We start from the raw sequence: 65,639 nt of genomic DNA, 5'->3' as shown, positions 1-65,639 counted from the left end.
CACCTACGCTAGTGGAATTTCACCACCTATGGATACTCGAACCCTTGACCGGGTGTTGAAACTCCCGAGAGTCTACCACCCGATCAAGAGTAAGGATCCCCATCCTTCCTAATACCGTGGGATCGGTCTAGCCAAACAGGCCCTAAGGAAATCGGATTGCTTAGTGAGTTACTCGGTAGGCACTTATGGTACTGAGTAAACTTAGTTGGGCCCACCTTGAATGTCAGTGGTCTATCCACACCGTCCATTCATTTTTCCATCTAATTTAAGGGGTTGAGACCAAAATTGAAGCATATCCAAAGATAAAGTGGATCATACCACAAGAAATAGTGGGGATAATGATATCCACCGTTGAAACCTTCCTAGGTCCCATAGTGATGTTTATATGTCATCCAACTTGTTCATGAGATCATACAGACATGGATGAACGGAGAACACGAATATACGCTTGATCCAAAACTTCTGTGGCCCCAAAAAAAATTTCAATGGTGTTCAATTTAACTGTTTCCTGTGATGTGGTCCATTTAAACATTGTATATAATTCCTTTTGGGGATCAAGCCCTAGAATTATCGGTTAAAATAGATGAACGGAGTGGATAAAATACATAAATCATGCTGGACCTCACATAGTTTACTCAGTACGCTAAGCATAGTGAGTTACTCACTACGCAATCCGCTTCCGACATTAAGACACAGATTCGGTAGATACAGGCGAATACCAAAGCCGGTGGATGGGATGTTATTGGAAGGTATACCCATTGTCAGAGATGGGGCCAACGGTTAATTACATATTCAACGAGAACGATTGAACTAGATGGGGTCCACTGTGATATTTGTGAGAAATATATCCTTTTTTTCACCTCATGATGAGAACTCAATGCCCACCTTTGAAACATTCATAAGGCCATATGAGTTTTGAATCAAGTTAATAATTTAATGCTTTCAGTTTATTAGAATGGAAGTTATGAATGGTTTGAATAGCATGTAAACACAGGCATTAGATCCTAAAAAGGTTTCGACAGTAAGTATTTTCCTCCCCACTGTTTCTTCTCATGTAACCCACTTGAATTTTGAATCTACCTCATTCTTGGATGGTGGATTTCTTACAAACAACATGGTATCCCCCACCTAGCTTTTGATGGCAGTAATTTCCTGTGATTAAGGGTCGTAGGCAATCTGTCTCCCCACTAGGGCGAACAACTTTAAAAAAATAAAAATAAATCCATGGGTTCTCTCTCTAACAACACGCATATTGTCCAATCACATCCCACCACATTATGGATGGAAGCCCCTCTACTTACCAATTGAGTCACAATTAAAAGACAGTCAATTAAGACATTTAAGTAGTGAATTTGTTTGCCAGTTAAGACATTTTAGTGAATTTGTATGTACAATGTTGCCCGTTTGATGAGTTGAGCAACCTAATACTGAGCAGCATCGGGGCTCACCAATTATCTAGTGTTGGCAAAAGTGAGACACTTCAAAATATGTTAGGGCCAGTTTGGTTTAGAACATGGGATTAAATGGTATTGAATTGCATTGGGTAGAATTAACATTACTATTACACAAAGATTATATATCTAGAAGCACCGGTATTTTGACCTTCCAATCTCACATTTGGGATGAATTAATTCTTTAGAAAAAAACGCTTTATTAAGTTAAATTTGTATTTGGTGGACCATGAAATCATAATTAACGAATCAGATTTCACAATTGATGTTAGTCACCTAAATACATATGCAACTCGATTGTCACATGTAAAGGACGCATATGGATGGACAGCATGGAAAAAACACAAGCATCAACTTGGGGCCTAAAGATGTAGTAGATTTCACCCCATATTGGATTTCGAAATCAACACATGCATCAAAAGAGGTTACAACCCGCTACCATACGGTACTTTGGTATGCTATTACGAGATCGAGTAAAACCTTTCTCCAAATTTCTCTCTAGCGTTTCTATCTCCCTTCTTTTTTAAGTGTAAGTTGCACATTCCGCCCCTCCTAGTATCATATAAAATTCCAAAGCAGCAGGGACAACGTTGCCATGTAACTAGTTCTCAAAGAGCACGTAACTTTAAGTATTTCAAGGATGTGGGAAGTCATTTAATGAAATGTAAATGTATTTTGACAATTTGGATGCATGTGGCTACTTCGCAACATATGGTGCAAATTTTATCCACGAAAAATAATTCAAGGGCATAGATTTGACTCACTGACAATCACTACTACTTTTCGCAGAGCCTCTCTTTATGTCTGTAGTTGTTGTCTCCCTTCCTAAATGTAACTCACGTCTCTTTTTCACTGCATGCACCCCACTACATATCTCTTCTCTTTGTGTGTAACCTGCACTCCCTCTCCTTAAGGAGGCGTTTGGATCTTAAGTTACTTAAGATAAATTACTTATGTTGCAAGTAGCTTATCTTGGTTTCTACTTATTAAGCTGAAGTGATTAACTTTAAGTAAAAAAGTTACTTATAATTAATCTTAAACCAAACTTATCTCAAATAAGTTACTTTTATATTGTTGTAAGTAGAAATAGTAATTTATTTGATGGTATCCAAACAGGCCTTAAGCAACCGTGTCTTGTGTTTCTTTCTCTCTCTTTCTTAGCCTTCGCTCCTTTCCTTGGATGATATCTACATGATCTCTCTCCCTGACCCTCTTCATGTGTGTGGCACGTGCCATATGCCCTAATTTATTTATTCACATTAGATTCACAAACTTTGTAATTTGGGTAGACTCCTGTGCTAATTTAAAATTATTATTTTTTTAATGACATTTATTATCCTCACATGAGGCACCTATGTACAACTATCTAAATCGTTAAAATTGTGAGTATCATTGTGGATGGATCACATCTCTAAAATCGCATTCAAAAGTTGTGAATGCTCACAAGGAAAATTTCCACCAGGCTGCCCATTAGGCATTCATGTTAGACCGTCTGATAGTTGTATGAGTCAAATGATGGATATGTGTGTGTGTGTGTGAGCACACGCGCGAGCGCGAGCACAGTGATAAATATAATAATAGAATTTACTCAGACTTCTGATGTAACAGGATCCAAATACTCAAGATGTCACAGAGCATACGTCTTTTATAAACCCAGAATATTATATGCTCAGTTAATACGAGCAATAGCATGTGAAGGCCCAGGTCCAAAGTCTATTTATATCCAGTGAAACCCATAACTAAGACGTTTATACCCGAATCTCATGGAGGGGTTGGGAAGAGAGATTAATGATTTTAGGTGCTCGGTTGATACAAACAATAGCGTATGAAGGCCCGAATCCAAAGTCTATCCAGATCTAGTAAAATCTATAGCTAAGACCTCCATACCCGAACATTGTAGAGGGGTTGAAAATAGAAGCTAATAATTATATTTATATCGTTCGCAACACCTCATGCAATAAGCTCATATCTGCGGACATTGAGCCCCGGGGGGTGTGCACTTGGTTTGCTATAACCCAATATAGTTATGAGTTATACACTACCTTTTATAAGACTGATAGAATGACTCGACCGAGTACTGTTTTGAAGTCTCTATTAGTTAAAGTATAAGCTTCAGAATCCACAGTAGGCTAGAATCTATGAAATTTTCTTGGGATTATAAAAACCAAAGAATTCTCAACTTGTCCTGTTCTGTGGTGTGCCGTGGATTATGGATAAGGGCCTTGGTTATGGAAAAGGAAGAGGTCATGCACCATTTTATTGCCCATGTGAAACATGATCTCTACTTTGTCAGGCTGTATGCTTTTAAAGGGGATTCAGAGAACTTCTAGTAAAATACTAAGCTTTATATGTCTAAACTATAAAAGATATACTAAAAAAATGAAATGATAATGGTAGGAAAAAGAATTTTTTGATAGAAGTGCGAAAAAGAAAAAGAACATAGAGTTTTTTTTTCCCTTTAAGTCACGTATTTTGATATAGAAGATCCTTAAGAGAAACAACTATAGATCATACTTTACATGATGTCAGAGTAGAGCCTACTACCTTAGATGTCACGCCCCAAGCCCGAAAACCGAGCTCACCAAAATTCCCGATCGCAGAATCCGATGCCGACAGCTTCCTTAGTACCCCATTTTCGGCTCCCAGCCTCCATACGCCAGATTCTGATCCTGGGATCCTATAAGGGGGATTTTTCAATGTACATTTAACTCGTAATAAGCATAACCACAAGTTTACCTAAATCACAAAGGCAACATCATCATCACATATCCACTAATATAAACAGTTGAATACAGTACTGAAAATAAATACACATAACAAAATCAAAGCTCCAGAGGTCCGTTGCATGCTCCAACTCAACGCTGCTGCAACCTAACGCCACTTGCACGCATCCATCGTGCATAAGCTTATAGAAAGCTTAGTGGGTGGTGAAAGTATGTGCACAAGGTAAGTGTCAAGTAAGCAATATCAGAGTAATCAGAGTAAGCAGAAATACCGATAAGCCCATAATCATACAATATCAGAAATATTGATAAGATCATAAATCATACGATATTAGAGTAATGCGAAAACATGCTGATAGGCCCATAAATACCATCAGCCTTATCCAGACTATGCGATGCAAAAATATAATAAAAATAATATCATATACTGATGAAGCAATGTAGATCAGCTATGCAATGTGGGGACAGTAAGCCAAATATCAGATGCTGATGATGCAATGCAATATGTGGTGCGAATGAAATTACCAAGATGAAGTGAAGTCGAGATGATAGTACATAGTATCACAAGTTATGGGGTCCATCATAAGGGACTTCTATCCAAGCCAGTCCCATACCTAAATTTGGATAGTCAGACTCAATGTAGTAGACTCAGGTTAGTCACGCGCCCAACCAAAATCTTTCCCATTACGAAGGTACATAACAAATAGTTGCGCACCACCAACCCAAGTGGATAATGAATGAATGAATATGCAACTCCTACTCGATAAGTCCACATATTAGTACGGTTTCTCTCTGGGATTATCACTGGGGTCTATTCCACTCTATGTCAGCTTGCCGCCCCTATCCAAGCACACAACTGGGTAAGTGAAAGAGACCTCACTATTCGTCTGCCAATATCGGGCCCAACTCGTCGATAGCGGACCCATTCCTCAAGCTGGTCAAACTCAACCTAGATATTGCCCCTCACTCAAGCGGGTAAGGTCACACCCCCTCCCAACCGACCACGTCAGAGTGGGAGATACGGCCTACTGGTATACGACCCTCATGCGCTCATATACATCCACTCAGTCTAAACGTTGAGGCGTCCTCTAATACTAAGAGGGTTTAGGGATTTTCACCCAGGGCTATTTATAACAGCCCGATACTCGAACCAAATATTTTCGGTGTCCCATCTGGCCATCCACGATATGCCTGTGGAGGCTATGTCCCTGATGTCGTTAGGGCATATAGTAATCAAACACATAATGTAAGATGCATGAGTCATACAAACCAGTCATACATCAATCCTTCGCATACCGTGCGCTCATGTGAGATAACATTCGCCTATCAGGGAGTCTTATAATAACCTGCCCAATGACATATGCAATGGTTAACCACATCTTATAATCGGTATTAATAACCGGCATCACCAATCGGCCTCGACAAGCTGACTCGGCCTCGACAATCGGAACCGGTGAGAATGTGCCTAACAAGGCCTAAGGGAAGGTCGCAATGTGAACATTCAACCATCATTGTCCATCAATGTGGACATCTAACCAACATTGCTCCCAAGGAGTGGCCTACATATAAAGCTAAAATATATAATGAGCTCGTGGACTCACATAAGGGCCATATACACATCAAGTGGGCCGCATCGCATGGGCCTCGAATACATCACAATGGGCCTCGATCACGGGCCTCGAATATATGACATTGGGCCGCATTAATGGGCCGTACCAATGCACAATAGGTAGGCCCCGCACATACAGCAAATGGGCCCCACCAGATGGTCAGCGTGGATACAAAATGCATACATCAGGTGGGTCAAATGTCCCACGGACAGTGGGGATAAAACATACATCGAGGCTGGCCTTATATGATCTAGACAGCTAGGATATAACATGTATTATGGTGGAGCTCCCACCGTCCCAACCTGATGGACGGTGTGGATTAAATCATATATCATGGTGGACCACGTGTATAGGGTTCACGTCCAACACATGGACGGGACGGCGTGGATGAAACACTTACATCATGGCTGGTCCCACATATAGATGGACGGCATACATAAAGACACATACATCATGGTAGTTGGTCCACGTCCCCAAATGGACGGACGGTTTGCATACAACCTCAAATCAGGCCCATTGTCCCAGATAGATGGACAGCGGGGAATAGAATAAATATATCAAGGTGGGTCCCACGTGGGGCCCACCACACATACATATTATATAAGATATATTAATATATTAATATATATATATATATACACACACACACACTATCTAATACAATCTAGGCCCTAGACGGGTGACCTGGATAAAGCATAAACATCAAGCTGGTCCCCACCCTCACACGTGTAGGGTGGGTCCCATAGAACTTGCTACTGTCGATGCAGCAACTGCTGCTGCTGATGTGGCATGTTGGCCCACCGTCCAGGCAGTGGACGGCTGGGTTAAAACACATATTATCATGGTGGCGTCCCACCGATTGGACGGCTAAATATAGAACACATCATCAAGGTAGGCTCCATGGATGAACGGCCTAGATGAGATATACAGTCCAGGTGGGTCCCATCGTCCTGGGATGGACGATGTGCATAAAACGCATACATCACAGAGGCCCTCACAGATAACACATACAGGGAGGGGCCTGCATAGCACCGTCCAGATGGACTGTGCAGAAGGCACATACATCAAGGAGGGCCCCACGTGCTCTGGATGTTCTGGATGGACACGTCTTCAAGGGGCCCCATGATCTAAGAAAAATGGACGGACGGTCTGGATGAAACCCAGACCATTAAAGTAGCAGTCGTAACTGCTGGCAGCTGGTGCATCAGAAAAATGGATGGACGGCTGGATAGAATACATGCCTCAAAGGGGCCCACCATCCCTTGCAGATGGACGACTACAAATGCATCACGGTGGCAGCGGTTGCTATGCACCATCCAAACAATCCAGCACCATCTAGATGGACAGTGCGGATGAAACAAATACATCACTGGGGTGGCCCGCAGGGCCTGCTGACGTCAATAGGCAGCCTAGCTGCGTACAACGTGGGACCCACCGTCCTAGCTTGGACGGTGAGGATCCAGTACAACGTCAAGGTGGGTCCACACGAGGGTGGCCCACAGGTTTGGATCGAATGATATTTATGTTTTCTCTTCATCTAGGCCTGTCTAGACGGACGGGCAGCAGGCCTATCCGCTGGACAGGCAACGAGGTGGGTTCCACCACCAGTGGACGACATGGATCGTGCATCAAGGTGGGCCATAGAATATGGAGAAAGAGAGAGAGAGATATATAAAGAGAGAGAAGTCAGATGGCGATGGAGGGACCCCGCCACTATGGGCCCCTCCTTGATACAATACATACATCAAGATGGCTTCCACCACATGTGGGCCCTCAAAACACAAAACCAATGGTAGAAAATCATGAAATCACCAACCATTCGATCTTCTTAGTCCGATGGAATCCCTAGCTCTTTAGCTTCGACTTTGACAGAGTATGATGAAGAATGAAGGGTAGAGATGAGAGATGGGGAGGTGGGAAGTGGGCCTCACAAAGCTCTCTCATGGAGCTCTTATGCCTTGGACGGTTGGGTTGCTTAGAGAATGAGAGAGAGAGATATGGGTGAGTGATGGAAGAGTTGATTTTGGGGAGGGGTGGTTGTACTTAGGGATGGGTATTGTACTTGACGTTTGATTGATGGGTTGATGTGATGTATCGTAGAGATTCTCCTAGTATTTGCAACGCGCGGCGTGTCACGCCCCAAACTCGGAGACCGGGCTCACAAAATTCCCGATCGCCGAATCTGGCGCCGACAGCCTCCGTAGAACCCCATTCTCGGCTCCCAGCGCCCATTCGCCAGATTCCGATCCTGGGATGCTACAAGGAGGATTTTCAACATCAGTTTAATTCGTAATAAGCATAACCAAAGGCATAACCCACACACAACAACCAAAAACTCCATCACATTTCCACTATAATCAAAAACTTTACAAGTACAATGAGCATAAGGGAAATACAATGAAGATGAACAAAACTCCAAAAATGATCTGCCACGCGCCTAAGCCTCAGCGCTGCTGCGATCCAACGTCACCTGCACGCAACAGTCGTGCATAAGCTTATAGAAAGCTTAGAGGGTGGTGAAAGTGTATGCTCAAGGTGGTAATGCAGCTATACAGTATCAGAGTAATGCGGAACAAGCTGATGAATGCCAAGAATACTATAGCCGTACCAAGGCCATGCGGTGCAAGGAATGATGTCGACCATACCAAGGCCATGCAATGCGAAATGCAAGTCAAGCATACAAATCCTCGTCTAAGTCCACATGTCAATACGCCTCAAATCTGGAATATCACCGGGGTCTAGTACACTCCAAGCCAGATTGTCGCCCCATCGCGCGCAATAAGGTGAGTGGAAAATACCTCACTATCCACCTGCCAATATTGGGCTCGGCTCGTCAATAGCGGACCCATTCCTCGAGCTGGTCAGACTCAGCCTAGCATTGCCCCCTACTCTCGGGCGGGTAAGGCCGCACCCCCTTCCAACCGACCACGACACAGTGGAAAGCGCAACCGTCTGGTAATCGGCACTCAGCGCTCATGCATCCACTCGGTCTAGACGTTGGAGCAACCTCCTGGTACCATAAGGGTTTAGGGACTTTCACCCAGGGATATCTATCGCACCCCATGTAGAACAGTATTTCAGTATCCAATCCCGCCAACCACGATACGCCCGTGGAGGCTACGCCCGATGTCGCTAGGGCATACAAGAACCATATCACATAATGCGAATGCATGAATCACATTATATGCAACAATCCTGCGCGTATCGTGCGCTCATGTAGGGCAACACCGTCTATCCAGGAAACCATCTGCCCGAAGGCATATGCTATGATCAGGCATTTCTCATATCAAGCTTACGTATGATGCATATGATTATGAATCATGGAATTAAACATACTATATAGGATGGATGACGTGCATAACGAAGGTGGGCCTAGACGACCTGCACATAACACGCATGGGCCCGCCAATGGGCCCCAGGGAAAGGCATAATGCGGACATTTAACCAACATTATACTTGCAATGTGGACGTCAAACCAACATTGCTCCCAAGGCACGACTGACATAAATCATGTTGGGATTGCACATTGCAATGGACCTTTGGTATATCCCATTGGGCCTTCAATACATCAAATGAGCCGTATCATATGGGCCTATATTCATTAAGCGGGCCGCACCAATGGGCCTTATGTACATTGCAATGGGCTATAACCCGTGGGCTTTAGAACGTATCAAATAGGCCTAAGCTTATGGGCCTTACACGTGTCAAATGGGCCTCGACAGTTGGGCTCCATATGTACATCAAATGGGCCTACTCACCTGGGTCTTATATGTATCAAATGGGCCTCGCCAATTGGGCCCCATGTGCACATCAAATGGGCCTCAACTCATTGGCCCCATTACATCTTAATAGGCCTCGACCCAGGGGCCCCTAATACATTAAATGGGCCTCAACCCATGGGCCTTATATATACATCAAAGTGGGCCTCAACCATGGGTCACAAGTACTGAGGTGGGCCTCCCACCATCAATAAATTATATATAATATAATATATATACACACACATATATATATATATATATGTAACATATAATATTATATATAATATATATATATACATATAACATATATTATATATGATATAATATTATATATAAATATATATACACACACCAGCACACACATGTACCCACACACACACGCGCACACACACGCACCCACACACACGCGCACACACACGCAGTGGGCTCCACCGTCCAGGCGGACGGTGGAGATAAAACACATACATCCGTGTGGGCTCCATGTGGGGCCCACCATAATGTTTATATTTCATCCAACCCGTTGATGAGGTCCCATGGGCCCAGATGAAGGGTGAAAACAAATTTCACCCTGATCCAAAACTTCTGCGGGCCCGAAAAGGGTTTCAAAGGTAGGGGCTCATTCCAACTGTTTCCTACGGTGTGGGCCACCTGAGTCTTAGATTAAGCTGATTTTTGGGGTGAGCCCATGTCAGGGGGTGGCCCACCCTATGAACGGCTTAGATGGTATATAAACATCAAGGTGCCGGACGCTGGCGCAGGCAGCGCCTGCTGTCGCCTGACACAGCAGCAGCAGCTGCTGTGTGTCTTATATATATATTTTTTTAAAATTTCTTTCTTGAGGTTTTTCACAGGTGGGGCCCACGTCCGATAATCCACTCCGTCCAATGGCCCTCCATGCTTCCAGACAAGCAAAACAAGCCCAATATTGGGCATATTTCGACGTCTAGAAGCAATAGGGGATGTTTCGATGGCGAGCGCACTGTTTGCCATGTTATGGCCCGCCTGGAAGTCTGATTGGTCCCATCTTCTGGCTCAACGCCTAAAATAGTCTTGAAAAAGGAATGGACGGCATGGATTTAATACATACATCAAGGTGGGGCCTACACAAACGAACCACCCCAAAACTTTGGAAAAGTTGATATTTGTGTTTTCTTTCCAGCAACGTCCAGCGTCCCTGGACGCTGGACTTTCCATTTACATAGGAGGTGGGCCCTGCTTAGGTGGGCCACCAGGGGATGGATGGCAGGGTACTACATATATAAAGTGGGCCCCACTGCAAATGGTTTGGATAAAATGCCTACCTCATGGCGGGGTCCATTCAAGTGGGCCATACAATCTCATTATCATCACCCAAAAAAAATATATATATATATAAAAAGGAGAGAGATAGAGAGTGATGCCCGCGTGATGGAGGGACCCCGACACTATGGGCCCTCCCTTGCACTAAATCATACATCAAGTGGATCCCATTGCATGTGGGGTCCATGGGATTGAAATCCAACGGTGGAGATCCTTTCTCCACTAAAATAAATGGTCTAGATGACCTTAAGCATACAAGGAAATAAACATCATGATGGGGTCCATGGAGAATGGCCCCATCATGGAATGATCATGATGATCCAAGTGGCCATCGGCCACATCTTAGGGTCCAAAGTGAGATCCAAACCATTGATCGGTTGGCCTCACTTGGCCCATCTTAAAAATATCAAAAATCTACCCTATCAAGGCACCCACCACTTGATCTTCTTGCTCCCTTGGCTTCCTTAGCTCCTTGAGCTCCTCTTTGATGGAGGAAGATGAGAAATGGATGGTTGAGATGAGAGATGAAGGGGTAGGAAATGGGCCACACTTGAAACTTGGGAGAAAAATGGGAGAGGGTCTCATACGTATGGATTTTTGTTGCTTGGAAAAGTATGAAATGAGAAAGAGACTTGTAAGGGAGAGAGAAAGAGGGAGTGATGGGTGATGGAGTGATGGATGGGAGAGAGAGAGAGGGAGTGATGGGTGATGGAGTGATGGATGGGAGAGAGGGATGGGGGTGTAAGAGATTTTTGACTTTTTTGGCAAAAGTTGTAAGAGAGGTATGGGTTTGTGTAAGAACTTTTGACTTTGGGGCTTGCTTGGGAAAGGGTGAAAAGTGATGTGTACATGACATGATGGGATTGATGGGATTGATTGGTTGATGTGACACCTCGTAGAGATTCTCTCGGGATTCGCACGCGGGACGTTTCCTCGCACCGAACGCTGGCCCACATCTCCCAACCAGAGCATCGCATCAGCGCGCGAGTCGCGGCATCGGAACCGCGGCGACGACGCGGTCGCTAAGGTATAAGCCCTGGGTTGAGTCGACTCGGGTTGACGGCACGAGAATCCAGGTCGCGCGCAGATACCGGCTAAGGGTCGAAGGTTGCCGGAATTCGACCGGAAAGACCGCAGAAGCCTATGGAATGGTACGGTCTAGGATACGGGGCTCACACGGCGTTTTTCTCGAACTGAACGTGGGCCCACATCTCCTGGCCCAGGTATCGCCTTGGCACGCGAGATGCGGCATCGGAACCGCGGTGACGGCGCGTTCGCTAGGGTATAAGTCTTGGGTTGAGCCAACTCTAAAATACGGGACATGACTCAAGGTTGCACGCAACTGCAGATAATAGATCGCGGGTCACCGAGATTCGACCGGGAGGACCGTGGAAGCCTACATAATGGTATGGACTAGGATACAGGTCTTACATTAGATGTTTAAAGTAGTGGGTTAAAATATACAAACTGAAAAAGAATAGATCGAGAATGCAGCGTTGGCTTTGAAGTTGAAATAGAAAAGAATGGATCGAAAGACTATAAGAGATTGAGAGAATGAAAGAGATTCAGAGAGCAGGACCCTCTGTCTCGGACTCTCTGAATGTCTGAATCTTCTTTCTAACTCATCTTCCTTTAATTATGAGTGTGAGGTCCCTTTTATAAGCAATTGGAGAGGGACATATAAGGTTGGATGGTTAGGTTAGGTTGTGCTGAGCTTGGGATAGAAGTGTCGACTCATCATGTGAGTTTAGGTTCTGTATAACTGAAGTGTTGCGGAAGAGATAAGACTAACTGAGCCTCTGTTAGAGGGCTTGATTGGGCGAGCGCATAAAACCTGCCTCTGATGGAGTGTCCACCGGCTTTGTGCAAATTCGGTGCTGATAGCACCAGTTTTATGCAAAAATCTGGCACTTATGAATGGAGGTACTTTGGCGTAAAGCCGACACTCAATTTTCTCAATCTGGGCCATCGATTGCCTTCCTATGGAGATTTTAGATATATGTAACTGCTCGAATCGAGGGCCACCAAAGTTACAAAGACATGTAGTCATGTTTTGATTAGTGTGGTGTCTACAAAAGCAATCATAATTGTTCGATTAATGCCTATTAGATGGGTAATTGAGAGGAAAATAATGAATGTTCCAATTCCAGTGGAAATAAGATCAAAATATCAAAATGTTATCTTGTCAATGAAACTCTAGGGGGTTATACTTCATTTATAGTTTGGACAATCATATGGATAATCTAGATTACTCTAAAGTTATTCCATGCATAGGGCTGAAGAGTCTAATTAATACACCAATCTTGCCCCCATAATTTATACTTGGGAAATTAGAGATGTATTAGAGGCGAAAGGATATGAGTTGCATGCAACAAGGTGTTGCACGCACCTTGGGTAATAATAACGTGTTGATGAGATATCTGCAATCTGTGAAGAAACAAGGGTTTTGAGCAATCGAGGGACATAGTAGATCGTTCAAGAGAAACCCGCGCTTAACAAATTGGTCTTTAGACAGGTTTGATTGATCGACCTTCGAGTTTCGAGCGATACATAAAATTTGAAAAATACTTATAAACTCTCTAGACATATTCGAGTATGTTCGAGCGAACGAACAAGTGGAAGCTCGATCGATCAAGGGTTGCTCGATCGATGTTGATCGATTGATCGATGCTTAGATCAATGATGCATGCCGTTTTGCATGAAGCATAAATTCGATGTTTTCGCCACCTTTAAGATGCGAAAGGGTGAAAAAATATAGCTGCGAGTATTTGGTTATGAGTATTTGGTTGTGATACTTACTCTCATGTACCGTTATTTGAGAGAGATAATCTATATCAAATGGTGAAAAAATATACTTTTATGGGCTATGGTGATGCAGGCTTTATGACCAGGTCACACGGAAGATTATGATAAGCCATGACGTCAGGTTTGATGAGGATTTCTTATTCCGCAAGGATGAACACGAACAAGAAAGCCAGCGGTGATTGACATTGAAATTGAAAAATGTGAGACACAGAAGCTGGGCTGCAAGAAGATGTACAAGAGCAATTGAAGCAACCATCTGTGAGAAGAAATCCACCAAGAGATCGCAGATTAGTAGCGAGATACGGAGATGACTCGAATATGGTATCCATTCTCATTATAGATGAGGGGGATATGTCTACCTTCCAAAAAATATTGGATGACACAAATGCTGAGAAGTGGACAACGACGATGCAAGATGAAATGAACTCTTTGTACAAGAATGAGACGTGTGAGCTAGTGGAACTTCTCGTTGGCCGTAAAGTGATCGGTTGCAAGTGGATATATCATAAGAAATAAGATATGTACAAGGCAAGATTGGTTGCGAATGAGTATGCTTAAAAAGAAGGCATCGACTTCAGTGAGATATTCACACCAGTTGTTAAGTAGGTATCTATCAGATTTGTATTGGTGTTGGCTGCTTAATACAATCTAAAACTGGAACAGATGAATGTAAAGACTGTTTTTCTACATGGAAAATTGGAAGTGCAGATCTATATCAATCAACTAGAAGGGTTGAGATACAGAGGTCGGAGAACAAGGTTGGCAAGTTGAGGAGGTTATTGTATGGCTTAAAACAGTCGCTTAGGCGGTGATATAAGAAATTTAATACTTTCATGGCAAGTCAGCAATTTACCTAAAGTGAATATGATTATCATGTCTAATTTAAGGCACTGAGTGATGGAGAATTCATTGTACTAATACTATTTGTTGATGACATACTTATCGCCAACTATAGTATGTCTGAGATAAAAAGAGGAGCATGTTATAGTTATCCCAGGAAAAATACCTTAAGAAGGTGTTCGTGAAGTTGGGATATGTAATGCTAAACTGGTTAGCACACCCCATTCTGTTTACTTTTGGATTTTTTTCATAGCAATGTCCCATTACATATGAAGAAAAGAGGTTTATGCCTCGTGTGTCATATTCGAGCGTAGTTGGTAGTTTAAAGTATGTCATGGTCTATATGATACCAGATATTTTACATGCAGTCGATGTTATGAGCATATACATTTCAAACTCCAGTAAGCAACATTAAGAGGCAGTGAAATAGTTATTTTGATATTTATGAGGTACAACGGACTATATCTTGACATTCAAAAAATCAGAGGGAAAACTTGTAGGCTATATTGATTCGAATTACGCAGGAAGTGTGGACAACAGAAGGTCAACTTTCGATTACTCGTTTGTGCTAGTGGGTGGAACGATAGATTATATGTCAAAGTTTCAATCTGTAGTTGCTCTTTACAAAATAAAAAATGAGTATTTAGCAGTGACGAAGGCATTTAAGGAAGATGTTTGGTTGAGAGGAACGATGAATGAATTGAGACTTCAACAGGAGGCCGTGCCAGTTAATTGTGACAATGAAAACGCAATTAATTTGACAAAGAATTCGGTATATCATTCTCATACTATGTATATTTTTCACGCCCCAAACTTGAAAAGCAGGCTCACAAAATTCTCCGTCAACGAATCTGGTGCTGACAGCCTCCGTAGTACCACATTCTCGGCTCTCAGCTCTCAAATGCCAGGTTCCGATCATGGGATCCTACAAAGAGGATTTTCAATATGATTTTTTTTTTTGTAAAGGAGTATAACCATAAGTGTACCCAAGTCGCAAAACATTATCACCACATCTTGTATTTCCCTTTCCATTATTGTACTCAAAGATTATATTAGTAGATATCTGGTGATGATGTTTTGTGACTCAAGTATACTTGTGGTTATACTCCTTAAAAAAAAAACACTCCGAAAATTCTCCTTGTAGGATCCCAGGATCGAAACTTGGCGTATGGGAGGTAGGAGTCGAAAATAGGGCACTACAGATGTGTTGGCACCAGATTTATTGGCCAAAAATTTTGTAAGCTTGATTCCCGAGTTTGAGGCATGACAATATTGATGTTTGTCATCATTTTATTCGACAACTGCTTAAGGAATGCAATGTTACTCTTGAGAAAATCTACACGAGCGTGAATTCAACAGATATGCTTACAAATGTGGTTCTTACAAATAAGTTCGAATTCTGTTCAACTTCTCTAAGCTTGGCAAAGGTGTAATGAAGACGGAGTATGCATGAAAAGCGGCGACAATGTAGTTACTATGATGGAGACAATTAGAGATGGAGCTTAGAATTATGGTTCATAATGATTGAGGCCATGATAGAGATTATTGATGACATGTCTTCAATCTGTGAAGAAACAGGAGTTTCGAGCGATTAAGGGACAAAGTCGATCGATCAAGAAAAACCTAGATATAACAAATTGGTCACTGGACGGTTTTAGACAGGTTCGATCGATCAACCTTAAAGGTTCGAGCGATCAACAAAATTCGAAAAATACTTGTAAACTCTCTTGACACTTTTGAGCATGTTCGAGCGATCGAACATATGAGGGCTCGATCGATCGAGGGTTGCTCGATTGATGCTTAGCTCGACAGCGCATACAGTTTTGCGTAATTGTACAATTTATTTTCTAGTTCAGATATATCACTATATATATATATGAGTGTAATTGCATGATTTGGGTATCCCAAGGAGGGCTAAGTCATTTTTAGGGTTTGAAGGGGAGAAAACAATGGTTTTCACGTCTGTAAGTTTACCTATCTCTTGTAATTGATTTTTATAGTGAATTATTCATCACTTTGTACTATGGTTTTTTCCTTCAAGAGTTTTTCGACGTAAATTTTGTATGTTTTGTTGTGTTTATCTTTCTTTGATTTAATTTCAGAGTTTGCTTCCGAAGTTCTCCAACATAATCATGTGGCTAATAAAAATATTTCATGTGTGACTATGTACAAAACGCAGATTTTTCCCTTTCCATTATGAGTCCCATGTCTGTTATATATGTCTACTATGCACATAATACATTTTAATTGACAACAATTCATTAATGTATGAGGCGTGTGCAGCACCCTGCACACGAAAACCCAAAATATGGAAGAGCCATCTTTCCACAATACCTGTGGCAAGATGATGCATCAATCAAAGCAGACCATATAAGGGAGACCAATGATGAATGGCGTATTTATTGAAGTACCTCGTATAGGCTGCTGCCTGTCATTCATTTTTCTTTTTCTTCACTTTCCCGGCCGAATTTTACTATTTTCATTCACTACCATTACTTTGGTGTCCTATTTGTGAAATTACCCTGTATAGACAGACTGTCATTTCTATTTATTTTTCATCACTTTCCCAGCTGATGAATTTTATTATTTTCATTCATTGCCATTGCTTTGGAGGCCTCTCATTATACAGCTATGATCGCCTTCCAGATGTATATTATGAATCATGTTTCATCCAAAGCAAGCCAAAATAGGTAAACAATGTTGGGTTTTTTAAAATAAAAACAACAAAAGAAAATAAAAAAAGTTGTCAGTTTAGATAATTTGCAGTGACCTTTGTATTATAAATCATGGTGACTCTTAATGAATTAAAGTGGTGTCTTTCTATGAGCTTTGATTTCAACTTATGGTGGAGAGTTGTCATTTAATACGTATCTTTTCACAAAAGGGAGTCAAAATGTCTCTTGTAAATCTATAAAAAATCATCTTTGGTTCATTCCAAATATGACAATCGTCTCTTTCCATCTTTTTCTCTTATTTGTTTTTGAGTTTTTTTTAATAAACACAAATTGTAGAAATTTCAAAGGATAAACTACAAATACTAAAAAAGTCAGGGCATAAAGTGCAAAAAATAAAGAAATAAAAATTATATATTAGAAAAGTGTATTTAGGGTGTGGTTTTTTTAATTTTACAAGCCCAAGTCCATATTTCTCATGTGGAGAAGATGATTATTATTATATCCTAAAGATAGATTTATTATAATGCTCTTGCAAATTGGTTTAACCATCAATAATGTGAATATTATTTTAAACATAATGATACTTTAATGTATCTTTAGTATATCTTGTAAGTGTATTTTTCTTTTGTTATACTTCTTCACGTCTCTTTCATTTAGTAGTCTGGATTCATGTGCTATGTTGGAAATATGCCGTACTTAGATGGCTATTTTAGTATTCCTGTTTTACCTGTGGTACTCAGATATTATCTACTCGAGGAAATCCTCACACGCTAAACATGTCAACCTGTCACATATGTTACATCTAACCCATTTATAGTGTGGTCCATGATGTGTAGATGGCTCGGTAAAAAGGAAAAAAAGAAAAGAATGAGAAAAACAATCTAGACCTATTGTACTCTAATTTTGGTCAATCTTGAGATAGCCAATTAAAAAGGAACACATCATTGTATGGAAAATGTATAGCATGCAAAAGGTATTTTGAGTGCTTTCCATGTAATTACAACTATTGTTAAGCTGGATGATACACGTCATCTAATAACAAAGCATGACCAAGAAGTTCGAAAGACGGAAAACAGTTAGAGTGGAAAGAACTATTAAAAGGACACATGTTAAGAGGATAAGAAATGATCTAGAAGGCCAAAATGCAGCAATGATTCAGCTGTCATAACCATCAAATTTTATTTTATTTTAAAAAAAAAAACCGCTTGAAGAAAATAGCCACAAGAGGGATTTACAAATAGCAGAAGGATTCGACAAAGCAAATCGTCTTATACTAATTCAATAGACCAATCAAATTTATCTTTTCTTATCATATCTTAGCTCCAACTTGATACGACAATAATCCAAGTTTACACTCTTATGATTGGAATATATCCATTTTCAATACAAACAGTTTTTCTTTCAAAAAGACTTCTTGTTGTGGTTCGCGACCCATCTTCAAAAGAAGAATCCTACCCTTTGACAATCATCTGGACATCTTACAACTATTTTGCGAGTGGTTGAATAGGTGACTTATTTTCTCATGTTTCGGTCATATTTAATTGCATTCAACATATCTGATTATCTTAATGGTGGGTCAAGTTGTTCAGTTTAAATCAAGCAGTACAACTAATTTTAGCACACCTACACACAACACACGTGACCATAACCAAATCGAAAGGCAATAATTTTAGCACACCTGCACACACTACACATGACCAAAACCAAATTGAAAGGCAAGGAGCCCACCTTGGCTACACGTGTATATTGAATGTTGACTGTTCACAAATATTTCATTGATGCTTTCATACAAAGATGCCCTGCCAACTGAGAAGAAAATCCTCATTTTTACGCTGCACCATCTTCACGGTGGGGCCCGCTTCATGTATGGCTTAGATGTTTCATGCACGTGCAAAGTTGGCACGCGTGCGGCCGGAGAGGTAGGTTAGGTTCCTTTCGACAAGCCTTGTGAGTTGTGAGCCTGACGTTTAAGACCTTGGGCAGAGTAGCTGACCCAACAACCACCTGACATTTGACAAACATGCAAGCATAAATGATGGCGACCACAATCGTCTAAAACACCTGTTTTAAATAGAGCATAAATCACCCAAGGATTTTGGGGTGCACCATGTTTTAAAAGCTGAAATCCACCCCATCGATTAGGTGATAACCTTTATTTTAACAGTAGAAAAACGCATATAGGGCGCACAAATGAAAACAATATAAAATTACACTTAAAACCTCTCAGATCATGAGTTGTGGCTTGCTCAATTTTATATACAGGGAAAAGGTAATGTGAGGTGGACCTCATGGGAGCTTCCCTTAAGGTTTAGCTGTGTGGCCTTACCGTGATGTGTGTCGGACATCCGCACCATGCATTTAGTGGTTCCCTCTGGTTTAGAAGATCTTAAAAATTAGTTGTATATGGAACTCAGGTGGGTCACACCATCTAAAACCATATAAAAACATGATAAAACATCTAAAAACACATAGTGGGCCCACTTGAGATTTAGATACTGATGAAACTTGATTTGACCTCTCATCCAAGTTAGACACACACAATGAATGGGCTGGATGTCTGAAACACATCTCAGTGGATACTATAAACAATGATGAAGGTTTCAATGGGCGTGTAACTCCTCTCAACTGTTGTCTGTAGTGTGGCCCACCTAACTCATGGATTGCCATGATTTTTATCCCTGTGGCCTACCATGGAACAGTGAATCTGATTGATGGAGTGGATGTGCTACACACATCACGGTGGGGTTCACACAGGTCTCCCAAGCGGAGGACCTCATAGTACCGTCTCTCTATCTCTTTTTATATATATTACCTTTTACTTGGTGAGTCAGGCCTGATGAACGGGTTTGATGAAAAGATACATACACTTAAACTTGTGGTTGGTGTCCTACTCTCATTGTTCCCTGTGATAAGGCCCACCTTTACTGTGGTTTTTGGCCCCGGAAACTAAAGTAGATGATCGCACATGATGGATGGAGTGGATTTGACATAAACAATATGATAGCTAGAAAGTGCTCGGATATGGTAGAAAATTCCGGTCGGAAATGATCCGGTAATTGACCCGCTAACCACACTAGATTTGACCAAAATACATTGATAAATGATACGGTGTTGGACACCGACAGACAAAACGAATCTTACCCGTCTGATCATGATCTAAAGCTAGTAAGGAAAAGTCCCACCCATCAATCGATTAATGTGATCTTTGATTCATGGCACATCAATAGCAGCGCCTGAGCAAAAGGACGGTTCTGATAATTTAATCGTGCTGCAGATGATCCCCATCTAAGTGATTAGCAACGGAAGACCTTACAGACACCCTAATCCATAGCTTAAGTGATAGGCTGAGTGAAAGATACCTCCTCTCAACACTGAGGTCTTAGTATCCATCCCCAGTGGGGTTGGCAACACAGCGAGACATTCAAAATGAAATAATAATGTTTGGGGCGGGACGCTTCAATCGTGGGAGTTAAAAAGCTGATCTGATGGGAGATTATCCCTAATGGAAAAAAGCCAAATAATCAGGTGCCCAGGATTCATTCACTCTGGGAAAATTTAGGGCGGTGTCCTACCCATGGCGGGGCCCATCAGATCAATGATCCGGATCATCAAATAATGGCCCCCACTTCTACGGACCCACGACTCCGGTACAAAAGCTAAATCATCGGGCCGAGGATTCTATTCTTGACTCTTCAACGAGTCAGATTATACGGATGCGGATTGGTTACTACCGCTCCGAAGAGGCTCCGGATCTGAGTGGCCCACCGTGATGTATGGATTTATCAACATCGTCCGTCCCTTTTTTTTCATATTATTTTAAAGTATAAACCCAGAAAGGAGGCAGATCCGACTCTCAAGTGGACCACACCACAGGAAGCAGCAGTGACAATGATATCTACCGTTGAAACCTTTTTAGGGACTACCGTGATATTTGTTCCTATTGATAAGGTCACGTGGAACTGGATGAATGCAAAACACAGATATTAGCTTGATCCAAGACTTCTGCACATCCCAAGAAGTATTTAATGGTGAGAGTTTAATCCCTACTGTGTGGTCCACTTGAGTGGTGGACATGCCTCATTTCTTGGTTATATCCTAAAATGATATGAAACAATAGATGAACAGTGCGGATAAACTCATACATCACGGTGGGGCCCTCAAATTGCCAGCCTGTTTCGAGATTGGAACAGGCGGGGTTGTACTCAAACCGCGTCCAGATTACACCTCCTCGTTTATAGGAGTTAAAAGCTCCGATCTGTCTCCCATGAGTGGGCCCACCGAATGCGACCGTCCAAAGCAGCGGCAAATCAAGGCGCGTGACCGCATCCGAAATTCACGTGTCAACGTGCCCATGGCACGCCCCCGACGCCCACGTCACGTGCCGTTCCGATGCTTCTCGTTTCTTGCATCCGCTTTCTTTTTACGTGAACCGCACGTAATAATTTTCAAAACCATCATATCACGGTCCGAACCGGATTCGGTGAGGCCTGGAAAAGACAGAGTTCGGGACGGGCGAGACTGGATCAATGCGGCTCATGTTTGACTCGACCGAACCACTTTCCATGAACCGGAACTGGGGAGGCCGGAAAACACCGACTTTTGTGAGCACTGACGTGGTGGGATTTGATTGGTCCAACCCTGATGTGGGTCCAGTATACAGTGACTAACACTTGCTTTATGCAGATTTCCTATAAAGCCTTTCCAGTAAGTTCCTGCCAAAGGAATATGCGCCATTGTAATGTTTGTGAGAAATTTAACTTGTCCATTCATTTTGAAGAGAAGCCAAACCGTTTATAGGATCATTTTTACTAAGATGAAGTGAAAACACAAGGAAATTAAACTGATACAAAACTTTTGGGGTCATATAAATATTTCAACGGTAGTCATTGAATTGCCATTGTTTCCACTTGTGTGGCTCATTTAATTTTTGCATACACTTCTCTCTTCTTCTTTTTTATTTTTTTATTTTTTGGCAGCTCAAAATTCAGATGGATGGAGTGCCTTTATCACAAACATTGCAATAGGCTCTGCACAGAATCCTTGGGCAGGTACTTACTGCCAAAATCTCTAGCAGGAAATCCACATCCCACATGCTTGGCATTCCCGTCTTTCGAGGTTACCCGTACAATCAAATCTCAACACATCAGACATAGTCAAATTCCATGTTTCCCAACTTCAAAGAATCAGTTGACTGTTAAACCTATTTTAGGAGGAATCAGTTGACTTTTGAACATGTTTTGTTAGGTGGCGGCATATGGTTAGATCAAATCTCACCACATTATATTCTCAGTAAAGTCATAGTTTTCCTGTCTCTAGAATCTAGTTCCATTGCATTTTTAAGAAATTAGGAATCAAATTTAATGAGATTTTCATCCAACGAGATTTGATTGGATCATATGCCTACCTTAAAGATGAGTCAATACAAAGCATGTTTGAAAGCAGTTAAAATGAATGCATAAGTGTCACATGTCACCTGGACCAGCAAATCTCACCATATAAGGGCCTCACTAAACTTGATGTTTTTCCAGCCTTGTCAAATTATCAATTCTAAGGAATCGTGGGCTCTTGTCTGATAACAGCACATCGTCTAATGAGATCCTAGGCCATGGGCCATTTTTAAGAGTAGTCTCATCACATTATACTACGTGGTAATAAGCTTTTGTTTTTTTTTTTTTTTTCTTTAACACATGCACCCACACACGCTGAAGTGGGATTTCACGGCCTATGGTTTCAAACCGAAGACCTCGTGGTGAAACCCCTCATAGTCTACCACTGAGGCAAGGACTGGAACCCTAAGTTCCAAGCTATGTGTAGACCCATGTCTAATAGCAATACATTGCCTCATCAAATTCCACCACATCAGGTTATCACAATTATCCATGGTAGTGGAGTTTCCACGCAATTCATGTCCATGATGAAGGGTTTTGATAGGATGAGTTCATCTCAAATGATGATATGAGTTGTTCATGTTCTAGATTTTATGCTACGCTGGCCATAGTAAGAAAGTTTTGTCCCTTGATTTTGCATCAAGATGTATAAATGGTGATTTTTAATTTTTAATGTTCAAATCTAAGAACTAATGCTAAGTATCATCAATAAAGAATAATTATTGGATCTTTACTTTTATATGGTAGTAATAAAAAACCATGAACCCTTCTTGGATTCTCATAAACTGGCCCCTTATAGAACTATGAGGGGGCACCATCTCACACCAAATGCCTCAAAGAAGGAAGTGGATTGGATAGTGACTAGACTATAGGGCCCATTGTCATGTATGTGCTTTTTTTCATGCTATCCATCTATTTTGCCTGAGCTCGTTTTAAGCTCATGAGACGAAATTTAAGCATATCCAACGCTTAAGTAGACCACACCACAAGAAATAATGAGGATTAAATACCTACAGTTGAAAACTTCTTGGGGGCCATGGAAGTTTTGGATCAAGCTGATATTTCTATTTTCCCTACATCTAGGTCTGTGTGACCTTATGAACTCGTTAGGAATATGGCAAATAAACATTACTATGGGCCTAGGAAGGTTTCAACGGTAGACATCATTCCCCATTGTTTCCTATGTCGTGGTCCACTTGAGCTTTGGATATGCTTTAATTTTTGTCTCATGCCTGAAATTAGTTGCCAAAATGGATAGATAATGTGGATATAACACAAACATCAAAGTAGGCCCCATGGAATTCGGTCACCCAGGATATCAATGGTGTTGGGTCACCCTAGTCGAGATGTGGATTGGGAAGTTGGCACCACTTTCAACAGTGATGTGGGGATGTGATGAGATGTGATTGGTGGGGCCATAGGCTGCTAGAGATGTGTGTGGGCACTTTTTAAAGCTTTTGGCTAAGTAGGTACTTAGCCTATCTCTAACACCATGTGACCTCACCAATCACATCTCACGGTGTCACCACACCACGGATGAGGTTGGTACAAGCCTGATAACCTATTCTGCAGCCGCCCAATTGCTTCCCTGGATAAAATGTTCGTAACTCAACGCACCCAAATTACTTTGAAGTAGATTACCTAGTACCAGGTGATGTGGGGCACTATGATGTATGTATTTTATATCCACGTCGTACATTCATTTTTCCAACTCATTTTAGGGTATGAGACCAAAAGTAAATCAAATCTAAAGCTTAATTAGACCATACCACAAGAGTCAATGGGGATAAATACTCCCATGGTTGAAACCTTCTTAGGGCTCACCATGATGTTTATTTTCCATTCAATCTGTTCATAATGTCACATAAGCCGGGCTGAAGGGAAAACATAAATATCAGCTTGATCCAAAAAATTTGTGGCCCCCAAGATATTTTTAATGGTGGACGTTCAATCACCATTGTTTCCTATGGTGTGGTCCGTTTTGACCTTTATATCTGCTTCATTTTATGGCTCATGCCTTGAAATGAGCTGGCAAAACGGATGGATAATGTGGATAAAACACATATATCATGGTGAGTCCCACAGCGCCTACCATCAAGGATATCCTTGGTGGCGGGGTCACTAGGCAATATGCTTAGAGCATAGGCAAAAAAAAAAAAGCTCTATAAGGCCCACTGTCACTCCCTGAAATCCGGATACCTGAGTAGGTGATACCATCAAAAACTCAATTGAGCCACATTACGGGGAAGAGTGGAGATGGTGATTGGCCACACGTGTAGTGATTGGTCAGGATTTGATCACGTGTGTACATGTATGTATGTGACAGGTGTGTTAGAGTCATGTTTAACTCAAATTTAACCAAATGCCTTATGACAGAAGGCATCAAAATAGATGAATTAAAATTGGATCTAAGAAGATCGACTGTCTACTCTGCCACCAATTGATAAGGTATCACGCCTCGAACTCGAAAACCGGACTCACAAAAATTTTTTATCACCGAATCTGGCTTTGACAGCCTTCGTAGTACCTCATTCTCGGCTCCCGACACCCATACACCAGGTTCCGATCCTGGGATCCTATAAGGAGGATTTCAAATATGATTTGATTCGTAATGAGCATAACTATAAGCATAACTCATGAACAATAACCATAAGAACACCATCACAAAATCCACTATAATAAAAACTTTGAGTACACTGCGTATGAAAGGGAAATACAAGATACTGAAAATAACAGAAACTCCAGAAGCTCGACTGCACACTCCAACTATGGCGAGGCTATGGCTGCGTCCCGACGTCACCTGCTTGCATCAATCGTGCATAAGCTTATAGAAAACTTAGAGGTGGTGTAAGTGTGTGCGTGGTATGAACGTGCTCATAATGCAATGCCAGAGTAATGCGCAATCATGTTGATGAGTACATGAATGCAATCAGTCGTACCAAGGTTATGCGGTGCAAGATATGAATGTTATCGGCCATATCCAGACCATGCGATGCGAGATGCAACTCAAGCATGCCAATCCTCATCCAAATCCTCATACAGCTCATCAGATATCAATACAGTTCTCATTCTGGATAACCATTGGGGTCTAGTACACTCTACGCTAGCTTGTCGCCCCTATCCGAACGCACAACTGGGAGAGTGGAAGAGACCTCATTATCCGCCTGCCAATATCGGGCCCGACTCGTCGATAGCAGACCTATTCCTCAAGATGGTCAAACTCAACCTAGAAATTGCCCCCTCACTCAGGCGGGTAAGGTCATACCCCTTTTTAACCGACCATGACACAGTGGGAGACGCGGCCTACTGGTATACGGCCCTCACGCGTTCATGCATCCACTCGGTCTCGACGTTGGAGTCATCCTCTGGTACCATCGGATTTGGAAATTTCACCCAGGGACATCTATGACGCCCTGATGTTAGAAACAGTATTTCCAGTATCTAGTCCGGCCACCCACGATGTGTCTGTGGAAGCCACAGCCCTGATGCCGCTAGGGCATCTAATAATCACAATCACACAAATACAAGTGCATGAATCACCCTACTAGACATGCAACAATCCTGCGCGTACTACATGCTCATGTAGGGCAACTCCGCCTATCAAGGAGCCCATAAACAATCTGCTCGAAGGCATATGCTATGATCAGTTACTCCTCATATCAAGCATACATATGATGCGTATGAGCATGAATCATGTATCTATACTAAACATGTTATATAGTTATGGATTCTGTTCATAATGAAGATGGGCCTAGATGACCTACACATAACAAGTATGGGCCTAAAAATGGGCCATAGGGAGAGTTATAATGCAGACATTTAACCAACATTATTCTTATAATGTAGACGTCAAACCATCATTGCTCCCAAGACATAGCCCGCCATAAACTTCGTTACATAAACCATAGTGGAATCACACATTGCAATGGGCCTTATGTACATCTCATTGGGCCTCAGCCCATGGGCCTCAAATGTATCAGATGGGCCGTATCACATGTGCCTCATATATATCAAGGTGGGCCTAGTCAAATGGGTTGAATCAAATGGTCCAAGTCGAATGGGCCAAGTTGAATTGGCTAAGTCCAATACACCATTCATTCATGATTATTATAGAGCATACAAAAAATGAATCATATCCAAAGAATCATCTGGACCATACCACAAATGACAGTGGTGGTAATGATTTCCACAGTTAAGTTTCTAGTGAGCCCACCATAGTATTTATTTTCCATCCATACTGTTCACAAGGTCACTAAGATCTGAATAGGGAAGGAAAACAATTATTGTATTGAATCAAACTTCTTTAACCCAAAGGGATTTCAAGGGTGGGCGTTCAACACTTTTCTGTAGGGTGGTCCACTTGATATTAGATCTGCCTTATTTTTAGTCTCAAGCCTTAAAATTATCTTTTAAAATGGTTGGACGGTTTGGATGCAATACATGCATCGGCAACCCCATATAGATGGACGACATAGATAAAGCATATACCTCAAGGTGGGGGCCACATTAATGGAATGTGTGGAGTACATACATCAGTGGGTCCCACATGGGGCCCACTATAACATTTATTTTCCACCCACCTATTGGTACGGTCACACAGACCCATATAACAACAAAGCAAAAATAAAAAAATAATTGAATAAATTTTTATAGTGATCCATGACATCTAGAACCGGGGAGGTTCCAATGGCAGATGTTCCATCCTCATTGTTTCTGGTGATGTGGGCCACCTGAGCTCCACATAAGGCTGATTTTTGGGGGGCTCACTGTCCCAAATGGGACCTACCAAATGCACGGAGTGGATGTTCTTCACACATCATGGTGGGGCCCACAGCTGGGACCCAAAGGTCCCTGGCCATTTCGTCTATGACGCAGCAACACAGGACACTGCTGACAGTAGCAGTATGCACACACACACACACATATTATTTTTCTGTTATTCCGTGGTTTTTCTTAGGTGGGGCCCGTATCCAAAAAATCCAACCCAACCATTGGATTCTACGGATAATGATCGACCAAATGAGCCCAATATGCGATGTGTTTTGGTGTGAAGAAACATCAAGGTAAATTTTAACGGTAAAGCCACTATTTCCTATGGTATGGCCCGCCCGACAATCAGATTGGCCTCATATTTCGGCTCAACGCCTAAAATGGGTTGAGAAATGGAATAGACGGCGTGGATTTGATTTTGTACATCAAGGTGGGCCCTACATGAGTGGTCCACCCAAGGCTTGTTAAAATATTTATATTTTATTATATGTATTTTTTTTTGTTTTGTTTTTACCTAGTCGATACACTAGACTGTCGATTCACACTTCATTGTGGGGGCCACGTCCAGCGTCCCTGGACGCGGGACAGTTGGGATACAACACAAGCATTATGGTGGGTCCCACATGGACGTGGCCCACCTGTTTGGATCACCTGATATTTGTGTTTTTTCCTTCAGTCTAGGCTTGTTAATGGGCTGGATGGTGTAGATCCAACACATCCATCAGGTGGGTCCCACATGAAGGTGAATGGCATAGATAAAATATATGCTTCATGGTGGGAGACACACACACCAGATGGGCCACACACCCCTTCATCATCATCATCATATAAAGAGAGAGAGAGAGAAACGGTGATAGAGGGACCCCGCCACTATGGGCCCCTCATGGTTACGTCACATACATCAAAATGGGTCCCACCAACAAGTGAGCCCTAAAATAAGAATCAACGGTGGATCGCCCACCTGTCGACCTTCTTCTTGGTCCCTTAGTCCCCTTAGCTTTAATGCTCAACTTTTGACAGTGGTTGATGGAGTTTTAATGGTGGGGATGAGAGATGAGAGGGTGGAAAAGTGGGCCACACTTGATGATTTGGGAGAGCTTGGGAGGGCTTGGACGTGGGGTGTTACTTGAGAGTGAGTTTTGAGAAATGAGATAAGGAGAGAAATGATGGATTAAAGGGATGGATGGTGTGGTGGTTGTAAGGAAATTAAGGAGATGGATAGGTAAGGTTTGGTTTGAAATTTTGTAAAAGAGGGATGGGTAGGGGAGAGAGAGAGTTGACTTGGAAAAAAGAGGGATGAATTGCTTGTACTTGAGGTATGGGGTGTACTTGACTTGATTAATTGATTGATTGATGGGACATATTGTAGAGATTCCTTTGAAATCCGTAACGCACGGCGTTTCTTCGGAATAAACGTTGGCTCAAATCTTTTAACCCGGGTATCGGATCAATGTGCGAGTCGCGGCGTTGGAACTGCGACGACGGTGCGGTCGCTAGGATACAAGTTTCGGGTCGAGCCGACTTTTGTATGCAGGACTCGGCTTAGGATCGCGCGCAAGCGTCGGATACGGGTCGAGGGTTGCCGGAATTCTACCAGAAGGACTCAGGAAGCCTACGGAACAGTACGGTCTAGGATACGGGCCTTACAACTCTCGACCAAGAGAAAGATATTGTAACATGTAATTGTTGCCATAATGCAATGGAATTTGTTACAATAGCACAAAATCATATGTTTTAAGCATGTCTTAAGATAGTGACACTTATTCCAATAAATTGTCTATAACATTAGATATACAAACATGGATGATTTTACTCCATTATTTATAAAATATTATAGCTACTAATCATTCACACACATGGTAGGCACATGTGCTATTTGCGTCACATGAACTGCACATATGAAAGCACCATAATTGAGGCAGCTCGTCCTTAATCGGACACGGATTGCGTCTTACCCTTGCTAGGACGAAATTAGAGATGGGCAAGACATGTTTGAAAGCTATTGAAGTTTTATATTGGGCTAATAACTCCCCTTAACGAGAGGAGATTATGTTGTTTGGTCTCGAGTACAAACTCATTCTAACTAAAAATGCGGAGTTAGAAAGGGGCATAGATTGGGTAATACCCTGACCATCATGTTAAGGGTTATGTTGGGCCCACTGTGATCTATATGTTTTATCCATGATGTTTATCTATTATAACAGATAATTTTAGGACATGAGCTCAAAACTTAGATAGATTGAAGACTCTAGTGGACCACACTATATGTAGCAGTATGGATCGAACTTTTATTATTGAAAACATCACGGGACCCATTACGATGTTTATTTGCCATCCAACTTGTTTATACGGTCACATAGACCCTTGTGAAGGGAAAATTTAAATATTAAATTGATCTAAAACTTCTGTGCCCCCAAGAAGTTTTCAACAATAGGCTTTAAATCCCCATTGCTTCATGTGACATGGTCCAGTCAAGCCTTTGATTTGCCTGCTTTTTGGGCTAGTGACCAAAAATGATATTTGAAAATAGGTTGATGGTGTTGATAAAATATATAGATCATAGTGGGCCCCATAGAGTCCTTGACATGACTGTCCATCTTTACTCCGTCTTGGTGGGAGTAGTACGAAAATGGGACATTAGAAAGAGAAGTCTTACTCTTATTTTTGTAACCCATATTCCTTATGATGGTAATCTAGGTAGGGCCCATCGTGATGTTAGTGAGAAATTCACCTCATCCATTTATTTTTGGCAAAGCATATTAGGACATGGGATAAAAAGTGGGACAGATTTAAAACTAAGTGGGTTGCATTACAAGAAAAGATGAGTAGGAAAATGCCTAACGTTGAAACCTCCCTTGGTCCACAATAATGTTTATATGCCATCCATGCTATTCATAACGTCATTGGATGAACCGAAAACACAAATATTAGTCTGATCTAAAACTTTTATGATCCTATAAAATTTTTCATAGTGAACGTTCGATCCTCACATTTTTCGGCCCACTTGATTTTTGGATCTACCTCATTTTTGATCCCATGTCCTAATATGTTATGGGAAAATGAATGGATGAAGTGAATTTCTCACTAATATCATGGTGGGTCCCACCTAGATTCTCGGGAAAAGTTTTAGTGAAAGGCTTTGGTAAGAAATCCGCCTCCTTTAAGATAATGACATTGTGTATGGATTTCATAAGCAAATTCTGTGTTCTGTTGACATCACGAAGTTCTATAAACCCCACCATTATATATGTGTTATATCTAAACTATCCATCCATCTTGCGAGATCATTTTAAGGCATGGCCCCAAAAATTATGTAGATCCGAAGCTCAAGTGGACCATAATACAAAAAGTAACGAGGATTGAGCGCCTACCATTGAAAACTTAGTGGGAGCCATATAAGTTTTGGATCAAGTTGATATTTGTGTTTTACCTTCATGCAAGTCCGGGCAGCCTTATGAATAGGTTTGATGACAAATAAACATCATGATGGCCCTTAGGAAGGTTTCAATGGTAGCCCTCATTGTCCCCTATGCTTTTTGAGGTGTGGTTCATTTTAGCTTTGGATCTACCTCATTTTTGGGCCTATGCCCTAAAAAGATAACTTGGTAACATTAACACAATAGGTCGGTGCACACCACACAATCCACTTTCGTAGATTTTTGCCCCCCGTGAGCCATTTCTTTCTAAGTCTACCATTAGAAGTTGTCTTAGAACTCCAAAGGGCATCTGCTACAAAACGTCGTGTAATCTCATGTACCCAATCTAGACCGTCAAAATTCTGGTCCCTTTCATGTAAGTGAGAGATGATTACATGAGAGATGATTCAATACTTGTTGTGGTTGAAATCTAGGTGGGGTCCACCATAATCTTAGTGAGAAGTTAACTTTCATTTTTCCGCAATCATATTAGGACAAGAGCCAAAAAAATAAATAAATGAGGTAGATCTAAAAATCAAGTCGGTCGAAAACTGTAAGGATTGAACATCCACTACTAAAATTTTTGTGGAATCATAAAAGTTTTGGATTGGGCTAATATTTGTTTCTCCAGCCTATCCCAGTAGGAATGACGCTACGACTAGTACGGATGGCATATAAACCTCGTTGTGGACCCAGGGAGGTTTCACTGTAACCATTCCTTTACCCACCTTTTTCCAGTAGTACGGCAATCTACGTGAGTTTTAGACATGCCTCATTTTTTATCTCATGTCTTGATATAAGACAAAGTGAACGGATATACAGTAGATTCCTCGCTAACATTACAGTGGGTCCCACCTAAATTACCGTTGAACGAATTTCCTGCCAAAAGCTTTTGTAGAAATCCACGCGCATCACTGTAGGTATGATTCCAACTTCTCTAGCTACATATTTTTACATAGGATGCATTTTATTCAAGACCAAATGTAGTTAGAAATGCCATAAACCCCTTTCATTAATGTGAGTTATCAGCCCGCATGAAACTCCAATGGTTTTCAAACATGTCCCTCCCATCTCTTATTTCGTCCAGACAGGAGTAGGATGCAATCCATGTACTCAACTACCCTATATGTATCACAATTGATATTTAAGTATCCAACATGTGCCGCATGTGCCAATACCATATGCCAATATTGCCACATGTACTATCATGGATGTTCAAGAGATAAGCACTTGTATCTTTAAGTAATATATATAGTGCCACATATGCTAGTATTTATTTACAAGTACCCATCATGTCCACTTTAGTATATGTATATAGAAAAGCCGTTTACGTCTGTGTGAAGAAGGGGTATCCTAAATGGCAAAATTTTAATATTATATATATAATAAAAATAAAAATAAAAAAATAAAAAAAGCCAACCAAGCTTGTTAAACTAGAAAAACTTACACATGAGATATAGTTCAATTCCAAAGAGTTCTCTCACTACTCTTGTTATGCTTGACTGCCATGCAATTTCAGATATGCACGTGGCATTAAGATACGAGAATCTAAACCGTGCATGCTTGAAAGGGTTGTGGACGGATCAGACCGTTAAATTTACACTGCCAGAATTCCAAATTCAATGGAGCAAATCAGGTTTGTTGATGCCATTTGATCGCTTAAATGATGACGTAGGCCGTCTAAAATGGCCCACTATCTGGATGGTCTTATTGCCACACATGCTGCCACGTGGCAGTGGAAGAGACACTGCCATTTGGGATAGAGAAACGGGCTGAGGATAGGAGGGACTGCGCGGGAAACCGGTACACTCCCCAACCCCTGTTGGACGGAGTGCGTGCAGCACCTGAGCACCGTGGCCCCCACATGCTGTTCGTGTGACATTAGTTCTGTCTATCAGGTTTCACTATTTTTAGCCATTTGAACCAAATTTCATCTGATCCGCAACTTAGATAAGCCACACCACAGGAAACAGTGGTAATGGAGACGCCCATACGTTGGCTGTGGGGCCTACCTCATTGTCTATATTCCATCCGACCGTTAATCTGGCGTCCTTCATTACGATGAGTGTATATAACGAAACAGATGATCCAAAGCCTGGATGTGCACACTACGTAAATTTGGAGGTCTTAGTTACGAATTTTGAATCTGGCTGATGTTTTGAATGTACCGTGAAAACTAATGCTAATCACCTGATGTACGGCGTGGATTGCACTAAAACAACATGGTGGGCCACGCAGATCCTGAGTGTGACGCGGATTCGGTGGATCCTTGACTGTGGGGCCCACTTTGATTATTTACCTTACATCTCTGCCGTCCATCCGTTTTGACAGCTCGTTTTAGGGCATGATACCAAAAAATGAATTAGATCCAAATCTCAGGTCGACCACACCACAGGAAACAGTGGTGATTGAATACCCACCATTAAAAACTTCTTGGGGGCCACCAGAAAGTTTAATTTTCATCCAGCCTGTTGATAAAGTCCCAAAGACCGGGATGAAGTGACCGTACAAATTTCAGCTTGATCCAAAACTTTTATGATCCACGGTAAGTTTTTAAAGGTCAATCACCACTGCTTCCTGTCGTGTGGTCCAGATGAGATTTGGATATGTTTCATTTTTAGTTTATTTACATAAAATGATATGTTAAAACTGATGGACGGCGTGGATGTATGGAACATACGTCAAGGTCGGTCCCACATTAAGAGATTCACCGACCGGGCGCTCCCGGTTACTCGGCCTTCGTGAATCAGGTGTTACGGAGGATTCTGAACGCGAGAGATTGTACAATTTTCGGCTCCCAACAGGATCATGTTGTTGCCAAAGGTTGGTTCCGTTCACTCATCCGGTGCTCCAGACGTGCGTACTAAATACATACGTCCCTCGTATTTTTTCTAGCCTTTGAATTTTCTCCCACACGTGTTGCCCGAAAAATGAGTTGGAAACCCCGAAAGTGGTGTGAAAGCATAATAAGGAGTGTGCAAAAGCATGATAACAGCGGGGCACAGTTGATGACTGGGTCGGATCTCAAACAGTAACCTCATGTTGGCACGGGTCTTGCGAGTCGCCACTTAAATCTTTCCTCGCGCGAATCCACCCTCGGAAAATAATGGTGAAGCGCAGGCAGTCGTCTATCCGCTTGCGAGAGTGGCCATTGAAGCAGTGGGAGCTTACGGGGACGGGACAAGACAGCGGTGGAGGATAAGAACACACAACACGCCCTCTTCTAACGTGCGCGTCTCCACGTGTTCTTCTGTAATTGATAATCCTTGTTGACGTGTAATCCATTGTCCAGCTTGGCAGATTACTGCCACGTGTCGACATCTATAAACAATCCCTCCTTTCCTGACCCACAGTAAAAACTCTCGTGTATTCGGCCCCGCTCCCTCTCGTTGAATAAAGACGAACGAGTAAGAGAGACAGAGAGGCAGATTTTCTGCAATTCCTAGGGCTCGAATCGCCCGCCCGGCAATTCCTCGCCGATCATTTCCCGTGGAAAATGGCGACGCCATTGACGGGCCTTCAGCACAGGGACGGAGCTCTCTCCCTAATGGCAGGCCCTGTAAATTCCGTCGATTCCTCATCTTCTTCTCCATCTCAGAAGCTCTGCTTGAAGAACTCCGCCTTAAAATCCCCAATCCTCATCTTCCTTTTCTTTCACAAGGCCATCCGGTCTGAGCTCGAACGCCTCCACCGGGCCGCCCTTGCGTTCGCCACCGACTGCTCCAACGGCGACATCCGTCCGTTGTTCGACCGCTACCATTTCCTTCGTTTGATCTACAAGCACCACTGCAATGCCGAGGACGAGGTATCCGATCATCTTCCCTCTTCGATCCCTAGCTCCTGATCTTGATTTCTACTAGCAGTTGTGGTTGCCTGATTCAGCTGAATTTTCCAGTGCTTATGTGAAACGATTTAGGATTTCGCTGTCTTCGATTTTCTTCATCTGCGCTTCCATGTGCTACTTATCTTGAAATGTTTTTTATGCGATTTGATGCTCTACTTATCTTGAAATGTCATTCTTGCGTTTTCAGGATTTGGCTTTGTTGTGTTGGTAGCTGAATTAAATGCATAGGAATCATAAGGATCTTATTTATTTATTTTTTTTTGCTTTATTTCTGTTCTTAAGCAAAAGAGGAAATGGACCATCCACATGGGAGCTTGTGTGCGTGTCGGACTCGGGGATGTGGTAGCCAGAACAATGGTCCTGATCGCCAGATGTGTTGGCCATGCATACAGTGAGGGAACTGTATAGAGTTTCTGTGATCTGCATATTAGCATTCCTCTTAAAACATATTCATAGAAACGATTTAAGTACAAATGATACAAGATGAGGAAAAAAAATAGAGTCAACGAACACAATCATTTCTTATCCCTTTACTTTGAAAAATGAAGGATCCTTGTTACGCATGAAATGCTTGCAGGGTGTTTTGTACTCCATACCTGCCGTGGGCCCGCAACAACTCTTCTATGGGTATTTTTGATATAGAAAATACGGTAACCCTTTCTGATTAGGATTAGGTTAAGCGGATATAAAACCTTGATTTTTTTGGAGAGGGAACCCTGATTTGAGATGGGTTTCTACTGTACTTTTGGTTATGCATGGTGAAAACTCTCCAATGATCTTTTCCTGTGCACGTAGTCACACACTGTATTGACCAACATCAATCTGTGCTTCTATGCGCATGCTTTTGCTTTTTGTTTACTGCTTCTTGATTTTCCACTACAATCTTTCGATCGAACTATATTAAATGGTATAAATATGGTAGTGGAAAAGGCTAAGTTGTAGAACCGTGCGTAAAGAGTGTTTGTGATATGATAGCATATTTGATTGCTGTCTCATCTTGCGGCCATCTATGTTGCATAGTTGCTTCATTTTGACCAATCTTTCTTCTCTCTCTCTCTCTCTCTCTCATTTTGTCAAGTGTGTTTTGATAGCTGTTTGTATTTATATATGATGCCATGTTACTCGTAGTTGGTGCTATATCCCTATCATGTTGGGTTTTGTGCTTTAATTTCTGTCTATTGAAAAATATCTCTGTTTGTTTTTGAGAAATAATGCACTTTTACTAAAATCCTTTATAAAAAAAAACAGTTTTTACTAAAGCGGAGAAACAACACCCTGACAATTGAGTGACAACAAAGTAGACAACGAGAGTCATCAGCCCTAACATTCACTCACTAGAACCCCATATATCCTCAGTAAATACTGGATTACAGCAACCATAGTCGTCAACCCTTCAACACAAATTCAACTTTCCTATGATCATGGAGGAAGACCTTTTTTGCTTGATTAGAAATGTTATATAAGGTTCTATTGTTGAGCTCCTAGCCCTAAAAGGAATGCTAGCAGTGGTAATGCTACAGGGATCTCCTTCTCTTACCCTTGCATCCCCCATTCCATGCTTCAAAGAATCCATGGTAACGAGTCTAGCATCAACCATGCTAGAGCATACTGAAGAGTTTAAAAGAACCTCCACCAGAGACATCAAAAACTGGCAATGGATAAACAAGCGCTCTATCAATTCAACTTTCCTATGAGCATGGAGGAAGACCTTGTTTGCATGCTTAGAAATATTGGAAGTTACCTTTCAAAAAAAGAAATATTGTGGAAGTTTCTGTTATTGAGCTCCTGCCAAATTGGCCAAGCCCTGCTAACAGTGCTAATTCCACAAGGATATCCTTCTCTTTCCACTGCACCCCCCATTTCATGGTTCAAAGAAATCTTGTATATATTCTAATATCAGCCACACTAGAGTAGTCTGAAGAGATAAAAAAACTTCCGCAAGAGATTCATCGAAAACTGGCAATGCATAAACAAGTGCTCAACTGATTCTGCATTCCAAAGGCATAAGATGCAAATGGTGGTAATAACCCATTTTCCAACTCCGTAGAACTGTAAAAGCACTTGTCTTGGCCCTTGATGCACAATGTTCAATTCCTTTTAAGGAGATAGAGAACAATTTGATAGAAAATTTCCCTGACTTCGTGAAAGTACCACCTTCATGGATTGCTATTGCCTAAAGATGGCATATTGTTGGGATGCTTAATGCAGTTTGGTGCCGTTTTCCTGTGCCATAGCTGCATTCTCTTTTGTCAACAATTGCATGTTCTCGTGTGGGTATTATGTGTCTAGTTTCTTGTGGTGCTTATTTTCCACTTGAGTAATTTTTTGCCAAAAATAGGTATACAGTAACTATGAGTTATATGTATAGTTGGACATACCAATGGCAGATTGGTACCCCTTTGACAAGACTGAGGTATCGTATGCATGCTTGATCCCATTGTCGTACAAAATGTGATATAGGTGGTTATTCATTTAAGCTACAAGTCTACTGAAGAAACTGTGTGAAATAAAATTTTTTTTAGAAAGGTAAATTGTGTGAAAGATTATTTGTCTATGCTACAGGTTAATATTCACCAACGCTGTTCTGTTTTGTTGAATAAATGTTTTTATTTTTTGGTAGTTCTAGATGCTATCGCCAATCCTTTTGAACAACATGGTTTTTGTGCAACGTATTCCTTGAAGTCTGCTCTTCTAGAAGCTAGACGGCATTTGTGCATGACTACAACCCCACCTGAAGTTGCAAGGGTGTTGTGTCATGCAATCAACTTGAGCTTGAGCTGTTCTGGGGCTTTTTTTTTTTTTTGAATTGCAACTTGATTAATTTATTGAAACAAAACAAAAGAGGTAGTATATGGGCTCGCAGAAGAGAGGGGATGGTGTCAAATGTTTTGAGGAAAGCGAATAGGATTCCCAATTCCCTCGTGAATCTTGAAAGAGGGAGCAATGTGGGGGCCACTTGTTTTAGGTTTGTCCTTTCTCCTCGCTTTATTGTATTTCTTCCTCTCTTCCTAATAAATTATGTTACTGTTAAAAAAAAACGAGATTGTTATTTCTAATGGACGTTGAGAGTCAGAACTCTGTGTTGTCATACCTGGCTGGCTATATATAATATCAGCATTCTTCAACTTTTATAAATAGAAGTGAAAAACTACAAGGAAGGCCCATGTTTTGAATAGTTAGCTGTTTCTTGATTTATCTAAGTCCTAATCCTTGAAATGTAGATATCTATTAAAGAAAAAGGAAATTACCTATCACAGACTTTTAGTGAACACCAAAATCATAAGAATTATTATCTGGAAGTCGTCTTGGGCATTGGGCTCATGTTGCACCCAATGGGATCAGGTTTCACAGATGATGGAACCATGATGAAGGTGGCAAGTTGACCCACTTCTTTTACGATTTTATCTAGGGAAACTAATTCCTTGGCAGATCCTTTTAGCCAAAGATGGAGTTTCTCAGCCATCCCTTATAATCGGAGACACCATCCACTGCTTTATGGATGGCTGTTTCTCCTCTTTTTGAATAAAATTGGTTACTTGACAAAATAAAAGAAGAGGAAAAATGATCGTATGCCTTGTTTTGAAACTGCAGGTTATCTTTCCAGCTCTTGATATACGCGTGAAGAATGTAGCACGGACATATTCACTTGAGCACAAGGGGGAAAGTGAGCTTTTTGATCAGCTGTTTGAATTGCTCAATTCAAACGTGCAAAATGATGACAGCTTTCGGAGAGAGCTAGCGTCTTGTACAGGAGCCATTCAAACATCAGTTAGCCAGCACATGTCCAAGGAAGAGGAGCAGGTATATATTGACTTTTCTTCTTAGTTGCACTGATAGTTGAAAGGTTTCTCAATATATTTGAATAACTAGTAGACTGACCTTTATATTTTCGATGGTGAAACTGAAAGTTTCCTTTTAAGAAATAGGAAACTTGGGTTTGTCATGTTTGTAGGTGCTAATAAGCTTTGCTTGCATCTCAAATGAGAAATTTATATATGAAAATGATGACTAAAACATTTTTTGTTCTGATCTATGTTTGTTTTCATAATTTATTACAGTGCTACTTCAATTTTTCTTTCAACAGGTGACAATGAAGCACAATTTAAGAAAATAAACTAAGATGCAATGAGACCCAGAGGCCAGAGGGTTTGAAGCCAAACGCATGGTATCCTGTATTGGTATCGGTTGGCGTAACGGTGCCCTCCGATACCAATACGGATACGAGGGCGTAACGACGCAAACTTTTTTTTTTGCCAAACAAATATGAAAAAATATGGATTAAATCCGGAATATTCTAAGCATTCCAAATATGCATTCATTTATTAATTAAAACATGTTTATGGTTGTGTAACGGTCCACTCTTTAGTGAGAAGTTGTATCGGACTGTTTGATGAATTTACGAACTAGATAACCTGAATTTGACTACAAAATTCATATATTTAAATTTCTAACTATCTACTATCAATGATAGATATATTAGAATGAATGTAATATGAAAATATCTTACATTAGGTGTTTGCAATTATTTTCGAGGAATTTCTCGAACATACCTGTGGATGTGACTGTGATTCCTGTCTCTGACCTGTCATCCTCAAGTCAAGAATATTAAAAAAAAAGAAAAAAAAAAGTAGTGTTTGATATACTCCCCTGCAACTTGATTAAGGATTACTCGATTGGTTGTCAGGGGAGCTATTTTAAATACAAATTCGGCAGTGTCAAGTGTGTGCTTGGCTTCTTGCAATAATACTGCTGTAAGCTGTCTGCTGCAAATACTTACCTTAATACAAATGTATACTTACAATCACAAGTTACCACCAAAATGAAAATATGCTTTTTCGCGGTTGCTCGACTTCCACATCATCGTCATTGTCATCGTCATCATCAGGCTGAGGCTGTCCAATAGGTGTAGGTGCTGCATATTCATAATATCCAGTGTCAGAAGGAAATACTAGATCAACGAAACCAGAGGATGACTGATCCTGACTAGGCAACGATTCCGACCCCGAGTAAGGATATCCACCGGTGCCTGTCGAATAGCCATACTGGTGCCCTTACTTAGGTTGTTGAGAATCTTGAGATTGAGAGTACGTCTGCTGTGATGAGTAACTTAGATTTGGATCTAGATATCTATAATCATATGGATATTGATCGGGAGGACTACTCCAACACGAATGTGATGGAACAGGCTCAGTATAACCACCATAATCATAATCCAATTGACCATAAGAATATCCATCATAATAACCATGACCATGAGCCTGCTGATGTTCCGGACCTCCCAGACCCGGTGCACCACTAGACGCACCCTCCTGCTGGTTGTATCATGACTCGGTACACTCATAAGTCCGACCTCGTGTACTACCTCGTTGATGTTTATCAGCATTGCGATCTGTAGATGGCTGTATAGGGTGTTGAGCAACATCAGAAGTGTCAGCGCCAGGGGTAGGGGGTCATCATCACCATCATCTGACATGGTCACGCTACCGTTGCTCGTACTCTTTTGTTGATCTTGAGCCGTACCCGTACTTGGCATAAACGCTGCCCCTCTTACTGGGTCCAACATATCTGCACGACTCTCTTGTTGCGCTCTGCGTATTTTTAAGTCATCAATTTTCAATTCTTTACTATCATTTTCAATTTGTTTTTCCCTTGTTTCCAACCAAGGTAGAAGCGAGTCATCCTCATCATAAATATTGTCTACGTTTATTGGACAGTAGTCTGCGTCATCGGTGGCTGTAATGCTCTTATGATGTCGTCGCATTTTTAGTTTTATATTGTAGTGCATGAAGACAAGTCTATCTAATGTTCTAGTCTGCAATCGATTCCTATTCTTTGAATGAATAAGCGCAAAATAACTCCAATTCCTTTCGCAGTTAAAGGAAGATGTTGTATGGCTCGAAACTTTTACTGCAATTTTTTGGAGAGCCTTCGTACTTTCTCCGAAATTAATCCGTCATTCGGCTGGTTACAACCTAGATATTGCATGCTGTGTAAGAGCATCTCCAAAGCTACCTAGGCGGTTTCCAAATGTATCTAATTCATTCAACGCCTTTATTTGCATATCTAAGTCAGGCTTTAATCTCTTTATCACATTCTTTAGCCCGACACGAACTTCATCATCCGCAACAAATGATTGGGCATATCTGTACCTAGGATTTAGGTAGTAGTTTGCTGCATGGAGATCATGATGGAGTTGTCTTGTCCATCTCCTGTCGATCATCCTCCGTGTCCCGTATCGGTATCGGTTGGCGTAACGGTGACCTCCAAAACCGATACGGATACGGGAGCGTAACGGTGATACGGGGGCGTAACGGCCCGTAACGGTGCAAAATTTTTTTTTGTCAAAAAAATATGAAAAAATATGGATTAAATCCGGAATATTCTAAGCATTCCAAATATGCATTCATTTATAAATTGGAACATGTTTATGGTGGTGTAACGGTCCACTCTTTGGTGAGAAGTTGTATCGGACTATCTGATGAATTTATGAACCAGATAACCTGAATTTGACTACAAAATTCATATATTTAATTTTCTAACTATCTACTATCAATGATAGATATATTAGAATGAATGTAATATGAAAATATCTTACATTTAGGTGTTTGCAATTATTTTTTAGGGCCAAAATTCATGCGTAAATAGACAAAAATATAAAAAAATATATAAAATGGCACCCCAAATATGTAAAATGCACATTAACATGTTCTACTATGATTAACACATCATATGACATCATTAAAACAGCAAAAGAATCATTAAAAAATGATTTTTTGAATTTTCAGAAAAAGGGCCGAAATAAATGCGTAAATAGAAAAAAATATAAAAAAATATAAAATGGCACCCCAAATATGTAAATTGCACATTAACATGTTCTACTATGATTAACACATCATATGACATCATTAAAACAGCAAAAGAATCATTAAAAAATGATTTTTCGAATTTTCAAAAAAAGGGCCGAAATAAATGCGTAAATAGAAAAAAATATAAAAAAAATATAAAATGGCACCCCAAATCTGTAAAATGCATATTAACATGTTCTACTATGATTAACACATCATATGGCATCATTAAAACAGCAAAAGAATCATTAAAAAATGATTTTTCGAATTTTCAAAAAAAGGGCCAAAATAAATGCGTAAATAGAAAAAAATATAAAAAATATATAAAATGGCACCCCAAATCTGTAAAATGCACATTAACATGTTCTACTATGATTAACACATCATATGAAGTCATTAAAACAGCAAAAGAATCATTAAAAAATGATTTTTCGAATTTTCAAAAAAAGGGCCAAAATAAATGCGTAAATAGAAAAAAATATTAAAAAAATATAAAATGGCACCTCAAATCTGTAAAATGCACATTAACATGTTCTACTATGATTAACACATCAAATGGCATGATTAAAACAACAAAACAACCATTAAAATTTGATTTTTCGAATTTTAAAAAAAGGGGCCAAAATTCATGCGTAAATAGAAAAAAATATTAAAAAATTATTAAATGGCACCCCAAATCTGTAAAATGTACATTAACATGTTCTACTATGATTAACACATCATATGACATGATTAAAACAGAAAAACATATTAAAAAAAGTATAAATACCTATTTTTGACGAATTTCTAAAAAATGGCCCACCGAGCTTTGATTCAAAAAAATCTGTGATATAATGTGTTTTTATCACAAATACCTAGCTAAGGTTGGTCGAAATTAGTAGTAGAAGGAGTGAAAAACAGTTTGGAAGCAAGAGGTTTCAAAAAAACAGCAAAAAATGAGCTAAAAATGAAAAAAAAAAAAGTTACCGTTATGGCCGTTACACCACGTAACGGGCCCGTATCGGCCGATACGGGTACAAAAAATCGTATCGGCCGATACGGCCCCGAAACGGGTAACGGTTCGTACCGTTACCGTTACGTATCGGCCGATACGGCCGATACGTAACCGATTCGGCACACCCTGAATAAGACTCCCAGCTTCTACATTTACGTTGAATTGCCAACTTTGCCTTATCCATGGCATCGTATAGGAAGCCCATGGTAGGTGCTTCATCGGTGGCTCCATCACCTTTAGGGTTAACTTCACCCTCTTCCAATATTTGTTGTCCCATATGGTGTTCGCAACTTCAACCGGTGTCCTTGATGTCTTCTGCCCATGTTTTGTGTTGAGCCATTCTCGGGAAGCGAACGTCTCACTTAACTCTCCCCTATGCTGGAATAAACTCCTAATGCTATAAAGTTTGCTGCGAATCTAGTCGCCGCAGGCCTCAACGACTCTCGTCCTTTCATGAACTTTCTCATTATTGCGACTACTTGATTATGGTTGTAAATAAACGTCGTCACTTCTCTTGCCCTTTTGACCGTTTCCTTAACATTTTTCTTCTTCTCAATATCTTCCAATATAAGATCAATACAATGGGCAGCACATGGTGACCAAAAAAGATGTTTTCTCTTATTCATCAACATGTCCTGCAAGCTTATATGATGCTTCATTATCTGTCACAATTTGCACTACATTTTCCTCTTCAATCTCTTCCACAACTTTATCCATTAGTCTAGTAATAGAAGTAGAATTTTTTGTTACCTCTGAGGCATTAATTGACTTGTGGTATATAGTTCATAAGTGGCAGTACGCCATGAAGTTGATCATGCTACGTCTGGTTAGGCCAATTCAACCATCACATATGATCGTGCATCCTCTGGCTTGCCATAAAGGTTTAAAGGTAGCCACGTATGCTTTCACATTTGCATTCTCTGCATCTGTCCATTTCCCCCTAATCTCCTTAGTCGTGGGAGCTTTTATTCCTTCACCTGCTTCTGTTGCTGCATCAATTACCACCTGCCAATATGGAGAATTGGCCGCATTAGGAAGTAAGTTGGCATGTATAAATAACTTTGCTGCTGCTCTAACTAGCTTCTCAATGGAAGTTCTACTCCACATTTCTTTTATCTTCTTTTGTTTAGTTGATTCTTTCCTAAACAGGATTGGATCAATAGAGGGTCTGCTAGGCTCATTTACTTCTTCATCCAAACGTATAGGGGCATCATGCGAAGATGTCTGTTGTCCGCTCCCAAACACACGTCTTAACCAACCAAATCTAACCCCCCTATAGAAACAGTTGCACTCCCAGCCCCACTGCCCCCCGCTCTCATGCAGCGACGTTCTTCCTCTTCATGAGCTACAGGCAAGCTCTCTCTCGTAGCTATAGTTAATTCCCGATTTGAATCTTCGTTAGAATTAATAATATCTTCATCACAAACACCCATATATTCAGGACCAAACACCTCCTGTCAAGCTGCATCCAAAATATCATCTTTCTTCTTTTGTACAACAGCACGTTTATCCTTCGACTCATCCAGACTAGCTTGCATTAAAATCATTATCTTTTTCGGTACTGTAATACATCCCGCAACTTGATTCTATCGATGTATATACAGTTTCATAATCTAATCAATAAAGATGATTTTATGTTCTAAACCTTAAGAAGCTCTAAAACCTGTCCAATATAAGAAAATAAAAATATAAAGTCACTAATTCGAAAATAGAAAAAAATTAAAAAATATATATAAAATGAAAACAACAATCTGTAAAATGCACATTAACATGTTGTACTATAATTAACACATCATATTCTACCATTAAAACAACAAAACATTCAATAAAAAATGATTTTTCAAATTTTCAAAAAAATGGCCGAAGATAGTGTGTAAATAGAAAAAAATAAAAATAAATAGAAAATGACATCAAGAATCTGTAAAATGCACATTAACATGTTCTACTATGACTAACACATCAGATTCTATTATTTAAACAACAAAACGTTCAATAAAAAATGATTTTTTGAATTTTCAAAAAAAGCGCTGAAAATAGTGCATAAATAGGAAAAAATAAAAATAAATAGAAAATGACATCAAGAATCTGTAAAATGCATATTAACATGTTCTACTATGACTAACACATCAGATTCTATCATTTAAACAACAAAACATTCAATAAAAAATGATTTTTTGAATTTTCAAAAAAAGCACCGAAAATAGTGCATAAATAGGAAAAAATAAAAAAATTGAAAATGACATCAAGAATCTGTAAAATGCACATTAACATGTTCTACTATGATTAACACATCATATTCTATCATTAAAACATCAAAACATTCAATAAAAAATGATTTTTCGATTTTAAAAAAAAAGGTCGAAAATAGTGTGTAAATGAAAAAAAATAACATCAAGAATCTGTAAAATGCATATTAACATGTTCCACTATGATTAACACATCATATTCTATCATTAAAACAACAAAACATTCAATAAAAAATAATTTTTCGAATTTTCAAAAAAAAGGACTGAAAATAGTGCGTAAATAGAAAAAAATAAAAAAAAAGAAAAGAAAATGACATCAAGATTCTGTAAAATGTACATTAACATGTTCTACTATGATTAGCATATCATATTCTATCATTAAAACAACAAAACATTCAATAAAAAATGATTTTTCGAATTTTCAAAAAAAGGGCCGAAAATAGTGCGTAAATAGAAAAAATAAAAATAAAAAAAAATGACGTCAAGAATCTATAAAATGCACATTAACATGTTCTACTATGATTAACACATCATATTCTATCATTAAAACAGCAAAACATTCAATAAAAAAATGATTTTTCGAATTCTCAAAAAAAAAAAAAAAGTCGAAAATAGTGCGTAAATAGAAAAAAATAACAAATAGAAAATGACATCAAGAATCTGTAAAATACACATTAACATGTTCTACTATGATTAACACATCATATTCTATCATTAAAACAGCAAAACATTCAATAAAAAAATGATTTTTTGAATTTTCAAAAAAAGGCCAAAAATAATGCGTAAATAGAAAAAAATAGAAAATGACATCAAGAATCTGTAAAATGCACATTAACATGTTCTACTATGATTAACACATCATATTCAACCATTAAAACAGTAAAACATTCAATGAAAAGTATAAATACCTATTTTTGAGAAATTTCTGGAAAATGGCCCACGAAGCTTCGAATCAAGAAAATCTTTAATCTAAGTTGTTTTTCTCTGAAATATGAAGCTAAGATTGGTCGAAAATAGTAAAAGATTGATTGAGGAAGTGTTTGGAAGAAAGAAATTTGAAAAAAAAAAATGAAAAAATTGACCTTAAAAAGCCAAAAAAGAGGTTACCGTTTTTTGACCGTTACGGTCTGGCCGTTACTGGGCAGTAACAGCCGTTACGCCCATAATGACCCCGTAATGGCCGTTACGTATACAATATTGGGCCTTGTCACCGATATGGCCCTGTATTGCGTAACGGCATTGGCCGTTACGTATCCGTTACCGATACGGGCGTATCATATCCGATTCGGGACACCTTGGCCAAACGGAACATTGTTATCGTTGAAGTACATAACAAGCCATAGTTTTCAAATCTTTCCACCAAGAAGTTGTGCTCCCTAATATGATCAGTCAAACAAAAGAAAGGGATTACCCCTTCCTGAGTCCATTGCTGTTCTTGTGGACGAAAGATCGATTCATCTTCCGATCTAAAGGGAAGATCCCACCTTCCCCCTCCCTCGCTGGGGGGATTTATGGCGGTGCAGAGTGTAGCCGCATCAGTTGACTCCAACCTGCGATCATGTTAAGGAAGATGAGGATACTGGCCTTTAATACTCCCGCGGCACACCGAAACATTCTCGCATGGTAGGTGAAAACATTAATGACAATCCCGTCGCTGCCAGAGAGTTCACCATGTGGCGAGCTGCATTCAATTCGAGTTGCCTTGTCTGTCAGATCGCCCGGCTCGAGACAGCCATGTGGCAAGTCATTGACAGTGTTCTGACCTCGCGACAAACATCCCGCCATTCCTCCCGCTTCGAGTGAGCCATGTGGCGCGCCCGTCCACCCTCCCGAAGCAATCGCGACCATGGAACATGAGACAAGTCCCGCGGGCGAAGAGCTGGAGATTACACGTGCGGAGAATACGTTGCAACTCTGCAATCCAGGCCTATGCTACGGATCTAACCCTTCGTCTATCGCTGGGCTGGACTTTGGCTCGGTTCGAGCATTGGGAGTGGAACCTCAACCAGTCTACGAGCCTCACGTCTGGAATCTAGATCTGGACCTTGCTGCTATATCTGACCCTATTCATCTAGATCTCAACCATACACCTGCTACCAATCCTAATCGATTTACTTCCCGGGACCCCTGTCTTCCTTCGCTCAACCCTGCCCCATCCGACGAAACCGACATGCCCCTCCATTGCCTCAATAGATCAGCTGGTTTCGATCATCAACTAGAGATGAACCTGCATCTGCAGCTGATCCCCTTTGACGACCCTCTGCGGGATGATGAAACATCCTCCTACTCACACCCCCCATCATCCTCTTCGTCTCCCAAATCTGATATTCTCTCTCAGTCTATCGAGGGCTCTGACTGTAACCTCCTCTCATTATTTCAAGACTCTAGGAATAGAGATCATCATTGCTGAACCCCTGCAGGTCAGAAGTGCTGCTTCCAACGTCAGACTGATAGAGGAAGATCAAAGGACTTCTCTGAGCAAGAAAATTCAGTGGAAGAAGTGGATCCGTGATGCAATGGGACATATTGGGAGATTGTTCGGCCTATCATTCGGTGATTGCCCGGAAGACTATCTCGCTCTTTTCCAGTGCGTCGAAAATAGCGATAGGCCGCTCGACCCTAACAGAACCCCTCACAAACGATCCCCACGGACCGGAAGACAGAGGAACCTGAAGCGGAAAGCCAGCACAACATCAACCGCAGCTCAGCTTATAGGCGATGAAGGAACCAAGGATAACCGGGGAAGTGATGTTCTCCCATGAAGATTATCTCTTGGAATGTGCGGGGGGTGGGGTTTAAGCAAAAACGTAGACTCATAAAGAACAGCTGTAGCAGAGTCAATCCCCACATTATTACTTTTCAGGAAACCAAAGTAAATCAGTTTGACGATCGTCTCATGAAATCGCTATGGAAGGAATCTGACGTTCAATGGGTGGCAAAAGACGCTTCGGGAACTTCTAGAGGAATTCTTCTTGCTTGGAAATCTGCTTACTGGACTCTTCTGAAATCCTCTGTGAGCACCTTCTCCATCACAGTTATTTTGAGAAATATCGTTCTCGCTGCTGATCTCCTCATTTGCTCAGTATATGGGCCTACCAGCAACGATTTACGTAACGACTTCTGGAACGAGATCTCCCTCGTCTGTCAGAGTTTCTGCGGACCAATGTGTTTTGTTGGAGACTTCAATACCATCAGATTTCTCGGCTTGGAGTAAAATGAAATCCCACATGGTTGCTTTCTCCAACTTGATTGACAGCAATTGCCTCATCGACCTTCCTCTTCTTGGCTCTCGGTTCACTTGGACGAACGAAAGACTCGATCCGATAATGTCTAGATTGGATCGATTCATTGTTTCCCCTGAATGGCTTACCCTCTTGCCTACCTCCTCTCAGTCTGTCCTTCCCAGGACTACCTCAGATCATTGACCCATTTTCCTGTCTGCTGGGAAGGTAGACTGGGGCCCCCAAGCCCTTTCGTTTTGACATTGCTTGGTTTCGTGATGCAGGTTTCAAATCTAAGTTGGCTGATTGGTGGAAGGTCTTCCAGCCTCAAGGATTCGCGGGCCACGTCCTTTGTACCAAGCTTAAGATGCTCAAAGAAAAGCTGAAGCAATGGTCAAAGGAGGATCGCCGAAGATCGGAACAAGAGATGGATTCCATCTTATTAGAAATTCATAAGATTGATGCTCTCGCTGAAAACAGTCCTATGTCTAAAGAAAGCTCGACAAATAGAATCCAGCTCATTCAATCCCTCTCAGCGAAAGTCCTTCAAGGTGAAATCTCGTGGAAGCAAAAAGCTCGGGCAAAATGGATAAAGGAAGGAGATAGGAACACCGGATACTTCCACTGCCTTGCCAACATGCAAGCCAAGGTCAATCGCATCACCAGCATTATTGTTCAGGGAAATCGGATCGAAGACAGAGAATCGATCAGTGGTGAAGCTATTTCCTACTTTCAAAATCTCCTCCAATCTGAAGGTTGGTCCAGGCCTCGATTGGACAATTTGTGTTTCCAACGCATCAGTGATGATAATGCCTCCCTCCTGGAATTGCATTTCTCCCTTGAAGAAGTAAAGAAGGCCGTGATGGACTTAGGTGGAGACAAGGCCCTTGGCCCTGATGGGTATCCTATCCTTTTTTTCCAATCCTTTTGGGATCTTCTTCAGGACGATGTGATGGCTTATATAAACGAATTTCACAACAGAGGAAGATTATCCAAACACATTGGGGTGACTTTCATTGCTTTGATTCCCAAGATTGCGGGAGCCGTGGAATTTAGGGAGTTTAGGCCCATTAGTCTTATTGGAAGCATGTATAAAATCTTGGCTAAATTCTTGCTAACGGGCTTCAGAAAGTGATCGGGTCAATTATCGCCCCTAACCAATGTGTTTTCATTCCAGGTAGACAGATCATCGACGGAGCCCTTATTGCAAATGAATGCCTTGACTCAGGCTACCGGTCTAATAACAAATTTATCTTCTGCAATCTGGACATGGAGAAGGCTTATGATCATGTAGATTGGGACTCTCTCCTCTATTTGATGAAGCGTTTGGGGTTTCGGGAGAAGTGGAGGACATGGATACGGGAATGCATTAGCTCAGCTCATTTCTCAATTTTGTTGAATGGATCGTCGAAGGGTTTCTTTAAAAGCTCTCGTGGCCTAAGGCAAGGTGATCCCTTGTCGCCCTTCCTCTTTCTCATTATTTGAGAGGCATTATCTGCGATGATTCACAAGGGGTAGATTGAAGGCATCCTCCGTGGTATCCCAATGAAAGGAATGCACGACCCAGTTTCTCATGTGCAATTTGCGGACGATGTGCTCATATTTTCGGAAGCGAAGACAGAATCAGTTGCCAATCTTTGAACAACTATTAGGTGCTTTGAAGCGGTTGCAGGGCTGAAGGTGAACATGGCTAAATCCAAAATATATGGTATCAATTTGGATAGCCAGGAGATTAGTGACATTGCTGATTTCATTGGCTGTTCCCCGGGATCTTTTCCTAATTTCCTTGGTCTCCCTCTATGTATTGGTTTGCCTAAATACCATCAGTGGGAGAAGATCATTCAGAGATTCCACAAGCACCTGTTTGGGTGGAAAAGCCGATTTCTCTCCATTGGCAGTCGTCTGACTTTGATAAACGCGGCGCTATTGAACCTTCCTACTTCATGTTCCTATTTCGCTGTCCCACTAAGGTCCTCAACGTTATCGACTCTCTCAGACGCAACTTTCTTTGGCAGGGCAAGGGAGATAGAAAGAAATACAATCTCATTCAATGGAGACAGGTCTGTAAACAGATCAAAGATGGAGGTGCTGGAATCAAAGACTTAAAGCTGATGAATCAGGCTCTTTTAGGGAAATGGATCTGACGTCTTGGCACGGAAAACGATAGCTTATGGAACAAACTTATCAAAGGAAAATATGGGAGCTCAGAAGGGGATGGTGGATTAGAGAGTCCTCCCTATATAGGGCTTCTGCAATGTGGAAAGGTATCTGGCACATGCATCGTGAGGTGAACAAAAGGATTGGATTCGAAGTTGGCAAGGGAGACTGCATCAGATTTTGGACCGACACCTGGTTAGGTAATTTTCCTCTGAAAGACAAATTTCCCCTCATCTTTCAGCTGGCGACCAACAATAATAGTTACATTGCGGATAACTATTCTATACAAGCAGGTACAGTGGTTTGGAATATCCAATGCCGAAGGAATCTGGAGGACTAGGAAATTGAGGAATTCGTGGATCTAATGGATTACATTCAGCACGCTCCCCCCACTCAGGACCGCAAGGACTGTATTATCTGGAAAATAGACAAATCGTCTACTTTTTTGGTCAGATCTTTCTTCAAGGACCTTTCGCTCTCTGCCATTGATCCCTCCGCTCAGCATCCTCATTTTATTTGGAAGTACGCCGTTCCCCCAAAGATTCATGTGTTCGGATGGCTGGCTGGGAAGAATCGCATCCTAACCGTGGACAACCTGAGGAAAAAAGGAATGATCCTTCCTAACGTGTGCATTTGCTGTATGTCTCCTAAAGAGACCGTCAACCACTTATTGATCCACTCCCCCTTCGCCAACTCCATTTGGACAGCCATTCTTTCTTGCTTCAAAATTAATTGGTGCTTCCCTAGAGACGTAGACATGCTTCTCAAGGCTTGGCATGGTGTTCGACTTCGCAAACCTCTTACTAGGTTATGGCGCATGGCTATTTTGGCGACTTGGTGGGCTGTTTGGATCGAACGGAACAAGCGATGTTTTCGAAACGAATCGAAACCCCCTCATTTAGTGTGCTCTTTTGTTAAGTGTTTTATTGCTGAATGGGCTACCCATATGGATGGGCTTGATGTTGATCTTGGTTTTCTTGAGGCTTCCTAGGCGCTGCTACCTCAGCAGTCCCTCTTTCCCTGTTCCTTTTTTCTCCTTCTAATACAAGTTATCTTTCAAAAAAAATAAAATAAAATATGATCAGTCAAACAAGAAGAGAGGGATTTCTCCATGAGCCATCTCCTGGAATTTGAATAAAATCTCCATGTGGCTGGACCGTGGAGACTCTGCAACCATCTAATTACATTAAGAGAATCTAGTCAGTGATTTTGAACAAGTGAAATTAAATTCTTATTGAGCTAAAAGAGAAGATACAAAAAAGAACCTGTCACAGGAAGCTGGGAAAGGCAGAACTATAGTTGCATGAAGTGTGAAGTGAAGAAACAAATTCAGAGAGCAGGGAAGTGCTTGTTTCAATCTGCTAGCAAGTATACATAGCAAGGAATCAGGACTTTCAATCTGGAGCACGAGTTGAACCTGATTTGAAAAGTGGCACCTAGTTAGAAGGATTGTGCAACTAAGTGCAGAAGTTTTGCATTTTCCATATAGTCCAAGTCTGACATACTCTATTGCTAGAATTAGTTACACGATGTTCCAAAATGCACGACCCACTCGTTACCATGCCTAACAACATGACAAACTGTGGTTTTGAATTTGAGTATCGGGGCTATAGGCCCTTTTTTTTTTTGTATCTGTATCACATAATGCATCGTACTGATACGAATACGATATTGACTATGGTTTGAAAGGCTCACAAACAGAACCAATTTCTTGTCATTTGAATGCCATTTGGGTTTGGCACTTGAAAAGTGGGCCCCAGGAAGAGTAATGAAAATCAGGATACCGTTGATTGTCACCTTGACCCCATTTCGACTCCTTTCCTCCTGCTTCTCAGATGCCTCTGCATCAGTAAGTCCTATTTATTTTTCACCTTTATGTGTGACATGTACCATGTTTATGCATTTTCTTTGAATACTGGCAATTAATCCAGTGGGCTTCACTGAAGATGTTAATATGTATCTTTCCACATGTATTGGCAACTGTTTTGTTGTCCATCCTACTGAAATTGGTACATGTGCTTTTACTAAACTACTAATGAAGTGGATCAGCTAGTTAAGATATATGTTATAGTCTACAATATCTGATATCTTGAAATTCACGATACGTCTGAATACTACCAGCTGGTCTTTGATTTTGGTACAGGTCTTCCCCTTGCTTGTCGACAAGTTTACATTCGAAGAGCAGGCTGCATTGGTCTGGCAGTTTTTGTGCAGCATCCCTGTGAATATGATGGCAGAGTTTCTTCCATGGCTTTCATCATCTATTTCACCTGATGAGCATCAGGATATGCTGAAATGTTTGCGCAAGGTAGTCCCAGAAGAAAAGCTTCTTCAACAGGTACAAATCCATGCTGAGCATGGAAACAGCCTTTGATTGCATTCTACTAAAAGCATTATGCTTGACTACAACTTTTGGAAAAAATGAAGGTTATATTCACCTGGATGGAGCGGAGAAATACAGCCAGTATTGGTAGAAGTTGTGATGGTGATTCTCAGATCCAATGCTGTATAGATTCTGAGGCTGGAAAATTAAGAGATCAAACTAAAAAAGGGCACTGTGCATGTGAATCTTCAAAATTTGGTAAAAGAAAACAGGTAGATTCAGACTGCAATACTGCTGCTTCAATTGGAGGGCAGCCAATAAATGAAATACTGCATTGGCATAGTGCTATAAGAAGAGAATTGAAGGACATAGCTGAAGAGGCAAGGAAGATACAGCTTTCAGGAGATTTCTCTGATCTATCAGCCTTCAATGAGAGACTGCAATTTATCGCTGAAGTATGCATCTTTCACAGGTGTGCTACTCATCATCATTATTTTAGTAGGAATTTTTATTTCCAATTCTGTATGTTTTCGTCAATCTAAATGTACAAGTTCCTTTGCTTTATGGATCATCAGTCCCGCCCCCCACCACCCCCCAAACCACTTTATTTAACTTTATTTGCTTCTTCTTCTTCTTCTTCTTTTTCCAGTCGCTCATCTTAATTAGAAACACAGGCCACCAAAAAAACAAAAAACAAAAAAACAGAGGACCCTCTTCCTGTAGTTTTTATTTAGTTAGTTCATTCTGTTGTTTCTTTATTGGATAATTTATATTTTTAGTCTTTTTAAATTAATATTTTTTTGGGATTCTGCATGCAGTATTGCTGAGGACAAGGTCATATTCCCTGCAGTAGATAAGGAACTCTCTTTTGCTCAGGAGCATGCCGAAGAAGAGAGCCAATTTAACAATTTTAGGTGCTTGATAGAGAGCATTCAAAGTGCTGGAGCCAATTCATCTTCTGCTGAATTTTATACAAAGCTTTGCTCACATGCTGATCAAATAATGGACACTATACGGAAGCACTTCCACAACGAGGAAGTTCAGGTAAGCTTTGTTACTTCACATGATAAAGCCCTTTCATGCCCCTCTATATGAATGCTGGAAGCAGTTTTCCTAGCTCACATTGCTTTCGTAGGTTCTTCCTCTTGCCCGAGAGCATTTCAGTCTAGAAAAACAGCGAGAACTTCTGTATGAGAGCTTGTGTGTGATGCCATTGAAACTGGTCGAACGTGTCTTACCGTGGCTGGTAGGATCACTAAGCGAAGAAGAAGCGAGGTCATTTCTTCAGAATATGCATTTGGCAGGTCTGTATTTAATCATCTTCACACCATCTTTTTGGGAAGGGAGAGGATTCAGTACTATTGCACAAACACATGAGAAATGCTCATTCCAACCTGTTGGATGATAAGTTACCATCTATCCCTTGGATACTTTTCAACCTATTATGTGTGTGCGACGTCCACCCTGTCCAATAGGTTGGCCCAACATGAGGATCACCTTGTGCAAAAATCAGCCCCCTCCACTCATTTGGTGGGGCACGCCATAGAAAATAATGTGCAGCCACTGATAAATAAAAACATGTGTGGTCAGCCTGGTTTTTGCACAATCTGATTTCTGCACAAGGCAATCCTCATGGTTGGGCAACCTATTGGACGGGATGGATTTTGCATTCACATGACACGTTGAAAGTTAACTGCTGGGTGAACGGTACTCATCATCGAACCACTTGGATGTGAGCATTCTCGTGTGTGCCTGCACACACACACACACACACATCTGTGTTCATGTGTGTTATCTAGTACTATCTTCAAACTCCTGTTGCATATGTACAAGATCTGGACCTTTATACGTTGGATCCAACCTTTGATGGGACATACTCCAAAAATCACTGCATTCAGATGATCCTGATCACCACATGAAGATTTTATCTTTTACAAATGGAAGGTGAGGAGTCTGTCCAACCAACGGTTGATGTTCAATGGATAGAGCTCCTCCATTCAGTGGCTAGGGTCATCCGATTGGTTTTATTGTTGGGATATAGATCATACATGGTAGAGCTCAAGAGATGAATAGTGCGGATTCCATACATGTGTGCCTAGTATGTGGACTATGAAGATAGGATGCTTGATTTCAAACTCTGATATTAGTGTTCACATTGGATCCTTTTAGAAACGTCTTGTGTAAATGGCCATTTTATGCTTTTCAACTCCACATGGGACTCACGTGTAGCTACGTGGTGCAGCTCCAACATCTGACACTGCACTGGTCACACTTTTCTCTGGTTGGGCATGTAAAGGTCGTCCCCAAAACGTCTCCAAATCAGGAAGATTCATATGTTTGTCTTCAAGTGCAATCGGTGGCTGTCCAGTGAAAAGAATGAATGATATTGAAAAAGATTCTAGCCAACCATTCTGTGCTTGTGCTTCTCAATTGAATACCAAGGGAGAATCTTCACCTGTGCAACAAGATGATGACAAAAGGCCAGTTAAGCGTGTCAACTTCTCAGGATCGTGTGAAAATATTGATGCTTGTAATGAGTCAGAAACTGTAAAGAACCAAAAAATGTCTTGTTGCAATCAGCGCTGTTGTGTCCCAGGTTTAGGGGTGAACAGCAATAATTTGGGAATAAACTCACTTGCCACTACGAAGTCTCTACGTTCCTTGTCTTACAGCTCTTCTTCTGCACCTTCTCTAAATTCCAGCCTCTTTATCTGGGAAACAGATGGTAGCTCTTCTGACATTGGCCACACACCAAGGCCGATTGACAACATATTCAAATTTCATAAAGCCATCCGTAAAGACTTGGAATATTTGGATGTCGAGTCTGGAAAACTTACGGGTTGTGATGAGACATTTCTTCGACAGTTCAGTGGTAGATTTCGGCTGTTGTGGGGCCTATATAGAGCCCACAGTAATGCTGAGGATGAGATTGTTTTTCCAGCTTTAGAATCCAAAGAGGCTCTTCATAATGTGAGCCACTCTTACACACTAGATCACAAGCAGGAGGAGAAACTATTTGAAGATATCTCAATAGTTCTTTCCGAGCTTTCTCAGCTGCATGAAGATCTGAGCAGAATCAATCAATCTGCTGGTGCTACTGGAAGTGGGTTTAGTTCTTCTGATGGTCATAGTCATGATCAGGTAAGGAAGTACAATGAGCTTGCAACAAAGCTTCAAGGCATGTGTAAATCCATACGTGTCACACTTGATCAGCATGTTTTCCGGGAAGAACTTGAGCTGTGGCCATTGTTTGACAGCCATTTTTCAGTGGAGGAACAGGACAAAATTGTTGGCCGTATAATTGGGACTACGGGGGCAGAAGTGCTCCAATCGATGCTACCATGGGTAACTTCTGTGCTTACTCACGAGGAGCAGAACAAAATGATGGACACTTGGAGGAAGGCAACCAAAAACACAATGTTCAGTGAGTGGCTGAATGAGTGGTGGGAAGGGACTCCTGTGGCATCTTTACAGAATGCAACGGAGAGCAGTATTTCCCCTGAAGGTTCGTGCTTTTATCTTGTGTTACTTGGTGTTGAGTAATACATACTTTTTTATCAGTAGCATGAATGTGAAGAAATGTTTGTTTGATATCTCTTGTTTCATGGTAATGTTTGTTTATTGGTCAAATAGGCAAAGTTTTCTTTCTGATCTCTTATTGTGCTCTTTTAGCTATGGATATCCAAGAAAGTCTGGACCAGAGCGATCAGATGTTTAAGCCTGGCTGGAAGGATATTTTTCGGATGAATCAGAATGAGCTAGAATCAGAGATAAGAAAGGTTTCTCGAGACTCAACACTCGATCCACGGAGAAAGGCGTATCTGATTCAAAATCTTATGACCAGGTTTGTATATATGATATTCACATTGCCATATGAAAGTAGAATCTTTTCAATCGTAGTCCTACATAAACTGACATTCAATGGGCTATTCAAGTCGCTGGATAGCAGCTCAACAGAAGTTGCCTCAAGCAAGAACGGAAGAAACTACAAATGGTGAAGAAGTACCTGGATGCTCTCCATCATTTCGAGATCCAGAGAAGCAAGTGTTTGGTTGTGAGCATTACAAAAGAAATTGCAAACTCCTTGCTGCTTGCTGTAACAAGTTATTCGCATGCAGGTTCTGTCATGATAAAGTCAGTGATCACTCAATGGATAGGTATCTTTGGCTTTTCTATCACATGTTACGATTATACTTCTACATGTCTGATTCTGGTTCATCATCACCATCATCATCATCATCTTCTTCTTCTTCTTCTTCTTCTTTTTCCTTGTGTCAGGAAAGCAACACTAGAAATGATGTGCATGCGCTGTTTGAAGATTCAAGCCGTTGGACCGGTTTGCAAGACCCCTTCTTGTGAGGGATTTCCAATGGCAAAATATTATTGCAATATCTGCAAATTTTTTGATGATGAAAGGTATGAAAATTCTTACTAACGATTTATTTTTATTTTTTCATTTTGTTATTCCTAATGGTGTATACTGCTGTAATTTTGTTTTAGACAACTCAAATTTTATTCAAAAGAACCAGATTCCAAGCAATAAGCACTAGATGAATCTCCTTCCAAAATAAGCACTCCATTAAAAGAACCTTGAAAAAGCTTAATCCCAACCTTCATAGCTTTGAGCTCTGGTCCCTTGAAATCACCAAACTCGACAGGCCAACGAATGCCAAATTGATGCCGCCTTTGTGATCACTCACAACATCATCAATCCTAGAAATTCCCAAGTCACATCAAGTGGATTTTTTGACAAAGTAACTCAAAATTTATTCAAAAGAACCAGAGACCAAGCAATAACACTAGATGAATCTCCTCCCAGATTGAGCAGGCTTCATCCTGATCATCAACCTTGAGCTTGCTTGATTGAAATTACCCAAGCCCACTGGGCCAGAGACACCAATTTGATCCCCTGGTTGTCATCGCTCATGACACTACCAACCCCAAGAATTCCCAGGTTACCCAAAGAGGGGACATCCATATTTAGCTTTCACAAGGAGCCCAATTCAGCCTTTTGTTTTAGAAAGAGAATGTTCTCCAGGATGACCAAGTCCTGATTTTTTGCCGGACTGGAAACCAAGACACCTTTGAAATTGTCAGCCATAAACTCCCAATTCATAAGATAGAACTTAATCCTCTCAATAGCCTTGGACAAAAGAACTTTTTCCCTCAAAGATTTTAATTTTACAAATTTCTCTGAGTTATTGTGGGATCTCACTTCTTGAACTTTCTATGTTGAGATAATTCTTTCAGGTCATGCTTGATATGACAAATGATCTTCGATTCACTTTTGATATCGAGAAACTATAAAGTTTCATTCTTAATCATTACCCTAGCATTGTCTCACCTATTTGGGGTTGGCTTTCTCATTAGTGCTTGGCGAAAGTTTGACGACTGCCTGCCCATTTGACATCAACCCTCCTTTACCTGGGATGGGGATCAGTGGGCACACAGCTACCGGGCAGTGTTGTCATTCATTCAATAAAACTCCAACTTAGGTGCTGTTTGGTAAAACTTAATTTCAGGACTTATCGCTGAAAATTGCCATTTTCAATGATTTTGGGAATTCAGACTGTTTGGTACCATGCCCTTAGAAGACTCTCAGTTGTGCCCGACAATGCCCACTGAACTCCAAACAGTTCAAAGAAGTTGTCCCATACTCCTTTGGCAAAAGGATAGTGTATGAACAGATGCTCTTGCTGTCTCCTTGTTATGCATACACGTGACATACATTCGGGGGCACTCTCTCTCTCTCTCTCTCTCTCAAATTATTGATTGTGGGCACGTTCTTCCTCCTACTAGCCACACCAAAGCTGCCACCTTGGATGGGGAGCCATAGCACCACACAAATGCTGTTTGGCTCACTTGACCTTCCAATGTAGAACTAGAGATAGCATTGTAAAATAATTTTACAGAGAACCAGCCTTATTTCTCCTTCTTCTGCAGCATAGAATCTTTTTCCTCCACTGAAGGGATAATGGGATGAAGCATCTCCAACAGCTTGAACATCTCTTTTGTCTCTTCATCCATCAAATTCCTTAGAAAAAGGGGGTCCACATTACCTCCTACCCTGATAAGGAGTAACATTGTGCCACCATAGTATTTGCCTCCACATTCCTGGCTAGCTGGGGATAAACCTCCTGCAATGACTTTTCCCTCACCCAAACATCCTCCCAAAAGTGAATGCTTCCCTCGTCCCCTAATGAAAAACCCGTTCCCTCCATAAAATTGGGCCTTAGCTTTGCCACTTCCTTCCATATTGCCATTACCCTACATAATGCTGATGCCTTGGTCCAGCACCCCCCTCCTTGAACCCCATACTTCCTTGCTACCACCTCTCTCCATTGGTTCCCTCTTCCAAACCAAACCTCTAGATCCATTTCTCCATAAGGGCAGAATTCATTAACTCCAGTTTCTTTAAGATGGCTCCCCCTCCATTCTATGACCTTCTTGTTGGCCTAGAGGAAAACATCTTCTTGGTCTCTAGTTTTGTTGTGAAATATCCTTTTGTTATGTTCTAATCATATTACCCAAAGCCCAGCTAACGAGGGAAGTCTTAGTAACAACTTTCTACTAGTGCTTGAATAGCTATCATGCCACAAGGCCTCAATCAAACAAGGCGTCAACCCATCTATCCTGAACAATTTAAAAGACAACCAAACAGCCTCAATTGAATGAGGCATTACCCCATCCATCCTAAACAATTTAAAAGGCCACCAAAAGGCCCATGCAAGTAACAATGCATGAATAATAGATTCATTCTTTCCTTGCTCCAGAGGCAATGGATACAAAAATCATGAACAATCATTGGTCCACTCAGGTGGTCAACTATAAACACCTCGTCCTTTAAAAAAAGCCAGCCAAAAGCAATCCCCCATTAGAGGGCCCTTATATGATCAATGTTTTGAAAGTTCAGTCGGATGTTAAAATCGTAAATAGCAAATTGCAAAATTATGAGTTGTATGATCTTTTACACAAAACATAGAGAAAATCTGAATATTCATAAAACTTAAAAATAGGATATGAATATTCATTGTTCTTTCTTTTCATATCATGATTTGTAGATAATTGTAGAATATATTACTATCACACATTGTTTGACGTTATTTTGATAAAAATCAAGCTAAATGTGGTCTTTTCAGTACTTCAAAGGGTTTTGATAAAGTCATTATAAAAAATTTAAGTTGAAAAACCTGACCGCTTAAAGGGTACTATCAAAAGAATGAGATGATTAGGAGTCCAAAAAGATTTTCCAAAAAGTCTAAACTCTTTAAGTCTCATATAACTCTAGATTATATAATTAACATATCAACTGAAACCCAGAAAGTATTGTCACCAACTTGATGGACTTAGAAATAACGTTCCCTTAAAATCATAAACATTGTCATGTTTTAAAGTCAAAGTAATAAAGCACAAGTTGGCCTTCAAAAAGATTTATTTTAATAAGTTTGTCTTTATCATATTAAGAATCTGTAACCCTAGAAAACAGAGCCTAAATTCAAGATATGTGAAAAAAGGAAAAGAAATTTTTAGTTTCAATCTTTATGTTGAATTCAGATTCTTACCCCTAATGCCACTATAAATATGGGTCAACATGTTTGCAACCATCCATAAAAACATTCCAGATAAGTCGTGGATCAATTTGGTGACTTGTGCAGTCAAGAGATAAGAAATCATAGAAAAAAAGCTCCCCAAATCTCGTAGAATAATAAAATAAAATAAATGACCCATTTAAAAAGATTCTTAAAGCTTCATCAATTTCATGGTCATCGCCATCATCTATGCCTTGTCCCAACTAATTAAGGTCGGCTATGTGAATCCTTTTCTACCATTCCACGTTGTCGAGGGGAGTTTGGAATGTCATATTGTTTGGATTCATGTTGGAAGTTAGCATAAGTTTGACGCTGGCTGACAACCTGATGCAATCCTCCATTCGGGTTGTAACTGGCAATGAGAGCATAAAACTAAACTATTTACAATCAGGCATTCTCTAATAACCTATTACATAGGTTGATTACAATCAATGGTTTAAAACCTCATCAATTTATAGACATAAAATAGAAGTCAATAAAGTTTCCAAAAGAAGGGAACAAGTATAATTCAAATCGTAAATAGGGACTCAAATAAAAAAAGTGTACGATTCAAACAATAGAATCATAGGATTCATTCAAAAATGGATTGAAAGTGGGATTCAAATCGTTTTGTTTTTTATTTTTATTAAATAAAAAATAAAAAATTAAACACACTCACACGCCACAATGGGTACTTGAACACATGACCTCTGTGTAGAAACTCTTGTGAGTCTACCACTGAGCCATCCATGAGTAGGGACCTAATTTCAATAGTAAATGACAGGAGTTGACAACTCTGCATATGACCATGCTATCAGCCCATAAATGAGGGTGTTTTATTCATTTTCCTTTATTTTAAAACATAAGGCAATTAGTTATTGAGCAACTAACTAAATAATAATTCATCCACAAGTATGGCCATATGAGACCCACACCTGTGATCAATTGGGGCCCACTTTAGCCCGTCGTATTCACAGACATGAAAACTATGCTCTAGTTTTATATCCATGTGGCTGCTCCACGAGAGTAACGAGTTCTTCGATTTCATCATAATAGATTCCTTTGAAAATTTTAGCCACACCATTTGGTCCCCAGAGAAATGGTATCAAGATTATATCACTCATGTCTCAAGAACCACCCCCTGTCACCACACCATACATCCTTTGGAAAGAGCATTTATGACCTCTCCACAATGCCATACACATTCCCCTTACTGAGCTCTTTCACACTCATTATTGCCTGCACCATCCTTTTGGACCTTCCCCTTGCCCTTTTAGTCAGAGCTTTCAACCTCATTCCTAACTGGTGCAGATCTTGGTCTCTGTTGCACATTACCAAACCATCTAGGTCTACTTCTCCTCACCTCATTAACTATTAGTGCTGAATATAATAGCGTAGAAATAAGGAGCTAAATGTCGAGCAGATTGTGCTTGCAGGGAAGGAGGAAAAAAACAGATTATGTAAAATATTTTCGATAATTTTCTCCTTTCTTAAGGAGGTTTTAGCTCAAAACTTCACCTCTCAATGAGTGTAGTTAGCAACTTCACTTCTCGATTCAGCTTCTCTAGTAAAAGCATGGTGTGAGATAGATTGGACTTTGTCTTTCCAGTTCATATTTAAGTAAGATTTTGACATTGACATTTACAACACTATGATTCACCTAGTTGTGAACAGGATATTTTAAACCATAATCTCTCCTTTGTGACTACTGCTGAAGAGGGTTTCCAAGTAATTTTTTTCCATTTTCCTTCTTAATTACTCCAGGATGGTATACCATTGCCCATTTTGCAATTTATGCCGCCTTGGGAAGGGGCTTGGCATCGACTTCTTCCATTGCATGACATGCAATTGTTGCCTAGGAATGAAGTTAGTGGAGCACAAATGCCGAGAGAAGGGACTTGAGACAAACTGCCCCATATGTTGTGATTTTTTATTCACATCAAGTGCAGCAGTCAGAGCCCTTCCTTGTGGCCATTTCATGCATTCAGCCTGCTTTCAGGTCTGTTCTTTTTCTGCATTTCCTTACTTTCTAACTGTGTATATGACGTGTTCACTCTGCTCGAATCTAACTCTTGTTCTTCTTTCTATTGTGTTTAGGCATACACTTGCAGTCACTACACGTGCCCGATATGCAGCAAATCCTTGGGAGATATGGCGGTAAGAGAGCAGTTTTTCTTGTTTCTCATAAGTGTGGTTCAAGTTCTGTTCATTTCCCACGTCCTTGAGGGGTTATTAGCTGCACCACATTGATGTTAAAATTGATTAATGCGAAAAAGTTTCAGACACCACCTTCTTTTTTTTTTTCCCATAGAGAAAATCCATGCTACTGCATTTATGCCCTGTATGGTGGATAATTTTTCATAATTTTGTAATTTGCAACAGACAGAAAGCATGATCTAGCCCTTTTGATTAATTAAAACCCAAAATCCTTTTAGGCCTGTTGGGTAGACACCAAAAATGAATTGATCACAATTTAGTTCATCATAATCATGGTGAACTAAAATAAAGATCAACTCATTTTTGCGCATTCTACCAAACGAAGTCCTTAAATCTACTAGAATATCAGAACTTCACAGGCCCAAAGGCATCTAATCCGGCTCTAGACTGCAACCATCTCTTAGAAAAGAAAAGAAAAGAAAAAAGAATTGAGGAGAGGAAAATCATCCAATTGACATTTCAACCGCTTCTTATTTGCTGGTAGTTGATTTACTGGGTATCTATTTACATCCAGGTTTACTTCGGTATGCTGGACGCCTTGTTAGCTGCTGAAGAGCTCCCGGAAGAATACAGGGACCGTTGTCAGGTATGCATGCTGCCTGTTGCCATTTTCTTTTGATTACTTATATTTTTTTGAGCCGGGGGTAGAATTATAAATGGATTGTTTACTCCAGGATATACTCTGCAACGACTGCGATAAGAAGGGGACATCCCGGTTCCACTGGTTGTACCATAAATGTGGTTTTTGTGGTTCCTACAATACCCGGGTCATCAAGACTGAGACGGTCAATTCCATGTGTTCCACATCGAACTAGCACATGTTGATTCAGGTGTGTAAATATTCATGGCCTAGCATTTTGTAAGTAGCTCAATGCCAACGGCTACAGGCAATTCATTTTTTCCTCTAGTTTTGTTGATGGCGGTGAGTGTAGTATAGCAACATGAGAGAGATGTAATCATCATCAAACCTGCTGTCCACTCAACCCGCCTTCAGATATTCCATCTGTTGCATCCATCAATCCAGGGTCAGGTCAAACCCCGGAAGGCAATCATTTTGTCGGTGAGAAATAGTGGATTCTTTAATCACCCCTATTGCTCCTGCGTTCCGTGTTGCATATTATATTTTGAAAAGATGGAGGTATTCTTCCAATAGTTCAAAAACTCAAACACTCCGCTCGACTCGATGTCCAGTTGGGTTGGATCAACTCAAAGGATCAACTCGACTTGATATTCCATTATTAAATTAATAAGAACATTTAAGTAATAATACCTATTTAATAAGCTATACTATGAAAATTCATGCGAGTATCATAAAATCAAGTGCATGGCTTGTTGGCAGCGTTGCTCGACTCTTTTAAAACTGGTCAGGGATTTGAATCAGTTTTTGCACTTCTATTATGAAAAACCACCACTCAGCGACTAACTCGGCTCAAGTCAACAGAGTCATAGAGGCTAACTTGACGAGTCTTGCTGAGTAGAGCTCAATGGCTGAGTCATGGCGACTCCTCTGTGGTGGTAGGACTGGGGCCGCCTGACGTACGTGTTTTATCCACACCTCTGCTCTTTCCGTTGAAAACTTCTTGGTGGGCCAAGAAGTTTTGGATCAATCTGATATGTGTCATCCCTTCATCTAGGTCCGTGTGACCTTATGAACAAGTTGGATGACGAATAAACATCACTGTGAGGAGCCCTATGAAGGTTTCAATGGTGGACGTTATTTATCCCCACTTACCTGTGGTGATCCCCTTGAGCTTTGGATATGCTTTCAATTTTGGGTTCATGGTCTAAAATGAGCTTGCAAAACGGATGGATGGTGTAGATAAAACGCATGCGTCATGGTGAGCTCCATAGTCCTGCCACCTTGTAATGTTGGTGGTGGCAGGGTCACCACGTAATCCGTCCATGCCCTATTACCTGCATTGACTAATGTGAACGTTTATATCGTGGACGGTGGATATGAAGCAGGAATAATACCCCCAGCACCAAGTCGTATTAGTATCTGTTGAAAGGTAAATCGCAATCCTTGCTTCAAAATAACAGCTCAAAACAAGGAGTAGTTCTTCGCCCGGTTGGCCTGTCCTTGTTTCAGTTTGTTGCATCTATTGTAGCAGATGTCAAATTCACTGGGGGCTGGTCCGAGGCTCTTCGAAGCCCATCCAACCGAGGGTCACACCAGCCGCCTAGCCTATTGAAGATCAGCCTCGCCCATCCTTGGAGCAATGTGCCCAGGCCTTTATGAATAATCATCCCCGTCTCACCCAGGCCGAGCAGCTGAGGCTCATACCAGCCTCTTGGGTTGACGCATGAGGCCTTTCTGAATAATCATCCCTCGCTCACCCACGCATGGCCGAATTAGTCATTGGTCCTTAAAGAGTGATTACCGTGAGCTGTCTGTGGACCTCCTTCCTGAGCAAAAATCTACTTCCAGGTGTACGTCACCTAGTTGACCAGGCTGTAACAATGACTAATTTGACTGTTAACTGAATAATGGTGTGGTATATCAGACTAAAAGGAAGTGTAGTTGTTTGTGGTCCAAATGATGTTTATGCAAATGTGGAAATAAATCATAGCAGAAAAATCTAACTAAACAAGGTACTTGCTTCTGCGGTCCTGACGTTGTGTGCGCCCTAACCTTGGGTGGGGCTCAACATAAACACGAGTCGCCCAATACGGACTTTAGGTCGGTTGGGGCTCAGCTGTGTTGAGGGCAAGTTGGGCTTAGGCTGAAAATCTTAAACTTGACCTCAACTTATGTTGCCTTGGATTGCCGTCTCAGGTGAACTTAACCCCACCTGAACCCAACTTGCATATCTCTTACAATGAAAATATTGTAGGGAAGCGCGGAAGGTGAGCCCTCAAGATCTGACGGTCTACACGATGTTTGGAACATTTACAAAGCAGAAGAATGACGCTCCAACGGCCCGCCTATCTACTACTGGAGCAGATGAAACTATTCACACCTCTAATCCTATAGTGGCCCCGGATTGCGATATATGAATCAGATCGTCCCAGGGACAAGCTAAAATGGACAGACTATATCGCACACAATTTCTCTCTGTATACTCTCGGTTTATCGTATGACTCAATGTTTTACACGAGAGAAGCGCATTCCTTTCATAACAGAGGAAGGAGAGTTTGGGTGGGATTAAATAATTTGATCAAATCTCTATCTTCAATTAAAAATCAAATTCATATTTGAATTTGAAATTTAATTCAAAGGAAAAGACCGGAGAAAACATGGGACGTACCCACTAGTGATTGCTCACAAGTGGGCCCCACTGGCCTACGTCCAACATCTCTCACTCAATCACATTGTGGAATAGGCACATAAATTTGTCCATCTAACTTGCCTAATAACAATCAAAGAACCAAACATCACGATCAGAAGAATCAGAGGCGTGGGACCAGCTGGATCACCATAATCTTCTCACAGGTGCTTAAGTACTAAGTGACCACCTGACTAGTACTCAATAACCTAAGCTTTGCA

The 65,639-nt window shown here is 40.8% G+C and overlaps 1 protein-coding gene and 1 long non-coding RNA gene across 3 annotated transcripts; both read left to right on the top strand.

Moving 5' to 3' along the window:
- The first annotated feature begins 34,083 nt into the window (after positions 1-34,083).
- Positions 34,084-63,437, top strand: LOC131235242 (zinc finger protein BRUTUS-like). Of its 2 annotated transcripts, none has more exons than XM_058232383.1 (14): positions 34,084-34,542; positions 38,173-38,382; positions 52,188-52,382; positions 52,472-52,839; positions 53,186-53,411; positions 53,503-53,671; positions 54,610-55,872; positions 56,040-56,211; positions 56,303-56,524; positions 56,646-56,783; positions 61,700-61,934; positions 62,033-62,092; positions 62,667-62,738; positions 62,827-63,437. In XM_058232383.1, the coding sequence occupies exons 1-14, from the start codon at positions 34,234-34,236 to the stop codon at positions 62,965-62,967; spliced, it is 3,780 nt and encodes a 1,259-aa protein (XP_058088366.1). In that variant the 5' UTR covers positions 34,084-34,233; the 3' UTR covers positions 62,968-63,437. The 2 variants fall into 2 exon arrangements, with proteins under 2 accessions (XP_058088366.1, XP_058088367.1); XM_058232384.1 differs by lacking the exon at positions 34,084-34,542 and adding an exon at positions 37,426-37,546.
- LOC131235243 (uncharacterized) lies at positions 38,819-42,075 on the top strand. Its single transcript, XR_009166018.1, has 2 exons — positions 38,819-39,093; positions 41,183-42,075. It is a non-coding gene; the product is annotated as an uncharacterized LOC131235243 (long non-coding RNA).
- Positions 63,438-65,639: the final 2,202 nt, after the last annotated feature.

Source organism: Magnolia sinica, chromosome 19 (assembly GCF_029962835.1).
Source record: "Magnolia sinica isolate HGM2019 chromosome 19, MsV1, whole genome shotgun sequence".
NCBI lineage: Eukaryota > Viridiplantae > Streptophyta > Magnoliopsida > Magnoliales > Magnoliaceae > Magnolia > Magnolia sinica.
The sequence above is the reverse complement of the archived record's forward strand: the minus strand, read 5'-3'. Positions and strand labels throughout refer to the sequence as shown.

Bases quoted from the DNA above. Each gene is read 5' to 3' on its own strand.
- LOC131235242 (XM_058232383.1), top strand. From the start codon at position 34,234: ATGGCGACGCCATTGACGGGCCTTCAGCACAGGGACGGAGCTCTCTCC. The intron at 38,383-52,187 runs GTATATATTGAC...ATTTTGGTACAG, and splicing joins TGTCCAAGGAAGAGGAGCAG to GTCTTCCCCTTGCTTGTCGA. The intron at 53,412-53,502 runs GTAAGCTTTGTT...TTGCTTTCGTAG, and splicing joins TCCACAACGAGGAAGTTCAG to GTTCTTCCTCTTGCCCGAGA.